Source organism: Zingiber officinale, chromosome 1A (genome assembly GCF_018446385.1).
Source record: "Zingiber officinale cultivar Zhangliang chromosome 1A, Zo_v1.1, whole genome shotgun sequence".
Taxonomy (NCBI): Eukaryota; Viridiplantae; Streptophyta; class Magnoliopsida; order Zingiberales; family Zingiberaceae; genus Zingiber; species Zingiber officinale.
This window is the reverse complement of record NC_055987.1, coordinates 108,249,957-108,322,045: the sequence shown is the minus strand read 5'-3', so window position 1 is coordinate 108,322,045 and position 72,089 is coordinate 108,249,957. Positions and strand designations below refer to the sequence as shown.

At 36.2% G+C, this 72,089-nt stretch overlaps 3 protein-coding genes and 1 long non-coding RNA gene across 5 annotated transcripts in view; all 4 read right to left on the bottom strand.

Moving 5' to 3' along the window:
- The window catches only part of LOC122028225, a 5,984-nt gene extending 1,519 nt beyond the window's left edge, over positions 1 to 4,465 (bottom strand). Inside the window, exon 1 of the long non-coding RNA XR_006124678.1 lies at positions 4,273 to 4,465. This is a non-coding gene — a long non-coding RNA (uncharacterized LOC122028225). The remainder of the gene's footprint in view (positions 1 to 4,272) is intronic.
- A 4,878-nt stretch (positions 4,466 to 9,343) lies between these two features.
- On the bottom strand, positions 9,344 to 20,119 carry LOC122028207 (helicase-like transcription factor CHR28). The gene is made up of 10 exons (XM_042587239.1): positions 16,854 to 20,119; positions 16,566 to 16,741; positions 15,248 to 15,319; positions 15,103 to 15,177; positions 14,148 to 14,994; positions 13,493 to 13,623; positions 11,353 to 11,574; positions 10,383 to 10,904; positions 10,067 to 10,276; positions 9,344 to 9,709 (listed from the first exon to the last, which is right to left on the bottom strand). The coding sequence occupies exons 1-10, from the start codon at positions 17,818 to 17,820 to the stop codon at positions 9,596 to 9,598; spliced, it is 3,336 nt and encodes a 1,111-aa protein (XP_042443173.1). The 5' UTR covers positions 17,821 to 20,119; the 3' UTR covers positions 9,344 to 9,595.
- Positions 20,120 to 56,531: 36,412 nt separating this feature from the next.
- On the bottom strand, positions 56,532 to 57,212 carry LOC122028196 (NDR1/HIN1-like protein 6). Its single transcript, XM_042587228.1, has one exon. It carries the CDS (start codon positions 57,015 to 57,017, stop codon positions 56,532 to 56,534), a length of 486 nt encoding a protein of 161 aa, XP_042443162.1. The 5' UTR covers positions 57,018 to 57,212.
- LOC122028178 (acyl-carrier-protein phosphodiesterase PptH-like) lies at positions 57,128 to 62,678 on the bottom strand. Of its 2 annotated transcripts, XM_042587212.1 has the most exons (7): positions 61,999 to 62,678; positions 61,692 to 61,811; positions 61,548 to 61,601; positions 59,287 to 59,450; positions 58,351 to 58,527; positions 58,070 to 58,269; positions 57,128 to 57,302 (listed from the first exon to the last, which is right to left on the bottom strand). In XM_042587212.1, exons 1-7 carry the CDS (start codon positions 62,416 to 62,418, stop codon positions 57,214 to 57,216), a joined length of 1,224 nt encoding a protein of 407 aa, XP_042443146.1. In that variant the 5' UTR covers positions 62,419 to 62,678; the 3' UTR covers positions 57,128 to 57,213. The 2 variants fall into 2 exon arrangements, with proteins under 2 accessions (XP_042443146.1, XP_042443153.1); XM_042587219.1 differs by lacking the exon at positions 57,128 to 57,302 and having other exon boundaries at positions 57,933 to 58,269; positions 61,999 to 62,676.
- Between the last annotated feature and the right edge of the window lie 9,411 nt (positions 62,679 to 72,089).

Genomic DNA, 72,089 nt, shown 5'->3' with positions numbered 1-72,089 from the left:
AAATTTCTATCTTTCTAATTATAATAGATGCATGTAATTAATATATATGATATTATTAAAATATTCATGTATATACATACATGTATATATTCTATCATTTAACAATGTCCTTATTCATTTGTGATATAAAAATATACTATTGAATTTAGGATGCGAACTTTCCTAAATTAATAAAAACAAATTGAGACTAACTTTGATCGACTTCTTTACTGGCAAATATTTTTTTAATAACAAATTAAAATGTTATAATTGACATTTTTAAATAAGTTTGTACGAGAGCTAAATCGAACTTTGTGTTATAAGGCAATTAAATCAAGTTAAATATACCATTAATCAAGCTATTAAAATGGATCCGTTAGGTGTTATTGAACTCTTAACTTAAGTTTATTTGATTATTAATTTTATATTTAAAGCTAGTTTATTACAAATTTATTTCATATTTACTTATTTATAAGTTTATTTATAAATTTAATAAGAGTTTATTAATAAATATATAGTTAATGAACTTTATTTTCAGATATTTGTTCGAGACAACATTCACCAATAGTTCACGATTTTATATTTATGAAAATCAATGAACTAAACGACATATACACTCATTATTTAGTTTAGTTAATCGTTCAAATTTATATTATTTAATTGAACCAACATATGTTAAGGGAATACAAGTGAGTTCTTACCAAGCCAAATACATAATTTCGTGTGCAAATTTCCTGTGAATATTTTATTTTTGAATTGTTCACAATGATGATGCAAGTACAAAAGTGTTAATCATAATGTAAAATATGTATTCCAGAAGACAAGGATATTTGAACTTGTATCTATCACCTTAGAAGTATATCAAGAAATTAGACATTTGCTGGGCTAGTCTCCTGTGGAGTTTTGGCAACAATGGAGATAGCATGAAGGCCAGATTTCAGTTCATCGCCTAAAAGTTCATATACCATTCGGTGACGCTTTACTAGGTTCTGGCCATCAAACTTGGGCGAGACAATCTTAATGTTAAAATGAGTCTCATTTTCACCTACCTTGACGCCTGCATGGCCGGCATGCTTATAGGAAACGTCTTCGATCTCTAGAACACTTGCTTCCAGAGCAGACTGCAGAGTTTGCCTAATTCGGTTAGCTCTTGAAATTGCAATATTGACTCCTCGTGAACCCATCTTTTATAAACAAACTGTACGGACCACTGAATCCAATCGAGTTACCTAATCAAAACTTGTTTGAATAAGATAATTCGTCTGACAAAACTTGGTTCTAATCATCAATGTAAGTAGATCTAATCATCATCAATGTAAGTGCCCCTTGCTAATTTGTACTATGGTCATAACGAAAACTTCAACATAATAGTCCCAATCATGCACGAAATTTTGTACAATAGTCCACCAAACATTGTGAGTCTAACTCAATTTGCATGGAACGAGTCAATGATCAAAGTCAACAGCTTAATGGATGTCAGATTAACCAATATATAGCAACAAACAATGACAAGGCAACAAATTAACATAATATGGGACAGAAGATACCTATACACTACAGCAATGCATATTGTTGCAATACACCATTAGAAGCAGTCAAATGTTGTGTTATTTGGGTGGCCTGCTAGTTTAATTCTTAAATATCAAAAGCCCCTCAAGGAAGACTAGAAACCCGTCATCAATAAGGATCAACGCAGTGTAAATGTCTGGTAAATTGAAGCCTAAAATATTGGAGTTGAAGCCTAAAATATTAAATAGAAAAATGGATGTGGTATTCGATCTGCGACAAAAAAAAAATCAAGCAGCATGCTAACATGGAAGGAACTCTGACCAGAGAACTAATCTCCACCACATTATTCCCTGGGATGCTTAAAAACTACACGCCTTAACACAAAAAGCCTTGCATTCAATAATGGTATAGGGCAACAATCATTTTTGGAATTATCTTTTGGGCAGGGTTTGAGAGTCTCACAGACAATTTTCACGATATCTTTCTATGTCAAGTTGCAAGCAATACCACTGGCAAATATGCAAGATTTTCAACTAGCCTTCTGTAGTGAACCCAAGATATTCCACAAGAGCATCTTATTTAACTCATCACACAAGTTGGTCAAACAACCCTTTCACAATCTGAATCTACAAGAGATATCATTGGACGGGCAATGTAACCTTTTTAGTCATTTTATTTAGTTGCTAATCAAAAATTCTATACAGTCATCATTGCCTGGGAATGGGATCGGGCAAACTTCTAAGAACAAGATCAGGAACAGCAAGATTCAGACAGATCTTCTCCAACTCATTCTTATTGAGCCTTTAGAAATCATCAACTGTGAATCAGACTTGTACATAGACTACGTGACATCACCTTCGGTCAACAAAATCAATGTGTCAATAGGCCTTTTCAATGAAGAAAAATCAGCTCTAATAAAGATTTTTGGTCAACAAAATCAGTAATCAAAAGGGTATTTTGAATGAAGAAAAGTCAGTTCTAGTAATCTTTTTAGGCAATTTTATTCTGTTGCTATTCAAAAATCTACAGTCTTCATTATCTAGGAATGGGATCTGGAAAACTTATTTTCCTTCAATGGCAAAGATCTTTCACCCTTCCATGCAGACAAAATTCTAACCACTAAGAACAGGATCATGAACCACAACATTCAGACAGATCTTCTCTGACACCTAATTGATCCTTTATAAACCATCAACTGTGAATCAAACTTATACATAGACTAGGTGGCATCTCCTTTGGTCAACAAAATCAATGTGTCAAAAGGGCATTTTCAAGAAGCAGAGTCAATTCTAGCAAATCTACCCTCAGTGGTTTGCTAGTCCCAAGCTATTAAGTTTGAAAGGAAAAAATAGCATTCTGATCCTTGGAATTTTGAGTGTGTCAATCATGTGGATTAAAGTTACATTGGATCCTAGTGAGGGATCCAACCGTCATTGGATAGTTCGTGGTCCAGGCATTGGATAGATTGTAGCACAGGCTGGCATTCCAGTACTTTATTTCCATTTTTTCCTCTTGCTCTTATGTGTATCTCTCCTATTTTTCTCCAAGCGTATAATCCTTTCAATCCGCACCCACGGGTGTAGCGCAATTGGTACTCGATTGGTAGATTTTCGAATTGAGCACGGGTCAATTCTCAAGGATTTCATCACCCTAGGTTATGCCCTCCCACCTAGGAGGATGTTGCCTACTCTAATTTACCTACGTGAATCTTATCGTGGACCCGGCGATACTAGGCCACTTGGGGTGAACGAAATCACCTTTTGTTGGATGTAATTCTTTCAATCTTTTTGAATAAAGGGCAGCCTGGTGCACAAAACTTCTACCATGCAGGTCCCAGGCAAAGACATATTGTACGCAGTCTTACCTTGCTTTCAATTCTTTTGAATGAATCATGATAATTTTTACTAATAAAAGTAAGGTTTTAGAAAGTAGGTAGTCCTCATAGTGAAGTATGGTCTCTATCTTCTTCTTCATCTTCTCTTCTAAATCATTGCAGCTCTCATCTGAATACAGTAGCTGAAGGCTGCAGAAGTCCTCTCAGTGACTACAGAAGAAGCTATAGCAGCTACCAGCATCTACAATGATTGAAGGCTACAGAACTCAATCACTACTGTGCCCTCTTCTCCCATAGGCACCAGCAGCAATTTTTCAATTTTTGGTGAACTTTACTCTTGCCTCGCACATTTGATTGAAATCTTCTTTCTAAAGTCTCAAATTGCTTCCATTGATCTTCTAATCTTGTTTTAACTTCTTTTGATTCTTTACCACCTGTCAACCATGAATCTTTGGGAATTATTTTCCCACAAACAATGTCCAGAGAAGGCCTCTTACTAGATAACCAAGCAACCTAAGACAACCTAAATACCAATATTCACCATCAGCTATTCATTCCCAATTCCCCATTCACTTAGGAAAATTGAAATATCCAAGATTAACGAGGAAAAAGTATAATTGAAAAAAAAAAAAAAAACAAAGCTAGTTTGTATTGTACAGGGAATTTCCCATTAACAAGAGAAAGCTCGCACTCGTATAAAAAAGACGCCTTATTTAGAGTACAGCATATTCACCAGACTGATTTGTATCTAAGAAAGAGAAATCCACAGAAGACGCATCGTTTCTTGAGATCTAGAACATGCATACGCAAAATTACCATGACAAGGGTAATTAGGAACACTACTACATCCTCTTTACAAACTCAGATGCCCAGATTTAATCCTCTTTCGAAGATTAAAAAAAAAAAAGACGATAGCAACACTACAAATTGAATGAGATCTAGAAACTTACAGTAAAGTCGAAGCTGCGCAGCAGATCGAGAGGAAACGAGCCAGCGATGAAGAGCTAGGGTTTTTCCTCGTGAACGACCATATACGAGTAAGAAGGCTGCGAGACATTTCCACTAAAAGGATCGAAATTAATTATTTACTAAAATACATTTGAAAAATAATTAAAACAAAAGTTTACAGACAGATTATCGTTCCTATTTTCTCTTATTATTGCTTGAAATTATGAACATTGTTTTCTGAATATACATTTATTTGAAATACAAAATTTTGATCTTATGTGAAATGTAGAATCAAATTCTGTGTGGCCGAAAATTTAGAAAACTGTTGCTAACTATATATATATATATATATATATATATATATATATATATATATATATAAGGTAATTTTTCAAGATTCAAATTAATTTCTGAAGGAAAAAAAATCATTTCAAAAGTACTAAGGTCAGTTTACTCGGAAAGATGAAACGAGAAGAAAAAGAAAATGAAGACGAAAAAAAATCCTTAAGTAAATTATGAGATATCTTCGTAATAATACAAAATAAAAATTTAGCAAAGTAGAACTAAATCAAATTTAAAATTTAGTAAGATAAAAAATATCTACTATATGTAATCAAATTATATTATAAGCTCAAACAAGAGGAGGTGACAACAAACTTTTGAACTTAGGTAATTGTGTTGTTGATTGCCATTATAGTACATAGATTATAGTTAAGAGTGATGAGAAATCTAGGTGGTTTACTCATTACCTGCAATGGTCAACAAATGAGAATCCAAAACATGCTCTCCCTGAAGTTTTCATTTGTCTTAGAATATTTCCAATGCAAATTTTGTGAAAGGTTTGTAAAATTAAAAAATCTTATCAAAAAAAATCTTTTATGATTCTGTAGGTAAGATTCGAAATTTTTAATTCAAGAGCATATTTGAGTTTTCAAATCTGTTTTTTTTCTCTTGAAAGTGAAGTCAGTAATTAATGTGCATGATTACCATTTCCAAATAATTAAAAATAAATTATTTGATGTAACATTTAATTATAATGTTTTATTTCATAAATAGTTAATAATAATTAAAGTGGTACTTTTTTTTTGAAAATAAATATATTTGAGATAAGTTAAAAAATATAGAAATTATTATAATTAAATTAAAATCATAAATTAATTAATTTATTAATTTAAAATTATAAATTTAATTAAATTATAATCATAAATTTATTAATTATAAATTATAAATAAATTAAATCAAAATCATAAATTAATTAAAATATTAAATGAAAATTATATAGATATATTAAATGAAAAATTAATAAATAAAAATATATGATTTATAATGTAGGACACACAAAAAAAAAATTGTATGGAGGTTTTTTCATTGTGGAGATAATAGTAGGTGTTTATACTTATGATGTGGCATGATATGGCATATTAAAAATTATAAAAAAGCTCATTGAGAGGTTTAACCATTAGAAATGTCTTAAGAGCTTTTTATACTTGTGATGTGGCATATTGGAAATTACAAAAAAAAAAATTATTGAAAAGTTTAACCATTGGAGATGTCCTTAATTTATCTATCTTATCAAATCTACAGTATGTTCAGACTTGTTGGATTGCAGGATTACAAATAAAGTCTTTTGTTGAAAACATATAGAAAGATTATAAATTTATAAGGAAAAAATATCTTCATTAACATGAGACTTTTTGAGTAGAGTCCAAGAATAAAATCATGAGGGCTTAGACCTAAAGTAGATAATATCATACCATTATAGAGATATCTAAATTCTTTTCAATCCTTTAATTGGTATCAGAGCCTGGACTATAGAAGGTCTAACCGCCGACTGTGCACAAGAGCTATGGTATAATTGATCCATATGAATAGATATTAACCTCGAACAAAGAAAGTATGGGCTCTCGTGTCTAGATCAAGAGGACCAGAGGTCAGGTGGACCGAGGAGCAGGAAGACATGATGGGTCGAGGATCAGACCTGGGAAGCCTGTGGTCCTTCATTTGATAGGGGAATTGTTGGATTACAAGGTTACAAACAAAGTCCCATATTGAAAATAAATGGAAAAAATCATGAGTTTATAAGGGAAAGATATCTCCATTGGCATGTGACCTTTTGAGTAGAGCCCAAGAGTAAAATCATGAGGATTTATGCCTACATGGATAATATCATATCATTATAGAGATATCAAATTCTTTTCAATCATTTACATACTACATTTATTAGTTATCATAATCCTTATCAAACAGATACCAAAATGATTTTCAAGAATTTGAATTCTAGCAAAAGTCGATTTAGGTAAAATTAACTCGATTTAGGTCAAATCAATTAATGAACCAAACGATCTTGAATTGACATGAAGCTAGTTCCTATGTGTTAGTTTACCTCTCCTGATTTATCTATGCCCTCAAATACTAATTTGACCTAATATATTGAGAGCAATAATTTCTTGAATAAAAAAATATTTAAAAATTTTAATTCGTGTTAAAAAAATTATTGCTCTTAACATATTGAGTCAAATTGGTATTTTAAGATATGGATATAATCAGAAGAGAGGTACACAAACACATAGAAACTAGTTTTATATCAATCCGAGGTTGTTTAATCAATCAGCTGGTTTTGGACAAAATTGGTTGATGGACCAAATGACTTCGGGTTGACATGAAACTAGTTCTTATGTGTTTGTTTATCTCTCCTAATTATATTCATGCCTTCAAATACCAATTTGATTTAATATATTGAAAGCAATGATTTTTTAAACACGAATTGAATTTTTCAAACATATTCGTGTTCAAAAAATTATTATTCTCAAAATATTGAGTCAAATTGATATTTAAGGGTATAGATATAATCAGGAGAAGTAGACAAACACATAGGAACAAATTTTATGTCAATTCGAAGTTGTTTGGTCCACACCTCGGATTAACATGAAACTAGTCCCTATGTGTTCATCTACCTCTCTTGATTATATTCCTATCTTCAAATACCAATTTGACCCAATATATTGAGAGTAATGCTTTTTTAAACATGAATTAAATTTTTAAAATATATTCGTGTTCAAAAAATTATTACTCTCAATATATTGTGTCAAATTGGTATTTGAGGGCATAGATATAATCAGGAGAGGTAGACAAATACATAAAAACTAGTTTCATATCAATCCGAGGTCATTTGGTCCATCAGTCGATTTTGCCCAGCTGAAGGACCAAAATCAACCAATTTGGGGCAAAATCGGCTATTGGACCAAATGACATCTGATTGACATGAAACTAATTCATATGTGTTCATCTACCTCTCTAGATTATATTCATGATCTCAAATACTAATTTGACATAATATATTGAGTGCAATGATTTTTTGAACACAAATTGACATGAAACTAGTTCTTATGTATTCATCTACCTCTCTTGATTATATTCATGCTCTCAAATACCAATTTGACCTAATATACTGAGTGCTTGAACACAAAAGTATTTGAAAAATTCAATTTATAAATCGACTGATGGACCAAATATCTCGGATTGACATGAAAGTAGTTCATATGTGTTCGACTATCTCTCCTGATTATATTCATGGTCTCAAACTTTAATTTGACTCAATATATTAAGAGGAGTGATTTTTTGAACATGAATGTGTTTGAAAAATTCAATTCGTGTTGAAAAAATCATTACACTCAATATATTAGGTCAAATTACTATTTGAGGACATGAATATAATTAGAAGAGGTAGATGGATCCATAAGAACTAGTTTTATGTTAATCCAACGTCATTTGGTCCATCAATCGATTTTGTCCAAAATTGACTGGTGGACGCAAATCAGCCAATTTTGGGTAAAATCGATTAATGGACCAAATGATATTGGATTGACATGAAATTAGTTCCTATGTGTTCGTCTACATCTATTAATTATATCCATGCTCTCAAATATCAGTTTGACTTAATATATTGAGCGCAATGATTTTTTGAACATAAATGTATTTGAAAAATTCAATTTGTAAATCAGCTGTGGATCAAATAACCTTGGATTGACATGAAACTAGTTCATATGTATTTGGCTACCCCTCCTAATTATATTCATGCACTCAAACGTCAATTTGATTTAATATATTGAGAGCAGTAGTTTGAATACAAATTGTAAAATTTAATTAGTATTCAAAAAATCATTACACTCAATATATTACGTCAAATTAATATTTAAGGACATGAATATAATTAAAAGAGATAGACGAACACATAGCAACTAGTTTCATATCAATCCGAGATCATTTGATCAATCAGTCAATTTTAGAAAAAACTAACTAATAGACCAAATAACCTCGGATTGACATTAAACTAATTCCTCTTCTAATTATATTTATGCCTTCAATACCAATTTGACATAATATATTGAGTGCAATAATTTTTTTAAATAAGAAAATATTTAAAAAATTTAATTTATGTTCAGAAAATCATTGCTCACAATATATTAAATCAAATTGATATGTAAGGAAATGAATATAATCAAGAGTGATAGATGAATACATAAGAACTAATTTCATAACAATCCAAGATTATTTGATCCATTAATTAATTTTATCCAAAATCAACAAATTGATCAAATGACTTTAAATTGATATGAAACTAATTCCTATGTGTTCCTCTACCTCTTTTGATTATATTTATACTCTCAAATATCAATTTGACCAAATATATTGAGAGTAATAATTTTTTAAACACAATTTAAATTTTTTAAAATATTTTCTTATTCAACAAACTATTGCTCTTAATATATTTAGTGACATGGATATAATCAAAAAAGATAAACGACCACACAGAAATTAATTTCATATCAACCCGAGATTATTTAATTCATCAATCAATTTTACATAAAATTAACTTTTATTAAAAAAAATAACTCAGAAAATCAGTCGACTGATTTATTTAAAACTTCACCATTTTAACACAAACCAAAAATAATATAAAAAAATAATAGAGGTAAAATTGAAAATAAATATATAATTTTAAAATTTTAAAATTATCCTAAGTGATTTGATAATTTTAAAAAATTAACTACGTGGTTCCATAAAAAACAAAGCTGAATAATCATCACTGTTATCTAGTAAAAAACTGTGAACCCACACAAAACTGGCTGCAAAATTTATATTTACAGTAGATCACGCCCCATCAGTCCTAGGATGCCAGTTTCATGATTTTACCAGAACCTCTAATCGCGGGGAAGGGATAAACTGGTTGCGTGACAGGAGCACATCTTCCAACAAAATTTCCCCAGATCTCGATTCTTGCGTACGCAAAACGATCAAAATTAGATACTGTAATCCACACGAAACTCAGTCATTGAAGAAGTTAAACAGGTATTTTAGATCTTCCACGCTGAGCTGACTAGCTTTATTGACACCGTGGTCATCTCCAAAAGCAGAAGAAATCATCTTCCTTTTCTTCTCCTGCAATAAAATATTTTCTTGCAGATAAGAGTGATTAAGACTCCGAACGGATACATGTCCTCAATGCATGAATTATCACATAATGCATGAATCACCTTGTTTAACTGCCACAGTTCAATGACGATAGTTATAATGTTAATATCGAAATTAGCACATTGGTCAAAGATAAGTAACTGCTAGCATCAGAAATATCCAACAATTTAGCAAAGCAGCAGTGAAGCAAGAAATGATAATTGTAGGGAACTTGCGATCTCAGGCTTGGTATCTCACAAGGTCCACAGATTAATTACGAGTCTAAATAACCTATGATGCTTTTACTTAAGGATTCTGGAAACAAGCAATGTGCAGACAATATACCTGAAGAGCCAATATACGATCTTCAACTGTATCTTTTATAGTTATTCGTGACACCTTTACTGGATGGGTTTGTCCAATTCGATGCACTCGGTCAATGGCTTGCTCTTCAGTAGTTGGATTCCACCAAAGATCAAGAAGAATCACATGACGTGCAACAACCATATTCAGGCCAAGACTTCCCGCTTTTAGTGACATTAGCATAACAGTTACCTGAAGGACAACAACAATGTCAAAAATATTAACAAATAGCTAGCAAAAAGCAAATTGCAAACAATCACAAATGATAGAAATTGCACATGGTTTAGGATTGTCAAACCTCTGGGTCACTATTGAAGTCTTTCACAGCCTTGTCTCTTGAAGTAAGAGACATTGTCCCATCTAGCCTCCTATACTGTATAAAATACTTATCCAATGAAAACTCAAGCAAGTCCAGCATGCCATTCCACTGGGAAAAAATAAGGACCTTTTCGGGCACTTTAGGATTTAGGTTTAACTGATTAGGTTTGAAATTAGTGGAATTTGCAAGATTATCAACAATTTTGGTATTTGAACCAGAGATTGACATCAGGATATCTAGAACGGCTTTAGTTTTGGAAGAGATGTAATGACCGTGGGTGACTGATTCTGGATCACAAGTATAGCGGGTTGAAGCTTCATCAGTATCATCATCAGAAATTAATCTCTTCAATATATCTCGTGAAAAAAATGAATCATAACCAATAGTATTACTACAGTCGGTTGCAGGACACAAGTTGTCATCACCAGTTAAATGTTCAGACACACACTGATAGCAAAAGACATGCCCACACATTGTGACAACAGCATCCTCGGCTAGGTCCTACAAAAGGTATCAAATATAAAAGTTGAGCTTCAGCATCAAAACTGGTCAAAAATGTTTCCATGACAAGAAAAGTATGGTCAGCAACTAAGCACTAGGCATTTACTAAAAGGACCAAAATGTGCTTATGGGAATCCCCAGTGATTATGGATCAAATAAAATTCTTTCGCTAACAATCTCATAAGGTTTTAAACCAACGTTGTTCAAATGACAATATCATGGCAGCCAATCTTCATGTAGAAAAAAATGCAGCAATAATTAGCTAAACCAAATATTTGATGGCTTATGAATTTCTCTTTCCTAGAAGCCTACCTGATGATAGCCACACCACAGCAAACTCTAGCAGTGAGATAATCACATGTAGAAGTTGCAATTCCTAAACAAATTTAGCCATATAGATGAAGAAAGCATTTTATGAAACATAGTTAAAGGAAACAAGATTACTTACACTGCACAAATCACAAATTCCGAGAGAACTTTCTAACTGATTAAGCAAATGGACAATCGTCTTCCTGGAAAGATGCTGCTCCATAGGCATTGAGTTCTTTCCACTGGTATTTGAATGGAACCCTTTGACAAGAATGGGGTGATCACAGGCTTGCCTAAGTCGCAAAAGCAGCAATAGAATATTTGCATAATTTTTTTTCAAGGTCCCAGCATTGGCATATTCCTGTATAGAGTGAAACTTTGCTTTCAGGATTGTTGAGAGTGGGAATAGTAGAGTTAATTCTGTATGATTTTTTTTTTTGTTTAGTGTAGGAGATAACTTATGGAATAATATAAGAATAATATTTTATCAATCATGAAAAGAGGAATATCACTATTGTAGTATAATTCTGTGCTACAAGACAGGGGCACGATTATGTCCTTCCTAATCACACATTCCAAAATTAGGATGAATGTTGCATATCTTGTGAACTTTTGATTAGGCTACATGATCGTATTTATTTCACAAAAAAAAGGGAAACGAAGAACCATAAAAATCACACTAACACTAGCTCAGCATTACTAGAACTTTACAATGGTTCATCATATAAAAAGAAGAAAAAAAAACAAAGACTTGGTAATCATATAGTCATGATTGAATTGCTAAGTATATCATGTACTTCAACTGATGTCACATCATATTTCGATTATATTAGTTAATTATAAATATCATCCAAATCCCAACCCTAAATCACTACTGCTGATCCCATTGCTTATTTATTCAGGGTATTTCTCCAATGCACTAAGCTCTCTGTCCATCATCCTTGACATTCTGTCAGCTGATCAAAATCTCACCACTTACTTCAATTACCGACTCATCCTCTCCCCCACTGACATTGTTATGCCAGGCAATTGCTTTGTCTTCCTCTCTTCCCGCTTGTAATGCATCTCCCTTTTCTCTAGACTTGCTGGAGGGATAAAAACTCAAGTAGTAACTTTAGTGTGGGATGAGATTCAAATTTCAATAGTATTCCTTCTAGAGAAAGGGTCTGCATGGCCACAAGATCAAACAATTATGGTGGAGCTTTTTGTGCTAGTTAGATTGAGAAGATTCTTGTGGCTAATAGAGGAGACATTGTTGTAGTCAGCAGAGGAAGCTATGAAGCTTGCCAATGAATTTAAATTGGTTCTCACTTGTGATCAACAGATCAAGGCAACTGCAGCTGAAGAAGGCATGTAATGTGTTAGCTAAAGAACCAGAAGAGTTTGTCAAGTTACTACAACAAGCTAAGCGTGAGGCACAAGTTACATTCAGAAATGATTGAGTTTATTTGAAGAAACATAAATCCAAGGCATGCTGAGTTTCTGGTTGCTGCTAATGAGTGTTGAAATGCCATCCATTTTAGAGTGTGAATGAGTATTCAAAGGAGAAATCAAAAGCTTCTAGATCTAGCTCCATCTTCAGAATGTAGTATTCAGAAGATCATTGGGTGACTGCTAGAGCTCAAGCGAATGGCCATTGGCAAGATTCTCCAACCAACAGAAGTGGGGAAGGATTTTACAAGGGTTGTGTCAGCTCTTTATTTATTCATTTAATATGGGATTTAATAGGTTTAATAAAAAAATTGTATAATTGATAGGCATATAATGTGATATATGAGAAGGATAAAATGATGATTAGAGAAGTAGAGAAGTCAGCAATTAACAGATACATAACAGAATTTTAACAGTGTGATATATTTGTTACGATTTAATAAAGTCTATGATAAATATTATTTTAGAAAGTTCATGATAGATGTGTTAAAATGTGAAGTTGGTGATAGATTAAGTAATTAACCCTGGGAACATTTCCATTTCATTTATTTTATCACCTTTGGTTTATATATTAAATGTGACAGGCAAAATTACATGGCCAATGCATCAAACCATAGCAAAACCAGCAAAAATTGAAGAAGGAAAAGTTTTCTTTTTCCGGTTTCCTAAAGTAACACAGACTTCTTGCTTCAAATATAATGACCGATAAACCATTAGGCATTCAAGTTTAGTTATAAAAAGATGACCATCTTGGAATAAAGATTAACAATCCGACAGTACTTAAAAACCTGAAAACCAGCTCTCCCATCAAATAAGCTTATTGGAATTGATTTCCATGCATCAAATACCTTGAATTGTTCTCGTGAATCAGCCTCTAGTTGCAAATAGAATTGTCTCTCCTCTTGCGAAAAATCCAGCTTTTCAAGGAAGATTGATTTTGGAGGTAGTTTAAGAATTGGCTCCCCATTAATTAGTGTACCTAGTGGATACAATTAGTCATCAGGCAACACCAACAAGCAATTATGGCAGCGAAAAGTAAAACAATATACTGAAGTCACTTTATTATTTCCTTTCATTTGAAAGGGAAAGGTTAAAGTAGTTTTAAAAAAAGAAAAAAAAATGATAAAACAAGGAACAGAACCAATACAGAAAAGTAATTACTTCATCTAATGTTAAATCTAAATATTAGCATTCATAGAGCTTTGCAGAGAGTTCAAGGGAGAGGTAAAACCCATACAGTGGGCCACCTTGTGAAGAAGATTATGCTGCTAGAACATAAAAATAGCAATGACAGAAGAGAAAACAGAATTAGCACACTTAACCTAAAAATATAATTGCACTTATATTAAACATATGTTTCTCTATTATCAAACGATACGGCAACAAAAAAAGCAGCAAAAGTATTAATTTACTTATAAACATATAAAAAGAGAAAAAGAAGTCATCCCATTAGTCACTGAATCTAACATATAATCTAAAATTAAATTTAAATGCCACTAATACCTTTGGTGCGACGAAGCAGTATAGCTTTAAAGACAGCCTGAAGCTTCTTATATCCACTGCTTGCATTTGTAGAAATTGGATATTTTATAGAGGTACAGAAAGAACTATAGTCAGTATACGGATCATACTTCAAGAAGCGGAAGTAGCTGTAGAGGTCATCGATTGAATTCTGCATCGGTGTCCCTGATAAGCACCATCTTCTTTTAGCACGAAGACCAGAACAAGATCTAGACATTTGTGTTCTGAAATTTTTTATTATTTGAACCTCATCTAGTATAATCCTGAACCACCGAACTCTTGAAAGGGGACCACTGCCAATATCATGCTGCGAATTTTTCTTTCTTTGCCCTTTTCTCTTCTGCTTGTTCCCTTTTTTGGGAACTGCTTTCCTTTTTTTGTTGCATGTGAGCTCATCCTTTTCATCATCAGAAGGCAATAAATGAGTTGGTACTTCATGAGTAACAATTGAATAGGTGGTTAGAACAACATGATACTCTGTTAACTCCATAGGATCTTTTGTCCTTGTACCTCCATGGTATATTAGAACAGACAACTTTGCACTTTCAGGAACTTTCTCATCTAGCTCTTGAGCCCATTGTCGAAGAACACTTGCAGGGCATACAACAAGAGTACCAGCAGCCGGTTTTGAGTTTTGGGATGACGAGTGTACACGTGAATTAGTCATTCTCTCAGTTTGTTGCTTTGACATAGCCAAGTCACTAACCCCATCCTCATCTAGATTTAATGTTTCTGGCATGATACAACTAGAATTGGCAGATGTGAAGTTCAACTGTTCCGCTATTTGCTTTTGTATTAGAGCAATCATCGATATTGTCTTACCAAGGCCCTGTTACAACAACGGCAAACAATCTTTCATGTATTTCTACATTGGTAAACAAAGTAATAATCACGTATACTAGTTGAAACATAAGAAGTTGATTCCCTCGAGAATGACCTGATCATCAGCAAGTATTCCGCCTGCACAATGTACACTATTCTCCTTTTGAACCATCCAAGCCAAGGCTATTTTCTATTGCACGTGATGGTGAGAAATCAAAGATTATAATTGAGGAAAAACAGTCTACATGATTAAGAACTACCTGGTGCTTTAGGAGAGGAACAGCCAACAGAGTGTCTGGCAGATCGTCTTCAATCTGTGGTTGATCAAGGTTCTGCAACAAACAATGAAACTAGATTGTTTTAGGAATATGAGATATTTAAATTATCCTGGATCTGAACATAATACAACAGATATCAAAGAAAAGACTGGACTTTAGGTAAAATGAGCCACATAGGTGACGAATTTGATCTCTGAACCTAAATTTCACTCAAATATTGCACAATAGAACACTTTGTTGACCCCCTCTCCCCATTCACACTCTTGAACCCATTGTAAGCTGCATCAAGTCAGCATAAATAGAAAGAATAAGAAAAACCTTTTGGCCACATTTTGTAGATAAAACTCAAGAACAGAGTTTATGCTCAATATGATCTAGATATGAATATGATATATTAGTTTTCATCACCTGTTATGGCCTTGAATTAAAGGTATAAGAATATATGAAAAAGAAGTGTTTCTTAATGTGCAGTGATCACAATAAATAGATAAGAACATGAAGGTCAACAATTGAGTCACAGAATAAAACCGTTCAAAAGAAGCACCAGTTTCCCATATCTGTGAGAAGATGACATGCAGAAGTGGCTGCTTCCATTTTCTCTAATCGGTGGCATATTTGTCCATTTAATGACAAACACCTTCATGATGATAATGATGATTGTTTGTTTGACGACTAATAGAAGCTGAGTTGTGAAAGAAAAAGGATTCCTGTATTATGTCGACTTGCGTTTAAACATTAATCTAGATATAATTATATGAGGATACAGACAACAAGGATAATTATACTAAAGCCATGTTTGCTTGTAAGTGAAGTTATGATAAAGCATAGATTTTATTTGCCAGAGAGAAGAGATGCTCAAGTTATGCGGATTTCTTTCAGGATAAGTCAAGCAGCTACTTTGCATAGGAATAGGATAGGTTAACTTTTCCGAGACTCAGGCTGGCTTGTAAGAGAATCTGAAAGGTGACTGCTGAGCTCCAGCCATAAAATCAGTGAAATGGAAGATTTCATAAACACATCAGCCAACCTATGCAAAATTAGAAGAGAACCTAGAAAACTAGGATGATTTTCCTTTTAAAGCGAATTCCATCTAACCCTAAAAAACATGATTCCGTATATTGGTCTGAAAGAAGCTTCTTTTCATCCAAATGTAACCCCAACATGTGCTTGATGGATAAACCAAAGGAAATTGCCTAAAAATACTTGGTCAACAGAGTTCCGAATATTGAACTAAACAGAATTGCATTTGTTCATGATAGCACACATGCACACAAGGGACATACAAGATGAAAAGAAACACCTGCAATGCCTCTTGATATATATGCCTCTCATCACGAATGTGCCTATCATCTCCCATTCCCAAGTGCTTTTGTTCATTGCTTATTCCTGGTTGCTGCATAATGTTGGCTGATCTTCCATGGAATGAAGAAGGCAGCAGCCGATATGAAATGTCCCTTCCAAGCAAATGTTTATTGTCTGTCCATTAAAGAGTAGCAAGTTATTAAGACATTAAGGCATCAGGTTATACTGTGATTTGTAGACCCAATCCAATGAAGATAAAAATTATGCATTAGCAAGAAGAAATTACCTATACTCTCTACTGAAGGTTTCATCTTGGTATGGGATTTTACTTCTACAAATGCTGATGGCTGAAGTCTTGTTGAAGTATCAATTGAGTTTCCTCCAACGAAAGATGAACGTAGAACCCTTCCACCAGCAAGTCGTTTATAATTTCCTAAGCTAGGTTTAAATACAGATCGGGAAACATTTCCCATGAAAGATGATGGAAGAATCCTCTGACTAGGTTGAGCAGAAGCATCCACTTTCATAGCCAGCTTACAGGTTATTGCCTCAGATTCAGGATTCAACAAGGGGCGGGACTCGGGTTTCATCTTGGTATGGGATTTTACTTCTACAAATGCTGGTGGCTGAAACCTTGTTGAAGTATCAGTTGAGTTTCCTCCGACGAAAGATGAACGTAGAACCCTTCCACCAGCAAGTCGTTTATAATTTCCTAAGCTAGGTTTAAATACAGATCGGGAAACATTTCCCATGAAAGATAATGGAAGAATCCTCTGACTAGGTTGAGCAGAAGCATCCACATTCATAACCATCTTACAAGTTATTGCCTCCGATTCAGGATTCGACAAGGGGCGGGACTCAGGTTTCATCTTGGTATGGGATTTTACTTCTACAAATGCTGGTGGCTGAAAGCTTGTTGAAGTATCAGATGAGTTTCCTCCAACGAAAGATGAACGTAGAACCCTTCCACCAACAAGTCGTTTATAATTTCCTAAGCTAGGTTTAAATACAGATCGGGAAACATTTCCCATTAAAGAAGATGGAAGAATCCTCCGACTAGGTTGAGCAGAAGCATCCACATTCATAACCAGCTTACAAGTTATTGCCTCAGATTCAGGATTCGACAAGGGGCAGGACTCAGTATCTTTGACTAGTCTCCTTGCAGGATCAAGGTTTCCAATAGATTGGATGTTCAGTTCCTCTCTTCCATCATTAACTGGCTGTTCAGGTTGTTCACATCCTGCATCACCCATTCTTCTACTTCTACACTTGCTCGAGATATATTAGAAGACAATGTGATGCCTACATGAGGCAGTGATGCAATCAATCTACAATCATAATTAGCTCAGTAAAGAATCTGAAACCCACTTGATGAGACATTATTCCCTGTATCAACAATTTGTGAATCATTTTGATTTAGCAGTCATGCAATCAACATAATTTTTAGTCTCCTTTGTGTTTAAACTCCAAACAATTCCGATTGTCGAGAACCTCAGAAAGCATTAAACCCCTTTAACTCCAAACCCCAAAACCCCTTAACAAAAAAAAAAAAAACAAGTATAAACCTTGAATTACAAACAGTTCAATGCCTGGCCATGGGATCGACTATCTTATTCTCCCAAGTCCAGAATTTGGTTAAAATAAGATGCTTAGGTAAAAAACTATCCACTCCCATACGATTGCAGGACAGCAGATGATACCAGGTTTGAACCAAAATCCAGGTTCAGGTGACAAGTATGTCAGGCTTGAACCAACAATGTAGATTCACATCAAGATCCTAGAATGCGTACAAACAAGAACTAGGGAAATAGAATCAGAGGTTCAGGTATTGGAGGAAGATAAAATGACAAGGAGTTATAAAACAAAAAAACAAAGTTTTAAAAGAACATTTGAGAAATCACCATACAAGTAGCATAACTAAATGTATCAAAAGCTAAATTTTGCTCAAGTTTTCTAACGCAGAAAACATGTTAAAAGATGAAGACGCTACTAGGATGAACTTGCAATCTAATGGCAGGTTCAAAATCCAAACAAAAAAGAAATGAGCAGCCTATACATCCAAAGTTATGAGTACTTCTAATGTACAGATTAATTACTGTTTCGAACCTAACACTGGCATTTGAATCACACATTTTGCTTTAACTTGTCGGAGAAGATACTCTTTCCAACGAAAGCGAAATTTCAATTGCCGGCGCCAAGGATAGAGGAAAAGAGATTAGAGGTAACCATTCCAGTCTGTGGCACCAGCGACGCTCTACGCAGGGGAAGAACACACTCGACGTCCTCCTGGTGCCAAAAGTAACGGCGACTGGAATCGGATGTCAGCCAAACTCGCCAAGTACCTTCACTCAACCCTAAGGTGCGTTTGGTTCAAGTCATCATTTATAACCTTGGTTATGTGATTACTAGGTAATCACATAACCAAGATTATAGGGAATACAACATAATCTAATATTGTTTGGTTCAATCCTAAATAATGTAATAAAAATTTGTTTGGTTGGAGGTTTTAGTGTATCACCTAATTTAACATTTACTTTAATACCCTGAATAGATATTTTTATAGTTAAATTAATTTAATATTTGATTAATGTTTTTAAAATAAAATAAAATAAATTATTAATATTAATATTTAGTTATCTTCCCCAAACTAAACTAAACGGCCAAGAATAAGGCATCAACGGATCACTTCCAATTCCAAACACAGCTTAGGAAGAGGATTTCAGCAATGGAAACAAGTAGGAAAAATCGTCGATTTCTTTTCACAAGCATTTTTGTTTTTTTGGGTAAGGTGTCGATTTCATCTCCTACAATGGAAAGATGAAAAAGTGAAGAAGGCGGCGGCAGCGAGATCTGCTTCGATGAAGAAGGCGGAAGGACAACTCTGCAGCGGCAACAAGATCTGCTTCGAGATCTTCTTCTATAATATATATAGATTGCGTCGTCGGTGACAGCGAGATCTGCTTCGATGAAGAAGGCGAAGAAGGCTGATTGTGTCGGCAGCGAGATCTGCTTCGATGAAGAAGGCGGAAGGACAACTCTGCAGCGGCAACAAGATCTGCTTCGAGATCTTCTTCTATAATATATAAAGATTGCGTCGTCGGTGACAGCGAGATCTGCTTCGATGAAGAAGGCGAAGAAGGCTGATTGTGTCGGCAGCGAGATCTGCTTTGAGATCTTCTTCTATAATATATATAGATTGTGTCGGCGGCGGCAGCGAGATCTGCTTCGATGAAGAAGGCGGAGAAGTCTGTCGCCGTTGGTTCGAAGAAAACAAAGTGGGAGACGAAGCCGAAGTCTGCCGCCGCCGGTTTATCGCCGCTGCTCTAGGCTTTGCCCCAAAAAAGAAGAAAAGTGTCTAGATAAACAGCAAAGAAGGAAGGTTATATTTGAGAAAATAATTTACTTAACCCCGGAATCGTCCAAAACCTTACGATTTGGAGGTTTTTTGATTCCGGGATATAACCCCTTTTTGCTGATGTGGCAGGAATCAAATATAACTTTGGAATCATTCATCACCTAAACCAAACAAGGTTAAATAATATAACCTTGATTAGATAACTAAAATTATTAAGAATAACCCTGAACCAAATATGTCCTAAAATCAAATGTAAAACCTGAAAGAAACGGACGGGAGGGAATCAGAGAGAAGAAGAAAAGTTCGCGAGTATTCGGTTTGGGGTAACCACGAAGCGACCTTGACGGACCGAAAGGCAATTCAAGTGCACAAAATATTGACAAGACCCTTCAAATTAATATTAAGCACAAAATATTCCTGCAAATGTCATTTTGCTACTCATCTACATCATACGCATTACGCTGACGCTATTCCAATTGTAATAAAAAGAAAACTACATACGCCCCCTTTTAGATTTGATAATTAAATTTAGGATATATGATGGGATCATTAATTCTATCTAAACTTAATCCTTAATTCAATCAAGCATTCTGCGTTCAATTAATTAACCAACGAGGTAAATAATAAAATGGATGTTGTATGTTAAATTTAATGATGTGTTTGATTGGAGATTATTCTTGATAATTTTAATTATTCATTTAAGTTATCAATGAATTTTTTTTTATTTTAGATAAGTGATGATTCCTGAGTAATATTTTATTCCCGACACATCAGTAAAAAAAAATATATAACCGAGAATTAGAAAATTTAAAAAAATTAAAGTTTTTCTTAATTTCATGATTAATAATTTTTATTTATCCAAAATACCCTCGGATAAGAAAAAAAATATGATAAAAAACACAAGAGAAAAAAAAATAAAAAACTTAAGAAAAGAAAAAATATATAAAATATAAAAATAAAAAAAATTGTAAAAGAAATAAAAAATAAAAAAATTGTAAAAAAATAAAAAAAAATAAAAAAACCCCTAAAAAAATTAAAAAAATAATAAAAGATGTAAAAATATAAAAAAAGGAAAAACATAAAAAAACGTTAAAAAGATTAAAAATAGAAAAAAAATGTAAAAAGGTTAAAAAAACATTAAATTTTAAATTTTAAAAAATTAAAAAAAACGTAAAAAAAATAAAATATAAAATATAAAAAAGGGAAAAAGTAAAAAATAAAAAAAATGAATAAAAAATAAAAAGTAATTAAAAACATATAAAAATAAAAAAATTGAAAAAGTAAAAGTAAAAAAAAACATAGAGTTTAAATAATAATAATAATAATAATAATAACATTATTATTATTATTATTATTATTATTATTATTATGTATGGTGGATTTTGTAACTGAGGGTAATATAATAAAATATTAAACTAGGTTATTCATTAAAACCTTCAAACAAATAAATTTTTGTTGCATTACATAGGTTGAACCAAATAATATTTAGTTATGTTTTATTTCCTATAACTTTGGTTATATGATTACTTGGTAATAACATAATTAAGGTTATACATGATAATTTGAACTAAATGCACCCTAAGGATTTTTTATTTATCCTGAGCAGCTTGCGTGAGCGGTAGTTGTGAGCCTCTCTCACAGTTGCAACGTTAATATTTTTTGTTTATTTTTTTAATTTTTGAATTATGACAATAAACTTTTAATTTTAGAATTTAAAAGTTAGGTTATAATATTTATAGTATTAAATATAAAAATTAAATTAATTTTTTTAGTATGCACGGGTTGTGCAGTGTAAGTTGTGTAGAGTATATATATAGAGAGAGTTTTAATGTCCTAAATAACTTACCTTGCACAACCTGTGCACACAACAATAACAATAATAACTAAGTTTTATCCCACTATGTGGGGTCAGGTATATGGATCTTTTTACGTTATTGAGCTCTATCTCTTAGTATATCTTCATCTATACTTAAATAAATTTTATCTTATTTTATTGTTGCTAATTAAATCTTTTTTAGTCTTCCTCTTCCTCGTTTAATATGTGTATTTGTCTTAGTTTCACATCGTCTAACTAGAGCATTTGTTAATCATCTAAGTACATGCTCGTGTCATCTTAAACGTGTCTCTCGGAGTTTTCCCTAAATAGATACAACTCTAACTTTCTCTCTAATGCTCTCATTTTGTATTCTGTTCATCCTCGTATGTCCACAGTATAAATACCACATGGTAGTTTTGATGTTGTCAATCAAGTTAAGTTCTGTATATTTGATCCTTGTATCAAAGTGTGCAAGAGCTTAGGAACACAAGAAGTCGAGCAGAAGATGCAACTAGCGAGAAGGATGACACGGGAAAGGAGCCCATCCGAAGGACGAGGTGCTGCGGAAGAGTACACCGATGGACGAGAAGGACATGCACGATGTCCAAGGGATGAAAAATTAAGGAGAAAGCCTGCTCGAAGAGAAGGTCAGACTTGGGTTCAAGTGAGTTCAACTCCGGGTTACCGAAGCATCACTCACATGAAGATCGACTTATGAGAGCTGATCTACCTTATGGAAGCTAAGGCGCCTTCTATAACTTGGATGACACCTTCGATAAACATTGCGAAGGCGCCTTCCAATTGTTAACCGAAAATAAAGTTTTATCCTCGGGAGATAGAATCTATCTGATGGAAGGCACCTTGGACCACTTTGAAGGCGCCTTCAAGTTGCATATAACATTTTCCAAGGGTTATAAAAAGACCCCTAGACCTAGGAAATATTCAACAACTCTTGTATTGACTTCCTAGTTTGTTTCTGAGCATCCAACGAGTGTAAGATGTTTTTCCGCTTTCAACGAAAGAGATTTTCTAGTGCTTTTCATTTGCCTTGGATTAACAACCACCTAAGTTGTAACCAAGTAATTTTCTACCTATTTTATTTTGTAAATTGTTCAATTGCTTTAATTTAATTGTGTTACTAATCTGAGTTGAAAGATCAAGAAGGGTTTAGTCTTATTTTTTACAGGCAATTCACCCCCCTTTTGCCGGCCCTGTTGCACCAACAAATGGTATCAGAGCTCAATCATTTCAGAATGACTAACCGCCGACTGAAGTACAAAGATGATGGTCGGACCCAACTAACTTCGTAGCGAATGGATGAACCAAATTCCACCTACTGAGCATACTTCCACCCCAAGAAGTCAATCAAATCAGAACTTACGAATCAGCAAAATATCTATGGGAGAAGTTCCTTGAACTACACAAAAGAAAGTCCGAAGCCAAAATCTTGAGATGGGACCTACTCCATAATCAAATCAGCAATCTTCGGGTGGAAGAAGGCGAATCAGTTGTGTTGGTGCAATATCCCTCAGGTCAAGGTTGACCTGGGTAACCAAGATGAGTCTTGGTTTGGGTTTAGATGTTTGACAATAAGATATTGATTGAAGAAGAGTCAAGTAGGTCAAGGTTGACCGGATACTTGACTGGGAAGTCCTAACTGGGATGTTAGGCAAAATGAAAGTCCTAGTGAGTGAAGCTAGGCAGATGGAAGTCCTAGTGAGTGAAGCTAGGTGAAAGTCCTGGTGAGTGAAGCCAGGTGAAAGTCCTAGTGAGTGAAGCTAGGCAGATGGAAAACCCTAGTGAGTGAAGCTAGGTGAAAGTCCTGGTGAGTGAAGCCAGGTGAAAGTCTTAGTGAGTGAAACTAGGCAGATGGAAAACCCTAGTGAGTGAAGCTAGGTGAAAGTCCTGGTGAGTGAAGCCAGGCAAGGGAAAATCCAGATGGATCAAGGATGATCGGACATCTGGTGCTGGGAAGTCCAAGTAGGTCAAAGGATTGACTGGATACTTGGTATGAAAGAAAAGTCCAAGTAGGTCAAAGGGATTGACCGGATACTTGGCACAGAGAAAAGTCCAAGTGGGTCAAAGGGATTGACCGGACACTCGGTAAGGGAGTCCTAGCAGGTCAAGGGAGTGACTAGATACTAGGCATGACATACCAACAGGTCAAGGTTAACCGGATGTTGGTTTGGGAGGTTTGGGACTTGGTTTTGGACAAAAATCAAGTGCTGGATCGATCCAGGCTCTGGATCGATCAGTGGATCGATCCAGACCTGTCCCAGTGAACAGAGAGCCTCTGGATCGATCCGTGGATCGATCCAGAGGTCCCAATCGATCAATGGATCGATTGGGACGCGGCTGCTTCGCGCGATAAGCGCTGGATCGATCCGTGGATCGATCCAGGCGCGTTTCCAGAGCACAGAGGCGCTCTGGATCGATCCGTGGATCGATCCAAAGCCTCCCCGATCGATTGGGAATATTCGAATCGATCGGGATCCGACCGTTGCGTCGTATTTGAGCTGCAGGCGTGCGTTGGCTGCAGTATCTCTTCACGATTTCATCTCAGATCTTCGCCAGCTCCTCCACAGCACTCTCAAAGCTCGTGATCGCCAGTTCTTGAAGGTTCTTGGAAGCTCTCCAAGTCAAGAGGCGGATCAAAGGCAAGAAGAGAAGCTAGGGTTAGGGTTTTCTGCATTCATTGTAAGCTTTGTGCTTGTATTTTGTTTCCCTTTCCTTCTTCTTGTACCGAGAGTCTTGTAGGGCTTCTCCGCCCTCGGTAGTTACCGAAAAGGAGTGTTTCATAGTGGAGGATGCGTGCGTGGTGTGGATCCTTGGATTAGTCACCTCCTTTGGAGGTGGATACCAAGTAAAATCCTAGTGTTAGCGTGGGTGTATTTGTTTCTGTATTTTCTGCTGCATATTCTTGAAGAAACAAGCAACGCCGAGCAATGCCAAGCACCGAGCGAACGCGACGAGCTATTCCCCCCCCCCCCCCCTCTAGCTACTTTTGGTCCTAACAAGTGGTATTAGAGCAAGGCCGCTCTTCACCGGAATCATCGCCGGAAGGGTCAAGTATAACAAGAAAAGCTAGAGGGTGAAGAAGTTGGAGCAAATTCTTCAAGTTCAAGATTTTATCAAGCTCAACTTCAAGATGCAATTCCAAGATGGACTTGGATTTGACACAAGGGTGGCTCCACCATATTCATCTACAAGCTTCGATTCTTGGAAATCAAGAATCGAAAATTTTCTTATGATGGAGATAGAGCAATGGTTTGCTCTCATGGAAGGTTTTGAAGCTCCCACAAATTCCAAGGGCAAAGTACTCAAAAGGAGCAAGTGGAGCAAAGACCAAATCCAAAGATGTGAGGCCAATGACAAAGTGACCAAGCTTTTGGTCAATTTATTGCCAAGCAACATCTTGGAACAAATTGGAGAGTTTGAAGATGCCAAGGAGCTTTGGAGCAAATTGGCAAGAATTCATGAGATCCCTTCCATATCAAATCAAGGAGAATCCAAAGAGGACGACTCATTGGATCAAGACCAAGAGGAGGACTCCGAGGTTGAGAGATGCTCAACCTCCGAAGAAGAGGAAATCCAAGAAGCTTCATCCTCAAGGGAATGCAACGAAGGGAACAAGGAGGGAGCATACTCCTTGTTTCATATTCAAGATGATGAAGCCTCCACCTCTAGGATTGAGGGGGAGCAATCCTTGGTGACACCGGATCAAGAAGAAGGAGAAGCTTCTACATCCGGGTCAAGAGATGAAGAGGATGAAGAAGCTTCCACCTCCACAAGTCAAGAAAAATCAAATGGAGGAGCATCACTATCGGATCAAGAGGAAGCCCCTACATCCACATCACATGGAGGAGAAAGCACCACCCCTACACAAGAATGTATAAATGTTTCAATTAAAAATAAAAATCATATAATATGTTTTGAGTGTAGGGAAAATGGGCACTACAAGAGCAAGTGTCCCAACTTAGCCAAGAAAAAGGGTCAAGTGACACAAAAGGGCAAGAAGAAGCCCAAGGAGACCACCCCCGGGACAAAGAAGAGCAAGGAGCACATTGTGTGCTTCTTGTGTCAACAAAAAGGGCATTACCGAAGTCAATGCCCCAAGGGGAAGAAGATGGTCAAGGCTCAAGGAGGCACTAGTCAAGGGGGAGCCTCCAAGGTAAAGAAGAAGGTAACATTTATTGAGCCTACCCCTTTACATTATGGTAAAAAGCATGATAGTTCTAACTTTTATCATTTTAATGCAATTTACCATAAGAATAGAAAGCATGAGGGCTTTAAGGAAAAACATGTGGCCCTACATGCCAAAACTACCCAACCTAAGGTTAGGAAGGTAGATAGACACTTGGGCAATAACTCTAAAGATTTTAGATACAAGCCCAAGAACAAATATGCTCATGAATCAAATGAAAAATCTAAAACTAAGGACTTAGTGATAGAAAATCAAGTCTTGAGGTCAAGACTTGATAAAATGGAAAAGACCCTAAAAAGGATGGAAAATATCTTATTAGGGCAAAATGAGCATAACCTAGGTTTAGGGGTACAAAAGTCATCCAATGGCCATAGAGGTTTGGGATACAAACCAAAGGCTAAGAAGGATGTGCCCTCTTACCATAGAGTTCCATATAGTTATGGAACAAACCCTAGGTCTAGTAGTCAAGCCAAAAATACTAGGGAAGTCATCCCTAAGAGTATTTTTGCAATAAATGTGACTAAGACTTCTAAGAAGTCTAAGAAAGTCACAAACAAGGTCACAAGGGAGGTTATCCCTAGAGTTGACCTAGAAAATGTGACCAAGGCTTCTAAGAAGCCCAACAAGGTCACTAGGAAGGTATCTAGGGAAGTTATCCCTAGTGAGTACCTAGAGCATCCAAGGAGCACCAATAGGTGTTGGGTTCCTAGGAGCATCTTCTCTACCCCATAAATGGGTTAGAGAGTGTCAACTCCGATTAGAAGGGTAGTTAACCCAACTTTGAGGAAATTGACACTCAAGGAGCATTTTCAAGGTTTTAGTTAACCTTTGAAAATGAAATGGAATTATTATTTACTCCTTGAAAGAGTAAAATGTGCCTAATGGTGGAAGAATTGATTTTAATCTTAAATGGCACATATTGGGAAATTCATAAGAACTATCAAGTTGGGATTTTGGTATGTTCTTAGGCAATTTAAGGCAATCTGAGCCTTAATTTAAAAGTGCTACTCTTGTGGAAAAATGGAATATGCCAACATTTGAGGAATATGCTTAATTTTAATTGGCATAAATTAATCAAGGGAATAAGAAATGCAAACTTAGGCTTTGGCATTTTCTTGAAGCACTTTAGGGCAATCTAGGTTTAAGTTGTAAGTTTAGCTAAGACTTTAAGGATACTTAGATAGTTAATCTAGGTATATTTTATTTATGCTAAATCTTGCCATGATTGTTTGCCCATAATATGCCATGACATCATGTCTAGTTTTGCATTCATGTTTTATTATGAAAAATCCAAAAATACCATGTCATGACATTCATACATCATGTAGTAATAGGATATTTTCTTTTGAAAATTATTTTCTTTTGATGTATGCCATAACATAATCATGCATTAAGTTTAATTCCTTGTAATTAAGGACAAATGGCATTTAACGACACTTATTGACAAGTGACATCCTAGGTGGATGTCTAACATTTCTAAAATGCCTAGATAAATATGCATGATCCCTAGATTAGGGCAAAAATCAAAATCTACATCTCACAAAGACTATAAGGTGACTTGTATGTGTTTTGTCCACAATAGATACAAGTGAGATGTTAGGATGATAAACAAAACTCAACATATTGATTTAGTGCATTCTTTTGAGTTTTTAGGTTCATCAAAACACATAGTTATGTGTTTTCCCATCATTGGGAAAGCTAATGTACAAGTCATGTGCATTATGCCCAAGGAACATGATGGGATATTGGTTTTGAAAATGTTTTTAAAATGTTTTTGGAAAACCTTGGTGAAGGCTATCTTTTGATAGTAATCACCATTGAATAGTTAGACACAAACTTGAAAAAAAACACTAAAGTTTTTGTAAGTTTTCAAGTTTGTGTCAATCTTTGAAAATATGATGTATTTTCATAGAAAGCTATTTTTCCATGATTAAGTATGCCCTAAATAATGTCTACACGAAATTTCATAATTTTTGGATTTTTGTAAAATTTTCTAGGGGTTTCTGAAGTTGACTGAAATGGAATTTCAGCAACTATCAGAGCTCCGATCGATCCATGGATCGATTGGAGTTCCTAAATCGATCCATGGATCGATTCAAACGGCAATTCCCGCGAGCAGAAGCTCGCTGGATCGATCAGCCGATCGATCCAGGGAATCTGAATCGATCAGTGGATCGATTCAGCAAGGTTCAATCGATTGGAACCCAACTTCAATCGATCCAAGTTGCTGGTTTTGGCTGGGAAGGCCTGATTTCAGCATCTTTGAACCTATTTTAGTCTAGGTAACCATTCCAAACCCCTTAAATACATTTGTATACATACAAAGGGTGTTTTCATGTTGAAAACAAGGATGGATTGGTTAACGAAGACTAAGTAGAAGTTTAGGTTGAGGTTGTTTCAAATTTTGAATATTTGAACCTCAAAACTTCTAAATTTGGGTTTCCTAATGTTTTAGGGATTCCAAGTCATTGTTTGGTGCAATGACAGAAGTTACCACCATGTCTTTAGGGGGAGGGACTCTTTAAAGACATGAAAATTATTTTTCATGAACCTTGGAAGGTGGTTAATCTTCTGTTGTGAACTTGCTCAAGGTTGAGCATTTAAACTTGAAATGGGGAGAAATGAGGAGTGGATATCCTCATTATTTCAAGTGGGAACTCAAGTGGTTAGATAATGCTCAAGGTTGGGTATTTGTCTACATTGAGGGAGAAGTTAAGGATAAATGAAGGGTATGGGACCTTCTTTATCGGGTGATCACAACGAGTGATGTTGTGAACAACGATGAACAACTCTTCAGGGGGAGAGTCTTCAACAAATGGATTTGTTGAAGTGTGCCCAGAATTGGAGCATAGGTTGATGTGTGTCCAACGATGGGTTGATGTGTGCCAATAGGGGGAGAATGTATGGTTAAGCTTAGTTCTTCATTACTTATGGGAAGGTCATAGGGGGAGAATGAAAGGACTCATGAAAGGGAGTAAGTTAGGCTTTCATTACCTAGAGGAAGTTTGCCCTCTTAGGGGGAGAATGAAGAGCTTAATTTATGCTTTCATTACCTAGTGGCATGAAGAAGAAGGCTATGGGATTAGCCTAACTTACATATGGGATTGTAAGTGTTATTGTGGTATTGTCAAACATCAAAAAGGGGGAGATTGTTGGTGCAATATCCCTCAGGTCAAGGTTGACCTGGGTAACCAAGCTGAGTCTTGGTTTGGGTTTAGATGTTTGACAATAAGATATTGATTGAAGAAGAGTCAAGTAGGTCAAGGTTGACCGGATACTTGATTGGGAAGTCCTAACTGGGATGTTAGGCAAAATGAAAGCCCTAGTGAGTGAAGCTAGGTAGATGGAAGTCCTAGTGAGTGAAGCTAGGTGAAAGTCCTGGTGAGTGAAGCCAGGTGAAAGTCCTAGTGAGTGAAGCTAGGCAGATGGAAAACCCTAGTGAGTGAAGCTAGGTGAAAGTCCTGGTGAGTGAAGCCAGGTGAAAGTCCTAGTGAGTGAAGCTAGGCAGATGGAAAACCCTAGTGAGTGAAGCTAGGTGAAAGTCCTGGTGAGTGAAGCCAGGCAAGGGAAAATCCAGATGGATCAAGGATGATCGGACATCTGGTGCTGGGAAGTCCAAGTAGGTCAAAGGATTGACTGGATACTTGGCATGAAAGAAAAGTCCAAGTAGGTCAAAGGGATTGACCGGATACTTGGCACAGAGAAAAGTCCAAGTGGGTCAAAGGGATTGACCGGACACTTGGTAAGGGAGTCCTAGCAAGTCAAGGGAGTGACTAGATGCTAGGCATGACATACCAACAGGTCAAGGTTGACCGGATGTTGGTTTGGGAGGTTTGGGACTTGGTTTTGGACAAAAATCAAGTGCTGGATCGATCAGTGGATCGATCCAGGCTCTGGATCGATCAGTGGATCGATCCAGGCTCTGGATCGATCAGTGGATCGATCCAGACCTGTCCCAGCGAACAGAGAGCCTCTGGATCGATCCGTGGATCGATCCAGAGGTCCCAATCGATCAGTGGATCGATTGGGACGCGGCTGCTTCGCGCAATAAGCGCTGGATCGATCCGTGGAGCGATCCAGGCGCTCTGGATCGATCCGTGGATCGATCCAAAGCCTCCCCGATCGATTGGGAATATTCGAATCGATCGGGATCCGACCGTTGCGTCGTATTTGAGCTGCAGGCGTGCGTTGGCTGCAGTATCTCTTCACGATTTCATCTCAGATCTTCGCCAGCTCCTCTACAGCACTCTCAAAGCTCGTGATCGCCAGTTCTTGAAGGTTCTTGGAAGCTCTCCAAGTCAAGAGGCGGATCAAAGGCAAGAAGAGAAGCTAGGGTTAGGGTTTTCTGCATTCATTGTAAGCTTTGTGCTTGTATTTTGTTTCCCTTTCCTTCTTCTTGTACCGAGAGTCTTGTAGGGCTTCTCCGCCCTCGGTAGTTACCGAAAAGGAGTGTTTCATAGTGGAGGGTGCGTGCGTGGTGTGGATCCTTGGATTAGTCACCTCCTTTGGAGGTGGATACCAAGTAAAATCCTAGTGTTAGCGTGGGTGTATTTGTTTCTGTATTTTCCGCTGCATATTCTTGAAGAAACAAGCAACGCCGAGCAACGCCAAGCACCGAGCGAACGCGACGAGCTATTCACCCCCCCTCTAGCTACTTTTGGTCCTAACAAGTTGTTCATCTACACGGAAGAATCAAGGATTTAATCATCGAATTAACGAACTTTGGAGAAACAGTAACTAATCAGGACTCGTAAAGGTATGCTTTAAATGCGTTCCCGAGAACACCAGAATAGACATCTATAGTAGACTTCTTTTATATCTCCAAAGACCTCGAGGTAACTATACTAGAAAACCTTTTTTCTACTTTTGAATTACATGAGTCTCGGTGTGCAAGACAATGAAAGGGACCAAATCAAAACCTAGCTCTACAAGCCTAGAAGAGCGGATCAGATTCAGATCATCGATTGACGAAGACGAAGCATCCTTCATGGTAAGAAAATTCTCAAAGTTTTTTAAATCTAACAAATTTAAAAAGTCGCAGCCCAAGAAGTTTGTTCTGGGAAACAAAAAGTAAGATGCTATAATTGTCAATAAAAAGGGTACATCAAGGATGACTGTCCGAAACTAAAAAAGAAGGAGAAAATTAAAGGACCAAGCAAACTAAAGTACAAAAATCTGAAGGCAACGTGGGACAAGTCATCATCGGAGTCTAAACTGGAGGAGTATGCTGGACTAGCACTCATGGTGAGTCACCAAGAGAAGAGTATTGATGAAGGGTGAGCTACATATGAGGAAAGTAGTAGCGAAGGGGGAGCATCCAACTTTAAACACGATAAGGTATGTCTTCTACCTCCTAATCAACTTTATTTTGGAATAACATTAATGATTAAATCTTTATGTAAAATAAAAGTTAAAAAAAATAATTTAAATAAGAAAAATATTGATTTGAAAAGATAATTAGCTAAAGTATGTCCACTAGAATTATTTAACAAAATCAAATTTGAAAATGTTAAGTTAAATGAACAGATAAAATCTTTAAAAAATGACTATACATGTTCAACTCCAAAATATTTATGAAATTTACAGTTTAGAAATTACAGGGGACTAAATTGGTATATTAGGAACCATATGGGTTAAATTAGAAAAATGATTAAAAATTATATTCAACCAAAATTCTTGATTAATCTAATAGGAAATAATTTATATTGGATTCTCAAATCATGCCTAATATAATTTAAGTTAATCTTATTCATACTTTAAATGTTAATATATTTTATCTTCCACATTGTTTAAACAAATTATTTAAATACCTATTATTCATATTTCGAGTTGAAAATTTTTACCATGTTATCTGATTTGATCCACAAACAGAAAAATGTTGAAATTTTTTTACCATTAAATTATTTTCTATAAATTTATTAATAAAAATAATATTTTAAAAATTAAAAATATTTTATAGACTTATTTCTAAAAACTTTTATTTTTTTTATAAAACATGATGTCTTCTATTATAATAAATATTTTAGATATTTTTTTTAATTTTATCTGAATTATTACGAATTATTCTCTAAAAAAATAATTTTTAATCTTAAAAATTTAAGAAAATAGAAATTCGAAAACTTTGATTTTTTTTTAATGTTAAAAAATTTGTTTTCCATATTCATAAAATTTTATAAGAATTTTTAGAGTTGAAAAATATTTTTAAGATTTATTTTCAAAAATACAATTGTTTTGATAAAATAAATCAATTCCGTTCATTAAACTAATTCTTTTTTTAAAATTTTTTTCTACTTATGTAAATTATTATTTTTATATTTGAAAAAAAGTTCCAAAATTTTTCAGAAATGAAAACTATTTTTAAATTTTTTTTTTGATAAATAGACGATTAATTAGTAAAAATATAATATTTTTAAAAATTATTTCTGAAAAATATTATCTTACTGATAATTTTTATTATGTACCCTTACAAAAATATTTCATTTTTTTCTAATAGTTTATTTTATTTTTCCTAAGTTTTTTTAATGTGATCAAAGGGAGAGAAATTGGTACAAGTTAAGGGGTAGTAAGAATATTTTTTTTCTTTGTATGAATCTTGCAATTTTATTAACTTGCTTAATTCATTACATTGCAATATTTTATTCTAATTGCAACTTCTTTCATTACATAATCATGTAACTTTAACTTGGGTTGATGCACATCGAAAAGGGAGAAATTATAAGTACCCCGTGATAGTTTTGATATGGTTAACCAAGTTAAGTTAGGTCCTGTGTATTTAATCTTTGTGTCTAATTGTGTGCAGGAACTTAGGAACACAAGAAGTCGAGCGGAAGATGCAGCTAGCAAGAAGGATGACACAGGAAAGGAGCTGACGGGCTCGATATATCCAAAGGATTAGGTGTTACGGAAGAGTACACCAGTAGACAAGAAGTACGTGGGCGATGTACGAGGGACTAGAAGTTGGGGAGGAAACCTGCTCAAGGAGAAGGTCGAAGTTGGGTTCAGGATAGCTCAACTCCGGGTAGCCGGAGCATCACCCACACAAAGATCAGCTTATGGGAGGTGATCTGCCTTATGGAAGGCACCTTCGATGAACAGTGTAAAGGCGCCTTCCAACCCATGGAAGGCTCCTTCCCTAGACATTACTCGAGGATAAAATTTTATCCTCGAGAGATAGAATTTATCTAATGGAAGGTGCCTTGGACCACTTTGAAGACGCCTTCAAGCTGCGGATAACATTTTCCAGAGACTATAAAAAGACCCCTAGACCTAGGAAATATTCAACAACTCCAATATTGATTTCCTAGTTTGTTTCTGAGCGTCTAACGAGTGTAAGAGGCTACTCTGCCTTTAACGAAGGAGATTTTCTAGTGCTTTTTATTTGCCTTAGATTAATAACTATCTAGGTTGTAACCAAGTAATTTTTTGCCTCTTTTATTTTATTAGTTGTTTAATTTCTTTAATTTAATTGTGCTACTAATTTGAGTTGAAAGATCGAGAAGAGTTTAGCTTTATTTTTTACAGGCAATTCACCCCCTCTTGTTGACCCCACTACACCAACACACACATCCACCTTAACATCCTTATCTCTGTAACTCTCATCTTCTTCTCATGTGCTCAAGTTATAGTCCAACATTCAGCTCCATATGATATAGCAGGTCTAACTGTGATTTTGTGGAACTTTCTTTTAAGTTTTAAAAGTACTTTACAGTCATATAAAATATCCAACGCTCTCCTTCATTTCAATCATCATACTTATATTTTATGTAAGACATCTCTCTCAATCCTTCCATTATTTTACAAAAATAATCCTAAATATTTAAAGCTTTCGATTCTAGGTAACTCATCATCTCCTGTCTTAACAATTGTCTCATTACATCTAATATTGCTAAATTTAAGTTTCATATATATTCTATTTTTATTCTATTAAGCCTAAAACATTTACCTTCTAGTATTTCCCACCAAAATTCTAATTTAGCATTTATTCTTTCATGTGTTTCATCTACCAAAATAATATCTGTTGGTACCCCAAGGTTATTTTGATGTGATCAAACAAGTTAGGTTAGGTCTTGTTGTGTTTAATCCTGTGTCTAAGTGTGTAGGAACTTAGGAGCACAGGATGTAGAGCAAAAGACATAGCTAGTGAGAAGAACTGCATGGGAGAGAGCCGATAGGCTCGGTGCGTTTGAGAGATAAGGTGTTGTGGAAGAGTACACAGGTGGACGAGAAGAAGGGGTGCGACGTTTCCGAGGGACGAGAAGTCAGGAGAAGAAGCTTGCTCGAGAAGGTCGGAAGTTGGGTTTGGGTGAACCCTATTCCAGATGGCTGAGATCACCCAAGAAAGAGAAACCAGAACGGAAGACCCAGACTGAGGCGAGCGAGACTGGAGCAGAAGGCCTAGACTGGAAAAAGTCAACTTGATTGACTTTTTTTGTCTGAGCGCTCGGACTCTGGGCACCCGGAATCCTTCCGAGCGCCCATAATAAGATTTTATCTGGATCAAGTTTGATTGTGATCCATTACGAAGGGGATAAAGTTTTATCCCCCTCCAGGTACCTAGAACCTTCCAGGCGCCCCGAGTAGGGCTATATAAGCAGTCCTGCTCCCAAAGCTAAAGAATAATAAGAAATTCTGAAACAACACTTGTATGCGTCTGTGCTTCCATTGTTGTAAAGAGGCTTCTCCGCTTGAAGGATAATTTTAGTGCACTTTAACTTTCTTGGATTAACAACCTTTCCTGTTGTAACCAAGTAAATCTGTGAGCCTCGTCTTTTTAGTTTATCTCTTATTTTGTTTATGCAAGTGTTTAGTTTAATTAAGTTATAAGCCTGAGGAAAGTTTGTTTTGCTTGACTTGTGCAGGGGCTATTCACCCCTCCCCCCACCCTCTAGCTGGCCTCCGAGGGTGCTAACAAGTGGTAGCAGAGCGAGGACACTTTAGGAGGACTAACCGCCGAACGAAGCACACGAGATGGCCAGACCGAGCATCTATCCACCGATGTTCGAAGGGGAATTCGCGAGCTGGAAAAAGAAAATGGAGGTATTCTTTAAAATTATTTTTGAATTACTTTTAATAATGAAATTCGATTTTGTAGCACCCGAAGGTAAGGAAGAATACCAGTGGACGAAGAAGGAGCAGACCGACTTCATGGAAAATGGCAAAGTAGAGTTCCATCTACTAAGCATCCTACCGACAAGGTAAGTAAGGTACGATCTCTTCCTCCTGATAAGTTATTTAAATTTGTTAAGTCATTATCTAAAGACTGTTGCAAATTAGAAAATAAAAATAAAGAATTAAAGTTAATTCTAGCCAAATCCTGCTTATTAAAAGATTTTGAAAAATTAAAATCCGAAAATGATAAATTGAAGACACAAGACTCAAAATTTTAAAAGACTAAGCTGGTATCTTAGATTTCATATAGGTCAAATTAAAAAAAATTCAAAAATTATGTGTCATTAAAATTTCTGATTAATTCTGTAGGAAGAAACCTATATTATGTTTCAAAAACTTGTATAAATTAAAAGTTTAATTGGACTTAAGACTTTCAGAAAGTAGATTAAATGTTTGATTTTCTTAAGAGGTTTTGTCTGGAAAGTGGTTGTTGCTCAAATAACCAAGAAGGTCTAGTGCCTCACCACAACCTGCAAGTCAATTAATAAAATAAAATATTTAATTGACTAACTGACAAAGTATTTAATTATAATTAATACTTTAAAATAGCTACTCAAACCTTTTTTTACTTAGAAATTTTTTTTTGTGAAAAATAAAATTTTCTAAAATTATTGTAATTTTTTTAAGTGCTATCAAATTATTTTCAATTTTTTTTAAAAAAAAACTTGATAATTTTTTTTTAAAATTATTAGAAAATCAGAGTTTTTTTTTAAAATAAAAATTTACCCTTAGATTTTTTTGGTACCTCATTTTTTATGTGATCAAAGGGGGAGAAGGGAAGATTAAATCTAGGGAGAGGTAGTTTAAACTGTTTTAAATTTTTGCACTTTGAATTACAAATTTATTTCTTTTACTTTATGTTAGTTTACCCTAACTTAGCTTGGGTTGCTAACATCAAAAAGGGGGAAATTGTTGGTATCCCAATGTTATTTTGATGTGATCAAACAAGTTAGGTTAGGTCCTATTGTGTTTAATCCTGTGTCTAAGTATGCACGAACTTAGGAGCACAGAATGTCGAGCAAAAGACATAGCTAGCGAGAAAGACCACACGGGAAAGAGTCGACGGGCTCGGTGCGTCTGAGGAACGAGGTGCTACGAAAGAGTATGTGGGCGGACGAGAAGGAGGTGCGTCGCGTTTTTGAGGGACGAGAAACCAAGAGCAGAAGCTTACTGGAGAAGGCTGGAAGTTGGGTTCGGGTGAGTCCTATTCCGGATGGCCGAGATCACCCAAGCAAGAGGAACCGAAGCGGAAGACCTGGACTGAGGCGAGCAAAACTAGAGCGGAAGGCCAGGACTGGAAAAAGTAAACTTGGTTGACTTTCCTGGTCTTAGATTTCGGGCGCCCGAAATCCTTCCGGACGCCCGAAACCCTTCCGGACGCCCGAAACAGGATTTTATCCGGATCACATTTGACCACGATCCGTTGTGAAGGGGATAAAGTTTTATCCCCCTCTAGGCACCTGGAACCCTTCCAGGTGCCCCGAGCAAGGCTATATAAGCAGCCCTACTCCCAAAGCTAAAGAATAACAAGAAATTGTGAAACAACACTTGTACACATCCACTGTTCTATTTTAGCTTTCGATTTCTGCGCTTCCATTGCTGTAAAGAGGCTTCTCCGCCTGAAGGAGAATTTTAGTGCACTTTAACTTTTTTGGATTAACAACCTCCTCGGTTGTAACTAAGTAAATCTGTGAGTCTCATTTTTTTTAGTTTATCTCTTATTTTGTTTATGCAATGTTTAGTTTAATTAAGTTATAAGCTCGAGGAAAGTTTGTTTTGCTTGATTTGTGCAGGGGCTATTCACCCCCTCTAGTCGGTCTCCGAGGGCGCTAACAATATCATCTGCAAACAACATGCACCACGGTACTGTGTCTTGAATGTGTATAGTGAGTTCGTCTAGAATTAGTGTAAAAAGATAGGGATTTAGAGTTGATCCTTGATGCAACCTTATCTTTATTAGAAATGCTTTAATTATTCCCCCTGAAGTCTTTACTCTGGTCGTTACATCCTCGTACATATCCTTAATTAATTCAATATATGTTACACTAACACCTCTCTTTTCTAGAATTCTCCATATAATTTTTCTTAGAACTCTATCATAAGATTTTTCTAAGTCAATGAATAGCATGCGTAGATCTTATTTTTACTCCCAATTTTTTTTCAATTAGTTGTCTAAGATAATGTATTTTCTATTGTCAACTTTTCTAGGCGTTAATCTAAATTAATTTTCAGTAATCGTGGTCTCCTTCTTTAATCTTTTTAATTAGTTTTTTTCTAAAATTTTATGGTATGACTCATTAGTTTAATACCCCTATAGTTTGTACAATTTTGTACGTCTTCCTTTTTCTTATATAAAGGAACTAGAGTACTTACCCTTTATTGATCAGACATTTTTTTTTTCATTTTTAATATTATGTTAAATAATTTTGTAAGTCATTCAATACCTTATTTCCTTAGACACTTCCATACCTCTATTGGAATATCATCTGGTCCAATGACTTTTCCATTGTGCATCCCATTTAAAGCTTGTTCTACTTCTGAAATTTGAATTTTACACTAAAAATTTAAATTTCTATACTTATTTGATCTACTTAAATTACCTAAGTTAAGTTGGTCACCTAAACCTTCATTAAAAAGTTAATAAAAATACCTCCTCCACTACTCTTTTATTTCTCAATCATTTACTAGTACCCTATTATATTCATCTTTAATACATTTTATTTAGATAAGATCTCTTGTCTTCCTTTTTCTCACTTTATCTATTCTATAAATATCTCTTTCCCTTTTTTTATCCAATTTTTGATATAATCATTCAAAAGTTACATTCTTTACTTCATTCACTACTTTCTTAGCCTTTTTCTTGGCTATTGTATATTTTTTATAAGTTTTTCTCGTTCTTACAAATATATAATTCTTTATAAATTATTTATTTTTCCTTCACTTTCTCTTCTACTTTCTCATTCCAGCACCAAGATTCCTTATTTAGTGGTGCATGTCCCTTTAACTCATCGAGTATACTGTTAATTACTATTTTTAACTTTGATATCATCTTGTCTCATGTCGTTAGAGTCACCACATATTTCACCTAATACTTGTACTCCTACCTTCTTTTTAAATATATTTTGTTTCCCATATTTTAACTTTCACAACTTAATTCTAGAAGTCGTATATATTTTTTTCTATTGATATTATGCTTGAGGCATATATCCAACACTACTAACCTATATTGGGTTGTCAAGCTTTTTCCAAGGATGACCTTGCAATCTTTATAAATCTTTGTTAGGGCATCTTGGCAAGTTAAAGGGGGGTGATTAACTTCAATTGCTTCTTCAATGATGAGTTGTAGTGGAAAACACTCGAAGTAATGTTAACATCCGAATTTACTTAGTATCCACCTCAACGAAGTGATTAATCCAAGGATCCACATAGACTACACTCTCCATTATAAAAATACTGCTTCTCGGAGACATTCCGGAGGTGGAGAAATTTTGTACAAGCTTACATACAAGAAATACACTACAAACATGAAGAAAATATACAATACAAATGAAAACCTTGTTTTCTTTCTTGTAGCTTGTAAACGCCTCTTAATCAATTGGAAAGTACAACAACACTTATCTTTCAAAGCTCAAGGATCGGTGGTAAAGAGTGGAGAAAAAGAGTTGTTGATTTAAATCTTTTGAACACCTTATATCCCTTGGATTAGGGTTCCCAATCGATTGACCTTACTCTCAATCGATAACCACGTCAAATCCGAGTAAATCCATCCATCTAAATCTTGCAACGACTCTTTTCTTCTTTTCTCAATCAATTATCCAATCGATTACACAGCTTCAATTGATCACCTAATCGATAAGAAGTTCACTATTTATCGTAAGTTTCTTCTCCAAATCGATTACCTAATAGATTGGGAAACTCCCTATTCATCATGAAGAAACGCTCTCAATCGATCACCTGATCGATTAGCAGATTCAATCGATCACCTAATTGATTCATAAGCTCACTGTCCACTCACAAACTCTCCTAATTGATTACCCAATCGATTGGGAAAGATCTTGATCGATTACCTAATTGATCAAGACACTTTCTGTACTATACTTTGTTAACCAATTGATTACCTGATCAATCGACCCCCAATCGATTACCTAATCGATTGGTAAGTAGTAAAATGTATAGAACTCCAAACGGGCTTCGTTTCACATATGAGATTACCTCATTGCAATGTCTGAGCAAAAGTTATGACCTTCAAAATTTTGCTACGTTGGAACTTCCTCATTTCATGCCAACTCCTTATTGGACTTGCAACCACCTAGTGTCCGATCAACCTTTGATCCACTTGGACTTTCTCTTTGCCAACTTTCCGTTGGACTTTTGATCACCAAGTGTGGTCCTCCTTAACCCACTTGGATATTTCTCTTGCCTAACCTCAGTTAGGACTTTCCCTTGCCAACGTGCAGTCCTCCTTGACCTACTTGGATTTCCTTTGCCAACGTACGATCCTCCTTAACCCACTTGAACTTTCCTTTACCTAACCGTAGTTAAGACTTTCCTTTGCCAACATGAGGTCCTCCTTGACCCACTTGGACTTTACTTTGTCTAATCCTCAAATTAGGACTTTGCTTTGCTTAACCTTCAGTTAGGACTTTCCCAGTTAGGTATCCGGTCCTCCATGACCTAATTGACTTCTCTCACATATACTGTCAAGTATCTGATTAACCTTGACCTACTTAACTATTTTTCATATATTGTCCAAAATATATTGTCTAAACATCGAAACTCAAACACAAATCCCTCTAGATTAGTCAACTGGTCAATCTTGACTTGAGGATGATTGTGTTGGTTGCTACTCGGAATGTCGTACTGGTTCCCCTGTACAAAAATTTTGTACAAGTCCTGAATATTTCCTAACAACCTATTGTGTTCTTTAGAAATTAAATTTGGAATCACAAACAGAACTTAACATTATTGATTCCAAATTCAACTTATCTGTTCTTGGAGGTTTAGACTTTGATCTCAAACGATGCTTAACATTATTAATCCAAATCCACCTATATTATAAATTTGATTAAATATTTATTTCAAAGTTCGGCTTCTAGGTCAGACGTGGCGAGGCACTAGGCCTTCTTGGGTATGAGATCATCCACCACTGCCTAGACAAAGCCTTACAAAGAAATTCAATATTTAATCTCCTTATAGTAATCCTAGATTTAACCACTAAGAACAATCGAATCACAAGATCGAAAAATAAAAGAAACACAAAATTGAAACATGAATTCGATAGCCTAGAATCGTTAGTCTCTTGTGTTTGGTATTTCAAGATCTAAACAAAAGGATGAACTAGTTATGATGCGGAAACTAATAACTAGTTATACCTTTTATAGCTTATAGACCTCACGATCTTCTGCCGTATTCCTCTTCTTATCTCGGACGCCGTGTGGGCGACGATCTACCGAGACGAGAATCCACCCAAGCCTCCTTCTTCTTCTTGCAAGTTTCAGCCACCAAGAGTCTTCTAGAGATGAAGAACTTTGGCCACCAACCAAGCTCCAAGGGATGCTAAGAAACAAAGTCTCCTTTCTCTACTTCTTCTCCAAGCTAAATCCGGCCACCAAGGACTCCCCAAGAGTTGATGACGTCAGCCACCAAAGAAGAAGAAAAGGAGATGAGGAAGGATGAGGGCCGACCACCACCAAGGAGGAGAGGAATAATAGATGTGTTGTAAGGTGAGGCACCTCTACCCTCTCTTTTATATTCCTTGGTCTTGACAATTAAGGAAAGTTTTAAACATAATTAAAACTTCCTTATTTTCCCTTTCTAATTAACAAAAGGAAAATTTAATTAAAATTTCCTTTTCTTCTTTTAATGGCCGACCCCTACAAGTCCTCCAAAAAAGGAAAGTTTTAAACACAAAATTAAAACTTCCTAATTTGTCTCCGAAAATTTTTAAAATAAAAATTTCTCTTTTAAAAATTTCCTTCATGGTTGGTTATAAAAGGAAACTTTTATAAATTAAAATCTCTCTATTAAAACATGTGAATGATTACAAAAAGAAAAGTTTTCTTTAAAATTAAAATCTTTCTTTTAATTACAAATAAGGAAAGATATCAAACCTTTCTCTTAATCTTTTGTAGAAACTATAAAAGAAAAGATTTAATTTTAAAATTCTCTTTTAAATCATGGCTTCCACATAAGGAAAGATTTTAAAAATAAAATCCCTTTTAATTTTATTGTGGTTGGCCACCAACTTGGGCTCCAAGTTAGGGCCAACCACCTACTTGATCCATCCAAGGTTTATCTTGGCCGACCCTTGCTTGGGCTCCAAGCTTGGCTTGGTCAGCCACCTTAGGATGGGTAAGAAGGTGGGTATGGGTGGGTATAAGACTTTATAAATAAGAGGTTACGACAGGGATCGAGAGGAGGAATTGGTTTTGGTCTCCCGATGAACTTGAGCTTCCCGTGTTCACCCCGAACACCCAACTCGAGTTAATCAATAATAACTCATACCACTAAAGAGTTATTATTGAACTACCACACCAATCCCATATTACTATATGGGCTCTTTCTTATCATGAGTGTGTTAATCTCCCTGTGTTTAAGATATCGAATGCCCACTAATTAAATGAGTTACTGGCAACTCACTTAATTAATATCTAAGTCCAAGAGTAGTACCACTCAACTTTATTGTCATGTCGAACTAAGTCCACCTGCAGGGTTTACATGACAATCCTTATGAGCTCCTCTTGAGGACATCATCAACCTAGATTTCTAGGACACAGTTTCCTTCTATAATCAACAACACACACTATAAATAATATTATTTCCTAACTTATCGGGCTTATTAATTTATCAAACTAAATCACACCCTTTGATAAATTAAAGAAATAAATATTAAGTATATGTGCTTATTGTTAGGACCTTCGGATAGCGGCTAGAGAGAGGGGGGTGTGAATAGTCGACCTCAAATTATCGTTTTTTCCTATAATTTAGGTTAGCACAGCGGAAATACAATGTAGAAACGAAAGTGGAGAAGATCAAACCTCAAACACGATGATGTAACGAGGTTCGGAGATGATACTCCTACTCCTCGGCGTGTCCGTAAGGTGGACGAAGCCTATCAATCCGTCGGTGGATGAGACCCCGGAAAACCGGCTAACAACAACTCCTTCTGGGTGGAGAAACCTCACCACAAACTCTTTTGCAACAGCAATAAAGGAGTACAAGATAGAGCAAGAAAACAAGAAGAATATGAATGTAACAACACTTTGCTTGTCTTCTTGTCAACTGGAGTTCGATGAAGCAACAACTTCACGATGCCAGCAGCAACTGATCAGCAAACCAGCCGAGGGAAGCTCACACGAAGCTTCAGAAACACAGAGCTCAGCAAAGCTCAGATCGCAAGAGTGAGGAACAAGAAGAACTGTTACTGTAGAGGCCCTCGACCTCGATATATATCCTGCACCTGCGAAGAAGACAAAGAGCAACACAGAAATCTAGCCGTTGTGTCGCAACGGCTAGGCCTGGACCGATCAGGCTCCAACCTGATCGGTCTGGGAGACTCCTGATCGGTCTGTGGACCGATCAGGCCCTAGGCTGATCGGTCCCCAGACCGATCAACCAACTCTCACAGAGAGTTGGCTTCGAAGTCTGATCGGTCTGTGGACCGATCAGACTATAGGTGGATCGGTCCACAGACCGATCCCCTCCTATCGCTCTCTGAAGTCCATCGCTTCCTGATCGGTCTACAGACCGATCAGTTAACCCACAGAAATATTCTATTTGGTTACTGATTGGTCACCAGACCGATCCAGACAATCAGAGTATCACTGGATCGGTCACCAGACCGATCCAATGCCTTAGAGCTTCCCAGCCCTAAACCCTAAAGCCTTCCCGGTCTAGAGAACGAGCTACCGAGCCCTCTCTGACCTAGTCCGGAGAACGAGCTACCGAGCCCTCTCCGACTTCCACGTTCGGTCCAGAGAATGAGCTACCGAGCCCTCTCCGACTTCCACGTTCGGTCCAGAGAACGAGCTACCGAGCCCTCTCTGACTTAGTCCAGAGAACGAGCTACCGAGCCCTCTCCGACTTCATCCGGTCCAGAGAACGAGCTCCCGAGCCCTCTCCGACCTAGTCCGGAGAACGAGTTACCGAGCCCTCTCTGATTTCCTCCGGTCCAGAGAACGAGCTCCCGAGCCATCTCTGACCTAGTCCGGAGAACGAGCTACCGAGCCCTCTCCGACTTCGTCCGGTCCAGAGAACGAGTTCCCGAGCCCTCTCTGACCTAGTCCGGAGAACGAGCTACTGAGCCCTCTCCGACTTCATCCGGTCAAGAGAACGAGCTACCGAGCCCTCTCTGACCTAGTCCGGAGAACGAGCTACCGAGCCCTCTCCGACTTCCTCATCTGGTCCAGAGAACGAGCTACCGAGCCCTCTCTGACCTAGTCCGGAGAACGAGCTGCCGAGCCCTCTCCGACTTCGTCTGGTCCAGAGAACGAGCTCCCGAGCCCTCTCTGACCTAGTCCGGAGAACGAGCTGCCGAGCCCTCTCCGACTTCCCATGCCAAGCTTCCATACTTGGACTTCTCCAGTGCCAAGCTCCCTGCTTGGACTTTTCCGTGCCAAGTCTCTATACTTGGACTTTTCCCGTGCCAAGCTCCCTGCTTGGACTTTTCCGTGCCAAGTCTCCATAGTTGGACTTTTCCGTGCCAAGTCTCCATACTTGGACTTTTCCCGTGCCAAGCTCCCTGCTTGGACTTTTCCGTGCCAAGTCTCCATACTTGGACTTTTCCCCGTGCCAAGCTCCCTGCTTGGACTTTACCGAATCAAGTCAACTCAAGTCGGGTCAACCAGGTCAACCTTGACCGAAGGTTGCACCCACAATCTCCCAAGTTTGTATTCTTGTCAAACATCAAGATACAACTTTCCTATTCTCGTCAAACATCAAAATACAGCTCGAGTCAGGTCAACTCGAGTCGGGTCAACCAGGTCAACCTTGACCTAAGGTTGCACCAACACTTATTATTATATTAGGATTAAGAGCACACACTTCCATAATAACAGAGGTTTTGTTCTTTTGTTTAATCAGTATAAAAAGAAACTACCTCAAATGGTCCTGCTCAATACACTCAGAGTGTACTAGTGTAATTTTATAGTCAAGATAAACTTTACTGTTTATAATTTATAAGGAACTGATAACATGATTCTCTGTGTGTGACACTACACACCATATTATCTACAATATAAATTAATTGAACAACTACACTTAACATATAAATGTAGATATTTGACCAATGTGATTCTTATTTCTAAATAAATGTTTATACAAAAAGCTAGTCTTTTAGTATACATTCCAACAGATTGCACCAATAATCTCCTTTTCTTGATGTTTGATAATATGTTTAAGTTAGACTAACCCATTATCCCAACTTCATCCCATGCCAAAACATAAAGGACGATTTCTAACTTAAAACCTACATTTTTTCTCCCCTTTAACACACATAAAAAACTCTTCATCTTAAGAGTTAATTTTGTCAAAGGAACTCAATGAAAGTTGTTGGATCGAGATGCACATGAGAGGGGGGGGGGGATGAATCATGTGGTTTTAAAGACTATTTTTTTTTTTCAGTTTTAAAAGATAAGTACGCAGTGGAAAAAACATGAAACAAGAAATCATAAGAACACAAGCGGTTTTGCTTGGTTCGGAGCATTCGGTGACTCCTACTCTAAGGCTCAGGTCCCGTGGACCTATCAACGGGTAATCCACTAATAATCTCTTCCAGAACTGCTAGAAAAGGGGGTTGAGTACAAAAAAGAGTAGGAAACATGCTACACTTTTTCTTTTGCAAAAATTAAGTACAGAATTGAACTTTGTTACTCAACACTTTTGAAGATAATCAAATTACGCTCGGGGTTGGATGGCTTTTCAGCGATAGTCGAACATAGCAACACATAGTAGGGTAGCAGCAAGAAGCTGGAGCAGTCAGAACGCCAAAAGGATGCGTGAATCCTATAGAATTGATATGTAAGAAGCCTTGGTCGAGATACTCTTTTATTAAGCATAGAAGTCGCCTTCAATGTGCAAAATCTGATCTTGACAAACACTCCTCCTTATTGTTGATAAAGTCTAATTTTATCTGATGGAAGACACCTTCTAAGCCTTCGAAGGCGCCTTCCATCGCCTAGAAGGTGCCTCAGGTATTGTTAACCCGAGGCCTTTTGTACTTCCTTTGCCCTGCAAAAAGTGTTAGTCCAATACAAAAATATTTAACCTTTAAAACAAGGTTATCATAATAATAATATGATTAATTTATGACTTAGACCATGTCCTCTATACTAGGATCTAGTCAGGGTCTCAATTTAGGCTTCCGAAATGGACCTAAATTGGATCGACGCCTACTGTTCCTCAATCGAGACACATCCTCACTGAGTCACTCTCCTCTAGTGGCTTACCTTCACTTACCAACTTGTAGTCTATCAACTAGCCTCTCGACCCACTAGGTCTTCTCGCTAGTTGTCAGATCCGCATATCCAATTGGAATTCAGCCAACTATTAGGCCCCGCAGACCTAGTTAGACTTCCACCAGATATCAAGTCAACCCTTTGACCTATCTGGGCTTCGTACCAACTATCGGGTCCTCAGACCTAGTTGGATTTCATCCTGGTGTTAGGTCCCCTAGACCCGTCAATCTCTGCACGCTCAGTAGATGCATTATATCATAAAAATATCTAACTTAACTCACTTGTCGTTCATCAAAACCTGAATTAAATTGTTAGTGTAAATTGTACCAACAATAGTCTCATACCTATTATTGTATCCTATGCTAAACCTTGAGCATACATTCATTACAATGAAGATTTCCAATCTTCCATTGTCTTCAATACTCAACTTAGAGCATTCATTATAATGAAGGTTCCCTAGTCTCTTCATCAATATATATATAAAATCATGCTTTCAAGGAAGATCTCCCTCTCAAAACATGTACTAACTTCTATCATTGTATCAATAATGATTTGAAGTTTCTAAACCTTTAGGAAACCCATAATTAAAATTTTGAGGTTCAAAATTTGACTTTGAAACTAAACTTTCTCCTAAACTCCAAATTAGTCTATCTTAACCATTCTTTTCTTATTTTCATCAAAAAAAAAATTACCCTAATGTACTTATACAAGTACTTCAGAGGGTTAGAAATGGTTAACTTGACTAAACACGATTTTAATGGACTAAAATCAGACCACTTAAACAAAAAATAGCCTTCCTAATCAATTGGTTTCAACTACCACATGATTCCGACATGTTTTAATCGATTAAAGTTAGGTTTCAATCGATTACTGTCACCTTAATTGATCAGCTAATCGATCCAGAGAGCTTTTGCTTGTCAAAATCCTATTATCAATCGATCACCTGATTGATTAACATGTCCCAATCGATCACCTGATCGATTAGAGTTTCTGATTTATGAATTTCAATTTTAGAAACTTAAAAATAATTCCACGATTATCAAAAAATCATGAAAATTTACCTAGACATTACTTATGTTATATATTATTATGAAAAAAAGAGTTTTCTATGAAAATAACTTTCATTTTCAAAGATTGATATCGAAATAGAAACCATTGAAAAACTTCAATATTTCACTCTACTTTGTATCCAACTAATCAATGGTGATTCATATCAAAAGATAGACTTGACATGGACGCAAAGGGGTGGCGATGGGGGTCATCGCCCCCCTTGCCATCCACTCCACGTGGAGTAATAATAAAAGGATAAATGTAATATTTTTTTTATTTACTCTCTTTAATTTCTAATGTAATAATTTTTTCTTACCAATAAAATTTTAAAAATAATAATAAAAAGGACTAGGCTAATTTTAAAGTTGGAAACATCAAAGCCCTAAGCGCCAATGCGATTGAAACTTCTTCCAAAATGCCGAAGCCCCAAGCACCAGCGATGATTGAAGCTTGTTTGAAATATTAAAGCCCCAATCGATGATTGAGGCTTCGTTCGAAATGCCAGTGGGTAGTGGCACAGCCGAAGCCCCAAGTCGCGATTGATGCTTTGTCCAAAACGGTGAGAAGGAAAAAAAAGGAAACCCTAGATCAAACTTCTCCTCTCAAATTTCATCTCTATTTCTAAAATTCCTACAGTTACAATTTTAAATTTCGATGGATAGTAGCGGAGACTGAGGAACACAAGGAGACAAGGACGATAGAAGCCTTAAATCAAAGTTTTCGTCTCTATTTCTCAAATTCTTGGTATTACAATTCAATACCATCTTCATCTTGGATTCTTCATAAGCTCGACAGTACGTTTTATGTTTTATCAATATAATTGTTTTATCGATTTATATATATGATATTTTCTATACCAATTGATTTCTTATCAATATTTTTCACATAAGTTCATTATGAGTAAGAAAAAAATTGATTTCTACTTCAAAAAAAAGGTGTTGAGAAGATAGTTCTTCTAATATTGGTTGTGACAATATTCAGTCCAAGGTTCTCAATCTTATTGAAGATAAAGCTTCAACTATAGAACTTTCTCCAACTAAATTTCAAAAGATTGATAAAGATGATGATATTGCTATTGAACGAGATCCTGGTATACGTGAATCCATATGGAGTTATCCACCTGAGAAAAGAGATGAGATTAGGCGTATTTATTTGATTACTGGTCCTTATCAAGTAATCCTAGATATGTCTCCTATCGATAAAAATTAAAGAAAATTTTTACCTGCTTGGTATAAGTTATTTATTGATTGGTTGGAATACTCTCTGGCAAACAATGTAGCTTATTGTCTTCCATGCTTTCTTTTTGTTAAGCCAAACACACATTTTGGTTCTAATGCATTTATTATTGATGGATTTCAATCTTGGAAAAAAAGTGAATGGTAAAGATTGTTCATTTTTTACTCATGAAGGGATTGGTCCTAATTCATCACGCAAAAAGGCTATGAAAAGTGTTTATGATTTGATAAACTCATTGCAACATATTGATACAATTATGGACAAACAATCTTTGGAGTTAGTTGTAAAAAATCATTTACGACTTAGAGTTTCAATTGATGCTGCAAAATTACGTGCATTCCAAGGATTAGCTTTTAGAGCTCGTGATGAATCCCGGAACTCACATAATCATGGCAATTTTATATAAATTATAAAACACACAGCTTCTTATAATGATGATGTGAGATCTATTGTTCTTGAAAATGCACCTCAAAATTCTTCTTATACTTCTCCACAAATTCAGAAAGAGATTTTATCACTCTATGCATGTAGAATTCAAAGGTTCATCAGAGAAGAAATTAATAATGCCAAGTATTGTCTTATCGTTGATGAATCTCAAGATGAGTCAAAAAGAGAGCAAATGACTATTGTTTTAAGATTTGTTGATAAAGAGGGTTTTATTAGAGAAAGATTCTTTAACATTGTCCATATGGAAGATACAAAATCATCTATTTTGAAAAGAGAAATTTGTGGTATTCTATCTCGCAATAATCTTCTCGTACAAAATATTTGAGGACATGGTTATGATGGTGCTAGTACTATGCAAGGAGAATGGAATGGTTTGCAAGCTCTCTTTTTAAATGAATGTCCATATGCATATTATGTTCATTGCTTTGCACATCGTCTACAATTGACATTAGTAGAAACAACCCAAAATGTTATTCCTATTGAACATTTCTTTTCACACTTGGCCATTATAGTGAATTTAATGGATTCTTCTTCCAAACGCTATGATCAATTGTGAATTGCTCATGTTACTCAAATTGCAGAATTGATATCTACTAATGAACTTGAATCTGGAAGAGGAAAAAAATTAAATTGGGGCATTACAACGTTCAGGAGATATACAATGGGGTTTTCACTTAAGGGCACTTCATAGTTTGCTTATTTTGTTTGACCCCATTCTACTTGTTTTAAGTAATATCGTCAACCACAAAACTAGTTTATCTGGTAGGGCAACAACTGATGGAGCTTATGATATAATGCTATCATTTGAATTTGTGTTTATATTGCATTTTGTTCTTGAGTTGTTAGAAATGACTGACGATCTTTGTCAAATTCTACAATACAAGTCTCAAGATATTATAAATGCTATGAATACAGTTGGTAATACAAAAGAACTTATTTAGGAATTTAGAGAGAATGGATGGGATCAATTATTTGACAAGGTGAAGAGTTTCTGTGATAAACATGAGATAGATGTACTAGACATGCAAGCTCCTCGTCGATCAGGTAGAGGGCGACTAAGTAAAGGAAATGTTATCTTAGAGCATCATTATCGAATTGATATATTCACTAACACCATAGATTCAATATTACAAGAGAAGAATTATTGATTTGATGAAAATACAATAGAATTGCTCCGGCTTAGCTCAGCTTTGGATCCAAGAGATGGATATAAATCATTCAATATCAATTACATTTGTAAACTTGTTCAAAAATTTTATCCAGATGATTTTACAAGTCAAGAAAAGTTACATATAAAGTATTAGTTGGAGCTTTTTGAGATCGACATTCAACATAATTAGTGTTTTCGAAATGTGTCAACACTTTCAGAATTGTGTCAATTATTGTCAAAGACTGGAAAGAAAAAGAATTACTATCTTGTGGGTCGATTGATTAGACTTATTTTGACTCTTCCAGTTTCTACTGCAACTACGGAATATGTATTTTCATCTATGAAGTTTGTCAAGACATGATTGCGAAATAAGATGGAAGATGATTTTTTGGCTAGTTCATTGCTGATTTACATTGAAAAAGAGATTGCTCAAACTTTCAGTGTTGAATCAATTATTGATGAATTTGAGACAATGAAAAAAACGTAGAGTGTGACTTAAAATGGATTAACATAACAAACAAATTGATAAATAATTATTTATATATTTATTTTTTATCTTAGTAATTATATTTTAATGATCAAAGTAGTTTTTTTTGTCCTTTTTGTAGGTTTTATTGCTATCGAAGATGCTATGGATGAAATTTTAAAATTTTAAAATTGCACATGTTGCTCCTCTTTTGTGTAAGTTATTTTAAATTACAGCTTTATTTTGGAATAGTATGTGTTGCTCTATTTTATGTAAGTTGTTTTACATTATTATTTTATTTTAATATTTTTCGTTGTAGTAAGTTAAATTATCATTGTTTTTTTAAAAAATTAGAATATATGTGTCTAAAATCTAAATATTAACTGTTATTATTTTGTATATTCATATCAATGAGTATATTTTTTTGTAATTTATTATCTAAAATAATTTCACCCCCTTCATATAATTTTTTTTGGCTCCGTCCCTAAACTTGACTAAGGTTTTCCAAAATAATTTTGAAATGATTTTTAAAATAAATTTCCAATCATGTTCTTTGGGCTAAATGCACATGACTTGTACACTTGCTTTCCTAATGAATTGACTTCACATAATCATTTATTTTGATGAAACTAAAACTCAAAAGAATACACTAAATCAACATCTTAAGTCTTGTTTATCTTTCTAATATCTCATTTGTATCTAATGCGTCTCAAAAATACATACAAGTCAAACCTATAGTCTTATGAGATGTAAAATGAGTTTTCCCTAAAACTAAGAGATCATAAATTTTTAACTAAGCGTTTAAACTTTGATCATCCAACCTAGGATGTCAATTGATGTAATTGCCCTTAATTTTATGAAATTAAAATAATGCATGAAAATTATTATCACATACATCAAAATAAATATGTTTTTTAAAAAAATATCATAAATATGCATGTATGGCATATGATATTTTTCATATGCATATGAATGCTAAATATGATGTCATGACATATGATGAGTACACAATCATGACAATTTTAGCATAAAAAAAATACCTAAATTATCTATCTAAGTGTCTTTAACTAATCGCTAAATTTAAAAATAAAGCCTAAGTTTCCCTTTATCTTCTTAAGAAATTGCCAAAATCTCAACTTGATATTTTTTTGACCTTTATCCTAATTGTGTTAATTTAATTAGGTCCAAATCTTCATATTTTGACACATTTTACTCTTTCGAAGAGCAAACAATTAATCCTTCTCATTTTAAAGGTATAACAATACCTTGAAAATCCCCAAAGTGCTAATTTTATCAAGGTTATGTTAACTACCCTTCCAATTAGAGTTGACATTCTCTAAACCTATCTAGGGTATAGAGAACACACTCTTAGGAACCCAAAACCTATTGATGCTCCTTGAGTGTTCTAGGTACTCATTAGGGATAATTTCCCTTAATACCTTCCTAATGACCTTCTTAGACTTCATAGAAGCTTTGGTCATACTAAACTTCTTACGATCAATTCTAGAGATAACTTTCCTTATGACCTTCTTAGTAACTTTCTTAGGCTTCTTAAAAGCCTTAGTCACACTAATCTTTTCAAGGTTACTTCTAGAGATAACTTCTCTTGTTATCTTGACTTGACTCCTAGACTTAGGATTACTTCCATACCTATATGAAACTCTATAATATGAGGGCACATTCTCTTTGACTTTTGGATTGTAACACAAAACCTCTTTTGCTATTGAATGACTCTTGTCTATGTATCCCTAGATTATTCTCATTTAATCCCTTAAAGATGTTTTCTATTCTTTTAAGGATCATTTCCAATTTATCAAGTCTTGATCTCAAGACTTGATTTTCTATCCTTAAATTTTATTTTTTCTTGATTTTCTTGAGCATTTTTATTTTTATGCATATATCTAAAATCCTTAGAGTTCTTGCCTAAATTGTTATTTATTTTTCTAACCTTAGATGAGGTAGTCCTAGCATGAAATAATTTATAATTGACCCTAGGTTTTTTATGCTTTCTATTTTCATGATAAATAGTATTAAAATGATAGAATTTATTTCTAACATATTTTTATCATTATTTAAAGAAATACCATTAACTAATGGTACCTTAGTGTTATTCTTGGAAGCTCCTTCTCGACTTGAGCTTCCTCATTTCTTCTTGGTTGGATCTCTTCCCCTTGGACATTCATTCCGGTAATATCTCTTTTGAGTGCAAGAAAAGCACACAATGTGCTTCTTGCCTTTGCATACCATGGGGCTGACCTCGTTTGACTTCTCCTTGTCCTTGTGTGCCATTTGACCATTTTTCTTGGTCAATTTTAGATACTTTCTCTTGCAGGTCCATTTTCCCTATACTTAAAGCAAATAATATAAATTTTATTCTTAAAAATTGAAATTGATATACCTTCACTTGTAGAGGTGACACTTGGTCTTTCTTCATTTGACCCAAAAGTAGAAGCTTCTTCATGCTCCGGTGTCAAAGATTGATGCTCTCCCTCAATCATGGAGGTGGATGTCTCTTCAACTTTATCCTCGGATATTGAGCATCTCTCAACCTCTAAATCCTCATGCACATGAAACAAAGAGATTTCATCTTTGTCTTTGTCGTTGTGTTTCGTTGAGGATAGGTGTTCATGAAACTTTGCCAATTTTCTCCATAACTTCTTGGTATCTTGATATTCCCTAATTTTGTACAAGATGGTGCTTGACACTAAATTAACCAATACTTTGGTCACCTTCTCATTGGCCTTGCATCTCTTGACTTGCTACTCAGTTCATTTTTTTTTCTTGAGGAGCTTCCCTTTTCCATCAATTAGAGTTTAAAATCCCTCTATTAGAGCAAACAATTGCTCTATCTCCATCATGAGAAAATTTTCAACCTTTGATTTTCAAAGGTCGAAACTTTCAATGTCAAATGGTGGAGGTACCCAAATATCATATCCAAATCTATCTCTAAACTCTATTTTTAAATTTAAGCTCCTTGAATGATAATTTCTTAACTTTGAAATTAGGGCTTCAAGCTTCAATGTCTTATTCTTCCTCTAGCTCATTGCTCTCTCGGTGATTATTCCAATGAAGAACAATCTCGCTCTGATACTATTTGTTAGGATACTCCGGTAAGCTAGAGGGGGTGATTAGTGTTGGTGCAATATCCCCTGGGTCAGGTTAACCAAGTTGACTAAGCTTGAGTTGACTTAAGCTTGAGTCTTGATGTTTGACAATATGTGGAGATTGCAGGTGCAATCGTCTGATTGGGGAGATTGTTGGTGCAATTCCCCTCTGGTCAAGGTTTGACTAGTTTGATGTAAAGAAGAGTCAAGTAGGTCAAGGTTGACTGGATACTTGACTGGAAAATTCCTGGTGAGTGAAACCAGGCAGATGGAAGTCCTGGTGAGTAAAGCCAGGCAGTGGAAAAATCCTAGTAAGTGAAGCTAGGTGAAAAATCCTAGTGAGTGAAGTTAGGTGAAAGTCATGGTGAGTGAAGCTAGGTGAAAGCCCTGGTGGATGAAGCCAGACAGGTGAAAGTCCCGGTGAGTGAAGCCGGGTAGTGTGAAAATCTTAGTGAGTGAAGCTAGGCAGATGAAAAGTCCTGGTGAGTGAAGCTAGGCATATGGAAAGTCCTAGCGAGTGAAACTAAGCAGGTGGAAAGACCTGGTGAGTGAAGCTAGACACGTGGAAATCCAGGTGGGTCAAGGTGACCGGACACCTGGTGTTGGGAAGTCCAAGTAGGTCAAAAGATTAACCGGATACTTGACACAAGGAAATCCATATGGGTCAAAGATGATTGGACATCTGGTGGAAGGAAGTCCAAGTGGGTCATGGAGGACGAGACACTTGGTACGAGACGGTTAGTCCAAGTGGGTCAAGGTTGATCGGACACTTAGCATGAGAAGAAAATTCCAAGTGGGTCAAAGGATTGACCGGACACTTGGTGAAGAAGTCCCAACAGGTTAAGGTTGACCGAATATTAAGCATGAGGTGTTCCAATAGGTCACAGCTGACCAGATGTTGAATTTAGGAACCCTTGAGCTTGGGTTAAACAAGTCAAAGTAGGTCAATCGATCAACCGATCGATTAGACAGAAGCCTAATTGATCAACCGATCGATTGGGAGATGCTGCGATAAACAACAGCCCAATCGATCGGCCGATCAATTGGGAGAGTGATGCGATAAACAACACCCCAATCGATCAGCAGATCAATTGGGAGCCTTTATCACGAGCACAGAAGCCTCCCTAATCAATTAGCTAATCAATTGGAGTTGGATTTCTCGCGCGGGCGCGAGAAAGTTGAATCAATCGATCGATCTATTCAGGTTTTTCTAGTGAGAGCACAGAGACACTCTGAATCGATCGACCAATCGATTCAAGCCTCCCCAATCAATTGGTCAATCGATTGGGATATGACCGTTGCACAGGTAGCGAGTGATGGACTGCTGTGATTGCGTGGATGTGACATAACAATCAATTAGGAGTAAGCCCAATCGATTAGGAGCCCTAAAAGCGTCGAGTAAAAAGCTGCGATGAACTTTCTTCCTTAGCGATTCTCCACTCCCTCTTCTCATGATTCTCTCAAGTGATCTCGCTAGTTCTTGAAGCTTCTTAGAGCAAAGTGTTGCTATACTTCCAAGGTCAAGAGGCGTTTCACACAAGAAGAAGAAGCTAGCTAGGGTTTCGTTTGTGTAAATCTTGTAAGATTTTCTTTATATTCACTTATTCTTTTCTTCTTGTTGTATTGAGAAATTGTACAAGGCTACTCCGCCTTCAGTAGTTACCGAGAAGGAATATTTTTTATAGTGAATAGTGTGTCGTGTGTGGATCCTTGGATTAGTCACGTTTTCTTGAGGTGGATACCAAATAAATCCTTGTGTTAGCACTGTAAGTGTTGTTTCGAGTTCTATCCGCTGCAAATCAACAACACCGAAGAAAGCAAATGAAGCGTGATGAGCTATTCATCCCCCCTCTAGCTACAAATTGAGTCTAACAAGTGGTATCAGAGCGAGGTTGCTCTTCACCGAAATCATCGCCGGAAAGGGCAACAAGCTAGAGGGAGAAGAAGTTGAAGCAAGTTCAACAAAGTCAAAGACTTCATCAAATGCTCAACTTCAAATGAAATTCCAAGATGGACTTGGATACAACATAAGGGCGCCTCCACCATTCACAATGCCAAGCTTTGATTCTTGGAAATCAAGAATCGAAAATTTCTTCATGATACAGATAGAGCAATGGTTTGCTCTAATGGAAGGCTTTGAAGCTTCAAGAGATTCAAAAGGTAAAATTCTCAAGAAAAACAAATGGAGCAAGGAGCAAATTCAAAGTTGCAAGGTGAATGACAAGGTAACTAAATTATTGATTAGTCTATTGCCAAGCACAATCATTTGTAAAATTGGAGAATACAAGGATGCAAATGAACTATGGAACAAATTGACCAAGCTTCATGAAGAACCCTCCACTGCAGCAAACAAAGAGAAATCCAAAGAGGGTGACTCATTGGAGTAAGACCAAGAGGAAGAGGACTCCGAAGTTGAGAGATGCTCAACTCAATAAGAGGAAGTTCAAGAAGCTTCATCTTCAATGAGGCACAACGAAAAGGACAAAGAGGGAGCATACTCTTTGTTTAATGGGCAAGAGGATGAAGATGAAGAGGCCTCCACCTCTAGGATTGAGGGGGAGCATCATTCCTTGACATCGGAGCAAGAAGAAGTTTCTACCTCCGAGTCAAATGAAGAACAAGATGGTGCCACCTCCAAAAGTTAAGAAAATTCAAATGGAGGAGTTAGTGTCATCCCTACAAGTGAAGGTATAGAAAATTCAAGTTTAAATAATAAAAATCATATTATATGCTTTGAGTGTAGGGAAAGAGGACACTACAAAAGTAAGTGTCCCAAATTAGCCAAGAGTAAGGCCAAGTGACACCTACGGGCAAGAAGAAGCCCAAGGAGACCGTCCCTGTGACAAAGAAGAGCAAAGTGCACATAGTGTGCTTCTTGTGAAATCAAAGAGGTCATTACCGGAGTCAATGTCCTAAGAGGAAAAAATCAGTCAAAGTCCAAGGAGAAAACTCAAGTCAAGGGGAAGCTCTCAAAGTAAACCCAAGATATCATTTATTGAGTATTCCTGTAAGTAATGATAAAAAACATGTTAGGAATAATTTATATTATTTTAATACTATTTATTATGAAAATAGGAAGCATAATAGAGTTAAGGGAAAATAAAAAATTATATTGATTTTTTTATTTTAAAATAAAAAATTTATTTTAATTAAAATAAAAAAATTAAAAAAAGTGACTAGTAGCCCCTTCTTCCCAAAAACTGAGGGAGCTCCCTCCTATACTTCTCTTATGCTAAGTCCACAATGGAAGCTCCTTGAGGGAGTTCCCTCTCCTATGCCATGTCCATAAGGAGAGCTCCCATTATGGATTATGGATGCTCTTAGACCACTTTGTATTAGACATTTGTTTGTATTTTCCATCCAAATAATTATACTCTAAATGATTCGAAAATGATAATTAATGAAAGGTTATATATATATATTATACTCTAAATGATTCGAAAATGATAATTAATGAAAGGATATATATATATATATATATATATATATATTTGTGAATTGAGAGCATAATTAATCAGAGATGAACACTAAACTTGCAGCTGCTGCTCTTCATATGGATCTGCTGACGAGCGTTTAAGCTATCGACCACCAAGCTACACCTTACCCACGAGACCACCTCCCACAGCTTCGCCGCTCCGACCACCGTCACCCTCACCGGAACCTCCCCTTCGAACTCCAGCGGCACCGTCTTCTCCTCCTCCTGCCGCCGCAGATCCTCCGCCTTGGCGCTTCCCAGCTCCACCGCCTCCCCCGCCGCCAATGCCACCGTCAGCACCGACGTGTTGCGGTGCCCCTGGCAGAACGCCGGCAGCGCCCCCTCGCACAAGGTTTGGCCCGAGTAGAGGACGCGCAAGCGCGAGCCGTGGGCGTAGCAGATGCCGAGCCCCTTGTTGGGGTTCGACGCAGTTACCGTCACGTTGAAGGCGGCGCGCACGGTGCCGGTCCCGGACATGTCGAAGGAGGTGACTTGGAAGCGGTCGACCGAGTAGGCCGGCAGCATGGGGTCGAGAGCGAGGTAGGAGATGCCGAGCGCGGCGGCCAGGAGTACGAGGGCGCAGGCGGCGCAGCAGAAGCACCGACAGCAGCAACGGCGGCGGCGGAGCCTCTTCTCGGGTGGTGCTGTGAGAGTGGGAGAGATTGCGGCTGCGGCCTTTTCTGATATTGAGGACTTGCCGGAAATGGTCGACGGCGGCGACTCAACGTCCATCATCATCGGATGTACTCGTTTTTGATCGGCCATGGAGATTTGATCGATCGTCGTGATGCGGCTTCGAGTTATTAGACACTGCACGGAGTATTTATACCGTCGGCGGAGGAATTGATGACGATAATAAATTGAAAATTGGATTAGATTATGCTAAAGAATTCTGAACTGGCTTCGATATATCAGAAAAATCAATTAAATGTTTATTTTCCTGCCGGAACCTGCAGGCGGTTCTTTCTTCCTATCACATCAAAGATGACCAGTTCTACTGCATAAATTTATAGTTTAGCCCTGTATCATTCATTGCCTTAGATGAATGAGAAATAGAAAATGCACTCTGCGGCTGTATCATCGCCTTGGGGTGCAATATGACAAGGGAATCACCAAGTAGAAACAAAAATAGTAGTAGATTGAATATCAATAGGATCGCTTACCCAATCCTCAAAATAAGCATGTAACATTAGAAGTAATAATTCTAAGAAGTCAGTTGATTTTAAGGAAAAACTATTTTGGCCCATTAAGTTAGTTAAATCAACTGTTTGATGGACTAAACCGCTTTCAAATCATCAACTAAGATCAAACTTGGACTCCTGACTCTTCTAGGAATATTTATCTAGTATTAATTTTTGAGTGGTTTAATTCCTCCATTTAATTGGACACCATTTTGTCTTATGTAAATTCATAAGAATACAGAACAGTTCGAACAGCACGTTTGAGCAAGGCATTAACCAGAGATGAATCAGAATTCTGTTTTTTTTTTCCTTTCAGAAATATGTTCAGCTTATGAACCAGAAGGCAATGAATTTTGTTCGCTAATAAATAAAACTAAGAAAAAGGACCTGCCCTACTTCTGTAAAATCTGGAAACCCATGGAGCGAGATCAGTGTTATCTGGGTCTCTCTTATTGATGGAATAATAATCAGACCAGTATGAAGGTGATAATCTATCAGTCAGTCCCTTGTGGTAAATGCAAAATGGCAGCCAGTCTTCTCCACCATTCATCCTCCTCTTCCTTTCCTTGGGATATGCTAGAGGAGCTTGGACATATCTGCATTGCAATATTGTTAATCTTTCTTTCAGATGACCAATTTACGACATGGAGAATGAAATAAAATGCATGAACATGTACCTGATACCATCATGTACAGCGTCCCAGCAGAAGTGTGTATGGCCAAATATATGACAACCTGACCTGTTTTTATTTTCTCCATGTATGGACCTTATTCTGGCCTCCAAAAAATCAGAGCCAATTATCTTTGGAAGGTTAGGGTAAAAAAGCATTCTCTTCTCTGGACATAAGTCTTGCCTGTTGCAACAATCAAGTTCCAATGTATAAGTTATATAAGTACATAATGAAATTTACTCCTAAGTGTAAAATTTCTATGAAAGCAATCTAGTTAATGATGACTACAAATACATTTTTAATGTTTGCTTCTATTCCTTACTTTGATTTTGATGCATCACCTACTAACCTCACCTCTCCAAGTGAGATTCATGTCCAACTCTATTTGGTTCTTGAATCCTATTTTTGCTACTGAGTTTTATTCAATGTCAAATCTTAGTGAAAGTAAAGTTTATGGTTTTTCAGTGATGGACTAGCCTCACAAGGGGTCTAGTTAAGATCCATATTCCAAAACGATTTTGGAATAATTTTACACTTGTCGAAGGGTGGAGCACTTGTTCATTTGAGTTTGAGACTGACAGTTACAGTGTTAAAGAGATGATTAAAATGATTTCTGGTACTTGGGTTTTCCCATGTTAGTATAGTACCCTGGGAAAGAGGTGATTAAAATGATTTCTGGTACTTGGGTTTTCCCATGTTAGTATAGTATCTTGGGAAAGAGATGATTAAAATGATGTGAATTAAGCCATTTCATCAATTGAAAACAATGGATATCAGCATTCTCGCAAACAATTGAGTCGGTTGACATCAAGGGAATGCAAGTCTTTGTAACTAAAAAAACCCCAATAGATGTCACTAGCACCTAGGACCTGCATTATCGATTCACCAACATTAATACTGATGATCACAAATCTGGACAATGCAGTTGTAATACAAAATTACCTTGGGACAAAATGAGAGAATGTTATCAACTGAGAGCAATTCTTTTGCATTTCTTGAATAAGTTCATGGTTCTTCTCATTCATAGTATCAAAGAAGTGAGCTAGGGCAACATCATCACTTGATAGTTGTGAGGGCCACCTACAAGCGTGAAAATCCTTGCATGCCTGGTTATGGATAGGAAAATAAGAATCACAATTAAGAGCATGTATCATAACAAGGTCTTTGTTATGCACAATAAAGCCACAAATATAAACTGAAAGCAACACCATCAACAACCTGATGCCAACTTTATCAAGAAGGAAAACAACTAGCATACTTTTCTAGGCTTGGTCATTTTGGAAAGAAAAATGATATGCAAAGGGAAAAATCTCCAAGAAAATCTCAGAGATAGACACATAAAGTGATGGGGCCCACAAAAGTGAAAATGGTGGGCCATTAATTTATGTGTCTATCCCTGAGCTTTTCTCTGTGATGTCCATGAATCTCTGTGAAGGCCCCTCAGTCAACTAGTTGGAATCTCACCATTCTCTACCATTTTAATGTCCATGAAGTAGGTCCATACTAACTTGACCATTAGATCGTGCATGAAAGATGATCAGCAAAGCAATTTGCATTGAAGTTTTAAGATGGGACTAAACTAAAAACTTTATCAACTAAATCCATAAACCTGGTCCAAGCTGAATTATTGTAGCAAAAAGTGATTACCTTCACTCCAGGCACCCGCCACAGTCAATCCCCAGGTTATCTGAATGGAGGTAAATCATAGGGTCACCTACCGACCGCCAATTGGCTAGAGGGTGAGAGGGTTTTTTTTTCCTTGAGGGCATGTGCTTGCCGGGAATTGACCCCTTGCCCCACTGTAGTAAAGTTGTCACCCTCTAGCCAACTGGGCACCCTCGTGGGAACTGGTCCAAGCCTAAATTAGAACTATGAGATAGGGGAGATAATTTGATTAACATTATCTGATTCAGGTTAAAAAAATGATCTGCCCAACTATGAAACACCCAATCAATAACTCGATTATGCATGTTAAAAGTGTTTGTTGATATTGTGTTGGTTTGTATCTTATTCTAGTTCTAGATATGGAAACTCACTATAGTGCTGCTGTTAATCTTCCTGAACATGTTGGCTCGACTACTCATGTAATATTCAATGTATGATTTCATGTTTGAACCATTGATGATGTTTACATCTTAACCTAACAAGAAAGCAGTAAAGAAGGATCAGCTGTGTTTCTTTGGTGTAAACATTAAGTAGGAGTCGTGTCCCAATTCTAATAAGGTTGTAATTTTAAAGGACTCTGACTGTTCTGAAGAAGTGTGAACATTTTAAATAAGAAGTTACTAATTATTATCACAATTTAAATGGCTCGACATCATAATTAACTTGTTAAGTAGAAGTTATGTCCCAATTCTACATCTAATAAGGTTGTAATTTTAAAGGACTGTGACTGTTCTGAAGGAATGTGAACATTGTAAATAAGAAGGTACTAATTATTATCACAATTAAAATGGAACTTCGAACAACATCATAAGGTTTGATTTGGAATATATATATATTTCTTTTAAAAAAAATTGGAATTAAGTTGTTGAAATTGAAATTGCTTATGTGAAATAATTTTTCCTTATTCAAAAGAGTACTAATTCTGTGACAAAGCAAATGAAGATGCTGGACATGTAGCTAAAAAGATAACGAATCTGGAAAACAACCACATAATTCTTGTATTGAAACCATATTAGAAGGTTATTTAAACCTCAACATCATCAGAGGTCAGCAGTTCATGGAGTATAAAAATAGAAAGGCATTATCATGATAATGGTAACACAACATTACCAGGTGCAATATCAAAATTCTAAGTTCATTAGCAAAACCTTAAATAACTAAAGAAACTCTACAGTTTATTAGTGATAGTGACCCAAGCATCAACAACCCACTACCCAGCTGGTCGACCCATGGAGCCTCAGGTTTACATTAAGCTTTGGGTCCCCAGGACTTGTACAAACCTTGAATTGTATATCATATGCTCCTAAACAAGCCTGGAAACACTCTGTGGCTTAGGAGCAAGTCAAACCCCACACATTGACATGGTGCTTGAATGTATGTATTTGATTAATTTCGTATGTTAAATTGAGTGGTCTATTTGTGCAACATCCTAGGCACCCGTACCAATCTGGATGTCTTGGGTAGATTGAAGTTGTTGGTGAGGCTCAATTCTCACTAAGAGCATTCTGAAAATTAACAAGCACAAATTTACATCTTACCATCTCAAGTGAGGGAATTTGAACACTAGTTATATCTTTCTCTCTGTCAAAACTCTGTAAAACAAATCACCACGGCATTTGAACATTCAAAATCAAAAGGAACACATAATTGATTATTTAAAAATCACATCAGTTAATGTTTACCTTGTGATACCATGAAAACAATGGAATGATACCCACACTGCCCATACTTTTCGGAGCAGTTTGTACTCCTAACTCGTTACATGTTTCAAGCAATTCACTCAGCTTTTCCAGTGAATCCGTCTGGGATGACAAAATTGAATATCAGTTGAACGCAATGAAATCACAAACGTGTACACTTTTACAGCATTCTCTCTACATTAGCATGTTAGAAATTCACATATAGGAGTTAATCCGAAAAGGATGGAACAGTCTCATTATTGATCGATGCAGTACTGAAGAGCACCCAATACTAGTTAGAACATCTTACAAATTTTCCACCTTCTCTTCGGCACCACAGGTCATGGTTCCCCGGCACATAGAAGATGCTGCCAAACCTCTTCTTCAACTGCAACATGGTGAGCTCAAAATTGCTGATTGTTTCCGCCACATCTCCGGCGACAATGAGGACATCCCCCTTGTGCCACACAGTCGGAAGGCGCTTCACCCATTCCATGTTCTCTCCATAGTCTGTATGCAAATCCGATACGACAAAGATTCTAATGTCACCTGAATCACACGGACCATGAAACAAACAGGTTGCAGGCAGCACCCGTTGTCTTCCAACAGATGCGACCTTCGTGCGTCTGGCGCATCGTCCGACAGCCAAATGACTGAATCCGTCCGGTAAACGATTAACCAAGCTCGGTGATGGGGGACAAGGCAGCGAGCACGCTAGGGCTGCCGCCATAGCAGAAGCTAATCAATTAGGCATCGAATGAACTGGGAAATCTTGCAGGAGAAAACATGCAGCGGCTTCGGAACATGAATTGGAAAAGGTAGCGAAATTCGTGAAAAGGCGGGCTCTACAGCGTAAAGGCACGGGCTTTGACTTGGTGACTGCGCCAAAGCATCCTTGAGAGGATCTGCAAGATCGATCGGCAGTTCAAAATTCACAAGCACGGAGTCTCTACGGATCCATCGAAGGGAAAAGACAGCCAAACTGAGGATATATCCGATGAAATTCCAAAAGTAACCCTCTCGAGCGACGTCATTATGCACTCGGTGACTTCCGTTAGATCCTTTGCACATACCAAATTCAATGTTAGCATCGCGTTGGATTCGCAGCAATAGCATCTAATTATTCATCCTTAAGATTCATCAAAATTGCCCCTGCAAGAACACCAAAATCAATTTATCTCGGTTTTCTCTCATCTCAACTAGTTCGACGTATGCCAAGCAGATACAATACAAAAACGCAGTCAATCATACATTAAGGGAGTGTTTGGTTAAATGATGAGAATAACTATGTATATGAGTTTGATAGTACGATGAAATGAGAATAGAAATGGAAATGAAACCCATCAAATTATATGAGTTTGGTTGATTTCCATAAATATGATAATCATTCCCAAAATATAATTCCTAAACCCACAATCTAAACACTATATTTTATTATCATTCTATTCTCTCATTCCCAAATCCATCAACTAAACACCCCCTAAAAAAAACTCATTACGAGAATGTATGCAGTTTAACTATCAAAACCATGAAACCAGGGGCAGGGCAAATTTTTTTAATTAATAATTTTTTATTTTAAAATATTTTTTAGCCACATTAAAACTGTCAAAGAGGTTTAAGTCCTATTGCATCACATGGGGGAAAAAAATGAATCAGAATATTTAAGTGAAAAATGGGGGAAAAAAATGAACACTGAGCCTGCGCAGGTTGTACACAAACTGTTCTCCTTCAATTTTTGTTATTTCATCAGCGATTTCAGAGTTTAGGTTGTGCGTTGTGTGTATTTCAACACTAGGAAGATTTTCGATCAAATCTGTCCATGACTGCTTCCCTTCAAGTTTTCTAAACCATCACATGACCACCGTACTCCAACCCAATTCGATTTTGCTTCATTTTTTAAGAGCTTTCAACACGATTTCAAATCTTTAGTTTGGGGTTTTCAAACTGTCGATTGTTAAAAATTTTAACTTCTTGATTTAGCTATGATTTTAGGAGTTTTGAAACTTAATTCCAACCTATATTGATCAATTTGTGGACTCCCTCAGAGTGAGAATTTTACTCATTTATTTAATTCGAATCTCTACTTATATATCGCACTAATATTATTTATTAGTTAGTTTATTATTGTAGGTTTTAAAATTATACAACTTTGAGATAAAATTCAACTATTCTAAAATTATGTTGAATATTTAGTTGCGATTATTTGAGTTACAATAATATTGGATGATGATGTTTATTAATTTTGAAATTTGGTTTTTTAGCTTAAAAATTTATTGTTATGAATTTTAGGAAAATAATCCATTAGTTGCTATATTTGAGAATTATTGATGTTATAATTATTATTGTAGGTAGTATTGTGATTTTTCTAGTTAGAAATAACCAAAAGTTGAATAATTGTAATTTTTTTTTTAAAAAAATCTTTGTTATAATTTTTTTTGATTATTAAAATTTTCTTGTTAGGTAATTTCTATATTTATTCACTTTAATACCAGAAACTAAAGAATAAACAAAAGAAAAAGTATTAACTTATTTTTTAAGCCAAAAGAGTAGACTTAGACAAGTTATGAGTATTCTCCATCCAATATTGATATCTTAATTCTAGTGATCAACAACATAATAAATCTCTTAGAATTGATATTGATATCAACTCTCTTAAACTTAATCTAGCATTACGTACCTGGATGTGGAAATATCATGTTAATCAAATGGATGAAATTATAAAAGTTTATATTAAGATAGGGTCATATCAACCTATTAAGAATGAGTATCCATGGACCAAATCCAAAAGTCAAAATTGGTGATTCCAAAGTCATTGGTTAAAAAAAAAAACTTGCTAGAGTACTCTCCTTCAAAATATGTTGTATTTTGCTTTTCATGCTTCTTGTTTAAACATAAGCATCCTCGTAATCTTGTATTTACGACGGATGAATTCAAATATTAGAAGTGAGCTAATGATGGGATAGATGCACATTTTTTATGCATATAGAATGTCATACTTCACCACATAACACTACTGAAAAATATCTTGATAATTTGATGAATATACCTCATCATATTGACAAAATAATTAATGTATAATCTTCAGAAAAAAGAAAAAGAACAAATTGTGGTTTACAACAACTATTGAAATCATTCGATTACTCACTTTGCAAACATGTGTATTTAGAGGCTATGTTGAATCTCCATCTTGTAATACCCTGAAAATTTTATTGAGATGATAAAATTTATGGAAAAAATAAATGAGAGTATTAGGTATATCATCTTAGAGAAAGCTCTAAAAAATACAAAGTATGTTGGTGCAATCAGCCTCTAGGGTTTTGATATTTGATAATGTAGTTGTGTCTGATCATGTTTGATCAAGGGTTAATCCTAACAGCGCTTGATATTTTGAAATGAGAAATCTAATAAAATCAAGACTAACCGGATGATTAGCAAAGAGAAGTCTAGTTAGATCAAAGTTGACCAGATAACTATCAAGGGTAAGAAGTTTACCAATGACTAGCAAGTCTAGGTAGGTTAAGGTGACCGGATGTCTGATAAGGGTGAGAAGTCTACTGAGTGACTAGTAAGTCTAGGTAGGTCATGTTAGAATGTATACTAAAAGTCTAACTTTTTGTATAAACATTTATTTTGAAATAAGAATCACATTTGTCAAATATCTACATTTTTATGCTAAATATAGTTGTTCATTTAATTTATATTGAAGATAACATGGTGTGTAGTGTCACACAGAAGATCATGTTATCAGTTCCTTATAAATTATAAATAGTTGCTCACAACCAAGATGGAATGAGACAAACCATTCAACTGGTCATAGTATAATTTAGTATTAGTTTATCTTGACTATAAAATTACACTAGTACACTCTGAGTGTATTGAGCAGGACCATTTGAGGTTGTTCTTTTATACTGATTGCATGAAAGAACAAGATCTCTGTTATTATGGAAGTGTGTACTCTTAATCCCGATATAATAACAAGCACATATACTTAGTATTTATTTCTTTAATTTATCAATGAGTGAGATTTAATTCGTTAAATCAATAGACCTGATAAGTTGGGAAATAATATTATTTATATGGTGTGTTGTTGATTATAGAAGGAAACTGTGTCCTAGTAATCTAGGATGATGATGCCCCCTTGAGGAGCTCATAAGGATTGTCATGTAAACCCTACAGGTGGACCTAGTCCGACATGACAATAAAGTTGAGTGGTACTATTCTTGGAGCTAGATATTAATTAAGTGAGTTGTCAGTAACTCATTTAATTAATGGACATTCGATATCTTAAACACAGGGAGATTAACGCACTCATGATAAGAAGGAGCCCGTAATGTAATATGGGATTGGTGCGGTAGTTCAATAATAACTCTTTAGTGGTATGAGTTATTATTGATGAACTTGAGTTGGGTGTTCGGGGTGAACACGGGAAGCTCAAGCTCATCGGGAGACCAAAACCAATTCCTCCTCTCGGTTCCTATTGTAGCCTCTTTTATAAAGCCTTATATCCACCTTAAGCCCACTTCTTACCCAAGTAATGGGCTGGCCAAACCTTGCTTGCAAGGGGCCGACCAAGCATTATTTGGAGCCAAGAGGTGGCCGACCCAAGCATATCTTGGTGTCCAAGATGTGACCGACCACATAGGAATAGAAAAGGAAGTTTTATTTTTTTTAAAAAATCTTTCCTTTATAGCCATCCATAAAAGGATTTAAAAGAAAGATTTTAATTATAAAACTTTCCTTTTTTATATCGGTTACAAAAGGAAATAAAAGGGAGTTTTTATTTTGTTAAAAACTTTCCTTTTATGATGCTTTCCACATGGTTTTAAAAGAGAATTTTAAATTTTAAAATCTTTCCTTTTATAGCTTTCTACAAAGGATTAAAAGAGAGATTTATAATCTTTCCTTATTTGTAGTTATCTATAATGTTTAAAAGAAAGATTTTAATTTTAAACTTTCTTTTTTTGTAACCATGATATAAAAGGAGTTTTATTTTAAATCTTTTCTTTTATAGACATCCACAAAAGGATTTAAAAGAGAAGATTTTAATTTTATAAAACATGCCTTTTATAGCTAACCACAAAAGGGATTTTAAAAGAGAGATTTTAATTTTTATTTAAAATCATTCCTTGTTTGATGCACAAGTGGTGGCCGACCATGTAAAGGAATAAAAGGAAGTTTTAATTTTTTGTTTTAAAACTTTCCTTTTTTGGATTCACCAAGGATTATAAAAGAGAGAGAGAGGGTGCCTCATTGAGAATACCCTAAGCCTTGCATCCTCTCTATTGTGGCCGAAACTCCTCTCTTCTATTCCCTTGGTGGCCGAACCTCTTCTTTATCTCTTCTCCTTTTGTTTTCTCTCTTGGAGGCCGACGACATCAAGTTTGGTTTTCTCTTGGTGGTCGGTTGCTTGAAGGAGAAGAAGAAGAGAAGGAAACTCTCTTGTCTAGCATCCCTTGAAGTTTGGTTGGTGACCGAAACTTGGAAGCAAAGGAAAGGCTTTGGTGGATTTCATCTTGGTAGACCGTCACCCAAACGACGTCCAAGAGGAGGAGAGGAATTAGAAGATCAAGAGGTCATTATCTACAAAGAAAGGTATAACTAATTAATGTTTCCACTTCGAATTAATTAGTTAGTTTTCTTTGCATGGATTCTGAAAAACCAACACAAGAGGCTAGCAATTTTATGTTTCAATTTCGTGCTATCGATTTTGTGTTTCGATTTTGCATTTCGATTTTGTGCTTCTATTGATGTCTCTGTAGTTAAACTTAAGGTTACCGTAAGAAGTTTAAATATCCGATTTCTTTGAAAGGCTGTGTCTAGGAAGTGGTGGATGATCCCATACCCAAGAAGGCCCAGTGCCTCGCCATGTTTAACCTGGAAGCCAATATTTGAAATAGATATTTAATCAACTTCTGTAATATGGTTTAACTTAGGAAGATCACATCCGTTAAACTTGGAGTAAAAATGTTAAGTATCATTTCCAATCCAAGTTTAACTTCTGAAGAGCAACTTGGATTAATAATGTTAAGCATTGTTTGTAATCCAAGTTTAACTTCAGTAGAGCATATGGGTAGCTAGGAAAAGTTCTGTGTTTGTACAAAATTTTTGTACAGGGGAACAGAACGGGATCCAGGTGTATCAACCAACAATTAGTATCAGAGCTAGGTTTTTTGCCTATGTGTGCTTGGTTTTTGGTTTAATTATGCACAAGTCATACATGATTTAGGCAGGATAATAGTAGGATGTGCAAATAGACTAACTCTGTGGTTGCAGGCATCCTAGATCTAACTATTATGACCCTATTATGTTTTGTGTGTGATTGGACCCTCAAACATGTCGAGGGCATTTTATGTGTGTGCATGATTGTATTTATTAAATACAGCAGGGGCTATATTAGTTTTAGGATTTTATATTTTTGTTCGATCTAGATTACATGTACATTCCTTCGTGGAATATAGGATCGATAAATATAATTTTTTTTTTGTCACGGATCGTATCCTTGCGAAGCGTGGTGTTATTTGAGGACCAGAGGCGCAACGAAAAAAGGAAGAAAGATAGATGCGATGACATGACCTGTTGGCGACGGCTAGGGTTGGCGACATACCGAGGACAGCTATGGATGAAGCCATAATAGTTGGAAAATTAGTTTTCATATTTATTGTCTTTTATGCTATGATGTGTGTGCTGTGTTTGTGTGCATGTTAAAATTTCTCGTTTCTAAATAAATAAGTGGGAGAGGAATTAATTAAATTCCATGGTCTCCATTACTGGTTTGTAAATGATGCATTCAAACTAGCGCATTGGCTCTGAGTGCCTTCCTCCACATCGGATGAGTTTGTTTGCGGATCACTAGATCAAACTTCCTTACTGGATAGTTATAGGAAATTATTTAGGAGCGTGTGATCTTCTCCAACTGAAGGGGCATAATTCTATTTAATGGACTAAGTATCAAGTAATGGTATACACTTAGGCATATTTAATAGTATCCTCCCTATCGGAGTCACTGCTATTATTTATGTGACCAAAGAAAAACCAACTATTAATTTGTCATAAAGTTAGGTTGACAAGATAATAAAATTAATGAGTAAAACCCCCTCTAACAAATGTTTGATTTTGTATACGTCCATACTAATGTGACATACAAAATTCATGGTGTTTGAGGTAATTTTATTTGTCATAAAGTTAGGTTGACAAGATAATAAAATTAATGGGTAAAACTTCCTCTAACAAATGTTTGAATTTGTATACGTCCACACTAACGTGGTATACAAAATTCACGGTGTTTGAGGTAATTCTATTTGTCATAAAGTTAGGTTGACAAGATAATTAATGGGTAAAACCCTCCTCTTACAAATGTTTGATTTTGTATACGTCCACATGAACGTGGTATATAAAATTCATGATGTTTAAGGTGTTGGTGAATTTAAATGATATTGTTTGAGGAATCAATATTATTTTAAATTCTAAAATCTTGACCAAATATTTTATGATTCTTAGGATGACCTTCAATCCCCTTGTTGTTATATTAAAAGAGAATAAACTTACTAGTCCTAATTATAATGATTGGAAACAAAACTTGGATACTAAGGTGGGATGTCCTCTAAGAAATGAGAACAATAAAGGTGTATCTTATTCATTAGTTGCTGAAACATGTTTAGTGGTGTTATCTACCAGTACCTGGTGTCTACCTACGGGAGCCACTGATCATGTCTGTAATTCATTGCAGGGGTTCCAGAAAATCCGACGACTACATGAAGGAGAAATCACCGTTTACATGGGCAATGCTACGAAAGTGGCGGTTGTTGCGGTGAGAGATGTTTATTTAGCCTTTGATAGGAATAAAAACATTGATTTTAAGAAATTGCCTTTATGTATCAAGTTTTAGAAAGAATTTGAATTCAATTTCTAAACTATTTGAGGATGTAACGACCCGCCTTCTACTGACTAGGCTATAAGGCCGATCGTTACGTAATACTGTGCTAAATTACTATTGCGGAAATCTGGATTAATTAAAATTTTACTAAACTGATGACTGTAACATCTGAAATTAATATTCTAGGTGTACCTAGGAGTTGTACACATGCTAGGGAAGGTAATCTATGCCTCTCGGACGTCCTGCTAGCTGTAATCAGGCATTTCAATCGATCCATGAATCGATTGGGCTGTCGGATAGATCCAGTGATCGATCCAGCTTGATACTGGCACGGAGAAAAACTCTGGATCGGTCGGCTGACCGATCCACAAGCTATCTCGCTTCTGGATGTGGTTGGATCGGTCTACCGACCGATCCAGGAGTACACTGATCGGTCGGCTGACCGATCAGTGAGCTTTGTACTTCTCTGTTCGCATCTGGATCGGTCGGCTGACCGATCCATAAACTCTCTGTTCGTGACTGGATCGGTCAGCTGACCGATCCAGTGGCACAACTCAACTCTGATCGATCAGTAGATCGATCGGAGTTTCTGATTTCGCATCGAAACTCTGATTTCGGCACTAGTTCGTGCCAAAACCTCACACAACAATTATACAATGCATGGAAAACATTCTAATATCCACTAACTAGCATTCTAACATGACATAGTGCAAGGTTTATTAATTCATAGCATTTAAACCACTAGAAATGCATAAAAGTGTCTTAAGAAAAGAAACTAAGTTCTTAATTTGCTAAACTCCCTAAGGATCTTCATTCCAGGTTCCTGCCACACACACCATCACTGCATTGACCTCCAACTTCCTCTGCTAGTCCATCTTTCCTTTACCCTTATCTGCAGTATAAGGAAAAATAGTATCTGTAAGCTTTAAGCTTAGTAAGAAACCATCTACCTCACTAAAACATGCAACGATGCAAACATGTTTTTAAAGAATGCTATTTGAAAACATGCACTGAATTTGTTAAAGCATGGCATACTGGAGTTACATGGCATAAACACTGAAACATGGCATGCATAATAAAATCTAAGCATGGAGCTATCTCATGATATCAACTAGGAGAAAATAAGCTGAAACTGTAACTGAAACTGAACTAAAACTGAGCTAGTGCTGATCTTAAACTATAATCACATAACTAGATTATGAGTTTGAAAGCTATTATCGTAATAAGTGAAAATACATAATCATGCTGCTGTTTGGGCCCGACAACTGTACTTGCTGTGCGCGCATCCCTAACTAGACCCGGGGTTGTAAATTCCGAATCTAGTAGGGTTTACCAGGTTAGCTAAACCTAGGGAGGACTGTGGGAGCCCAACCCAATGGATATCTAATCCAGTACAGTGCTACTGAAAATAAAATACTGAATATAGCTAATAATTGCTTATTTTGTTGTTTCTAGGTTATCTGAACCTAGAGCTAGGTTATCTAAACCTAGAGGCGACTGTGGGAGCCCACCCATTGGACCGTAGTCCCATGTAAGCTGAAACTAGACTAATATACTGATTTAAATGCTACTAATGCATTTAACTGAGCTGTTAAAAATATCTGAGGTAATATTTAGCTACACTAGTCATTTTGTCGGAACACTTGGTGTGTTCCAACTCTCCCCTCTAATAGGGAGACCACCTCTAGGCACCCAACAACGTCTAGAGCCTCCAACTGAAGGAGAACAACGTGTCTGGCCCATCTAGAGGTGCTCAACTAGATCCCTAATCTGCGAGGAGGGTTTAAACACACCCTGAGTGCCGAAAAATCTGCATATAGCTAAACTAAAGGCATGCAATCAAACGAAAGCTACTTATACTGCAGGTGAGGGGTTTCTTACCTCGTACGCTAATTTCCTTACAATTCTATTCGCTAGAATTCCGGTGGAGACGACCCCTTCGACAATCTTCTCGCGTCTATGCGTTCCTCTCGCGAAGAAGAGCGTCCTCGTGCCGGAGTTGTCGCCGGAAGATGACCTTGGGGCCCTAGGGAGGGAACCCTAGAGTTGGCGCTGAGAGGAAGAAGGAGAAGGGAGGGTTGCGGCGTGGCTAGGGTGAGGAAAGAAAGTTCACGGTGGAAAAATAATCTCCTCACTTAATAACTCTCCTATTTATATTTAGGAATTAATTCGCCCAACTCCAATATAAATTTAATTGATTCCCTTTCCTTTCAGCACGGCCCTGTTGGGTTCAACCGGTTACTTAAGCGGTCTAAAGGTTTAACGGACCTGAGGGGTCCCGGGTTCGATTCCCGCTTAAGCTATTTTGCTTTTCTAATTATTTTTGCTACTTCCGCTACTCTAAAAATTTCGGAAAAATATCTAAAAATTCCAGAATAATTATAGAATATTTCTAAAATAGTTTTGAGAATTTTCGGGCGTTACAATCCCCCATACCTTATAAAAAGTTCATCCTCGAACTTAGAATAATTCTGGGTACTTCTGTCTCATGCTGGCTTCTGTCTCCCATGTTGCCTCTTCTGCTGTGT

Coding starts and splice junctions, on each gene's coding strand:
- LOC122028207 (XM_042587239.1), bottom strand. CDS start 17,820: ATGGGTGATGCAGGATGTGAACAACCTGAACAGCCAGTTAATGATGGA. Junction 15,320..16,565: donor TATATCAAGAGGCATTGCAG/GTGTTTCTTTTC, acceptor TGTTTGTTGCAG/AACCTTGATCAACCACAGAT. Junction 11,575..13,492: donor ATTCACGAGAACAATTCAAG/GTATTTGATGCA, acceptor CACTCTATACAG/GAATATGCCAATGCTGGGAC.
- LOC122028196 (XM_042587228.1), bottom strand. CDS start 57,017: ATGCTGCCGGCCTACTCGGTCGACCGCTTCCAAGTCACCTCCTTCGAC.
- LOC122028178 (XM_042587212.1), bottom strand. CDS start 62,418: ATGGCGGCAGCCCTAGCGTGCTCGCTGCCTTGTCCCCCATCACCGAGC. Junction 61,812..61,998: donor GAAGAGAAGGTGGAAAATTT/GTAAGATGTTCT, acceptor TTGTCATCCCAG/ACGGATTCACTGGAAAAGCT. Junction 58,528..59,286: donor TTCTCTCATTTTGTCCCAAG/GTAATTTTGTAT, acceptor TTGTTGCAACAG/GCAAGACTTATGTCCAGAGA.